The sequence below is a fragment of the Ovis aries genome, chromosome 8 (assembly GCF_016772045.2).
Source record: "Ovis aries strain OAR_USU_Benz2616 breed Rambouillet chromosome 8, ARS-UI_Ramb_v3.0, whole genome shotgun sequence".
In the NCBI taxonomy this organism is placed as follows: domain Eukaryota; kingdom Metazoa; phylum Chordata; class Mammalia; order Artiodactyla; family Bovidae; genus Ovis; species Ovis aries.
Window position 1 is genome coordinate 3748976 of NC_056061.1, and position 72089 is coordinate 3821064.

Sequence of the window (72089 nt, forward strand, 5' to 3'; positions counted from 1 at the left end):
AAAAAGCAGAGACATTACTTTGCCAACAAAGATTCGTATTGTCAAAGCTATGGTTTTTCCAGGAGTCATGTATGGTTGTGAGTATTGGACTATAAAGAAAGCTGAGTGCTAAAGAATTGATGCTTTTGAACTGTGGTGTTGGAGAAGACTCTTGAGAGTCCCTTGGACTGCAAGGAGATCCAACCAGTCCATCCTAAAGGAAATCAGTCCTGGGTGTTCATTGGAAAGACTGATGCTGAAGCTGAAACTCCAATACTTTGGCCACCTGATGTGAAGAACTGATGCACTGGAGAAGACCCTGATGCTCAGAAGGATTGAAGACAGGAGAAAGGGACAACAGAGAATGAGATGGTTGGATGGCATCACCAACTTATTGGACATGTATTTGAATAGTCTCCAGAAGTTGGTGATGGACAGGGATGCCTGGTGTGCTGCAGTCCATGGGTCAAGAGGAGTCAAACACGACTGAAAGACTGAACTACAACTGAACTGAAAGTCTAACCAAGACCAAGCACCTTCAGGTATCTCCCCAGTGCTCACTGATGGATCAGGAGACTGTTCTAGCACTTTGTAAGCAATAGATCCTTCATACTTCCTGTGACATGGAATGTAAGAGCAGTACTTGTGACCCATGTTTCTGAAAACCTAACAGAAACTTCTATTTCTCAAGAATTCTATCAGGAATATCTTTTCCTTTATACAGATAATGGGCTTCACATTAGATTGAAGTTTTATTTCATTTGGTTTGAATAAGCAGGGTCAGTTCAATCAAAGGTTAATCAAATTAAATGTTAAATATTAAGATAATATTTTACTAATAAAATAAAACAGCTACCTTATTAAATCAATAGACAATTCTGAAGCTTGTGTAATAGAAGAAAAATTTCCTTTGGTACCAAGAACAGTTTGCTTAATAAAAAGTCTCATAGAATATTTATAATCAAAATAATAAACAAAGTCAGGGCCAAACATTTTCTGATTGCATCTGGTGTCTAGTGTCTAAAATAGTGCTTTATTCACTAGGATTTTCATATTCTTAGTGTGTGACATTTTCATGAATTTATACTGTTGAGAGTTTGCATGAAGACAACATATTCCATAATCAATTTAATACAAATAGGTCTTCAGAATTATTTAGCAAAAAGCTATGCTCTCTGAAGTAAATACATAGGGTAATTTAAAGTGAAATTCTAAGAATGCCCTTTTCAATATATGACAATTTCTACACGCCAAACAAAATGACAGTTCACTAAAGATGAGTAACTTCTCTGGTTCTACTGAAGTGGTCAAGGAAAATTCTCTATAATTACTTACACATGTTTTCATTTTTAAAAATTTAAATCTTCCCTCTCTCCCTGTCTCTTGTTCCCCTCCTCTTCCATTGCCTATCTCTCCTGGGAGATAGTCAAATAGTCAAGTGTGCTTGCTTGCCTCATAAGTATTTCCATAAGAACCTACCTGGAGTTTGTATGGGTTATTTTATTTTAACTCCTTCCTCAGTTGCTACCTAAACTCTTGTAATTGCTCAGTGCAAATATACACAAAGTAGGAGTTCAATATTAATAAAATAAATATATACATAAATTAAAATACTATAAACATAGTAGCCAAGCATTCACAGGATTAAGTAGAAAATGGTAATAGATATCAAGAAAACATTTTAAATGAAGAGGCTGTTCTCAGTTGATTGCTTTAACCTTTGAGAAGTTAAACTGGTAACTTGTTCAATAACTAGATAGAGCTTTAGAGTGAAATGGTGCTTATATAACTTTTAGCTAAAAAGAGATAACTCAGGTGGATGAGATGAAATAGTACGCACAACAGAGCAGGGGTAGAAACTCTCAGTACATCCATATGGTTTCTCAGGTGGGTTTCATGGTGGGATGGGTCAGAGAAATGTCCCCTCTGGTTGCACAGCGGAATCATCTGGAGAGCTTTTCACATACAGGATGTAGATCCTTATCATAGAGATTCTAACTCACTGGGTCCTAAGTGAATTTCATGCACTCAATCTATAGATTGCATTTGTTTTGGAGATTATCCAAACCCACTAGATAAATAAGTAGGTAGTTTGTAAAGCATAGGCCAAACTTCTAAAGATGTTTTCAGTATTGTAAGTAACTAAAGAGCAGAATACTTGTTAGACAAAGCCAGAATTAACAATATGTATTAAGTGTAAAATAAAGAGAAATAGGAGAGATGCATTAAGTATAAGCTAAGTAGTTGGTGGCCTTCCCAAGTGGCGCTAGTGGTAAAGAACACACCTGCCAATACTGGAGACACAAGAGACGTAAGGTGGACTCAGTCCCTGGATTGGAAAGATCCCCTGAAGGACAGCATGGCAACCCACTCCAGTATCCTTACCTGGAGAATCCCATGGACACAGGAGTCTAGTGAGCTACAGTCCATAGTGTCACACAGAGTTGGACACAACTGAAGTGAATTAACATGCTTATGACCAGATAGTAAGTACCAAGAGTGACTATTTATAAGACATGTAAATAACAAAAATATACACAAGAGGCATATGATAGTGATGAAGTTTCAACCTGACCATGTGTTTCATTCTGCCTCAAATGTTCTGTGCTCCCAAAACATAAATAAAAGCATTTTGCTGGCTAATTGGCAAAGGACAGCTGTTGCCAGGAATAATTATCCTCATGTCTGGTCAAAAAAGAAGACCAAGGGCTGTTTCTATCTATGGACCCAAATGCTACAAAGTCTAATTCTGGTCTTCATAACCACACCATCATCATGGAAAACTGATGTGGCTGGGAGAGATACAGTACATGTGACACTTACTAGCCCATTTAAATTTATTTATTTATTTTCTTCTCCTGATGTCACTATTATGTTTTAAATATAAATTTATTTATGGAATTTAGGAAGATGGCAATGACGACCCTGTATGCAAGACAGGGGAAAAGACACAGATGTGTATAACGGACTTTTGGACTCAGAGGGAGAGGGAGAGGGTGGGATGATTTGGGAGAATGGGAATTCTAACATGTATACTATCATGTAAGAATTGAATCGCCAGTCCATGTCTGACGTAGGGTGCAGCATGCTTGGGGCTGGTGCATGGGGATGACCCAGAGAGATGTTGTACGGAGGGAGGTGGGAGGGGGGGTCATGTTTGGGAACGCATGTAAGAATTAAAGATTTTAAAATTAAAAAAAAAAAATAAACTGTGCATTCTGGGAAAAAAATATAAATTTATTTATTTCAACTGGAGGTTAATTACTTTACAATATTGTATTTGTTTTTCCATACATCAACATGAATCCACCACAGGTATACACGTGTTTCCCATCCTGGACCCCTCTCCCTCCTCCCTCCCCATACCATCCCTCTGGGTCGTCTCAGTGCACCAGCCCCAAGCATCTAGTATCATGCATCGAACCTGGACTGGCAATTTGTTTCATATATGATATTATACATGTTTCAATGCCATTCTCCCAAATCATCCCACCTCTCCCTCTCCCACAGAGTCCAAAAGACTGTTCTATATATCTGTGTCTCTTTTGCTGTCTCGCATTCAGGGTTATCGTTGCCATCTTTCTAAATTCCATATATATGCGTTAGTATCCTGTATTGGGTGTTTTTCTTTCTGGCTTACTTCACTCTGTATGATAGACTCCAGTTTCATCTACCTCATTAGAACCTAAAGAAACTAAAGACCTATATATAGAAAACTATAAAACACTAGTGAAAGAAATCAAAGAGGACACTAATAGATGGAAAAATATACCATGTTCACAGATCGGAAGAATCAATATAATGAAAATGATTATACTACCCAAAGCAATTTATAGATTCAATGCAATCCCTATCAAGCTACCAACGGTATTTTTCACAGAGCTAGAACAAATAATTTCACAATTTGCATGTAAATACAAAAAACCTCGAATAGCCAAAGCAATCTTGAGAAAGAAGAATGGAACTGGAAGAATCAACCTGCCTGACTTCAGGCTCTACTACAAAGCCACAGTCATCAAGACAGTATGATACTGGCACAAAGACAGAAATATAGATCAATGGAACAAAATCGAAAGCCCAGAGATAAATCCACGCACCTATGGATACCTTATCTTTGACAAAAGAGGCAAGAATATACAATGGATTAAAGAGAATCTCTTTAACAAGTGGTGCTGTGAAAACTGGTCAACCACTTGTAAAAGAATGAAACTAGAACACTTTCTAACACCATACACAAAAATAAAGTCAAAATGGATTAAAGATCTAAATGTAAGACCAGAAACTATAAAGCTCCTAGAGGAGAACATAGGCAAAACGCTCTCCAACATACATCACAGCAGGATCCTCTATGACCCATCTCCATTTGCATTTAAATCCTCCCTTTCTTTTCTTCCCTCCGAAACAAGATCTGGGTACTTCTTGCTTGTATGCTTGTATTCTATCATAAATATATTAAATTATTTTTACCCATATCTTTCCCCTGCTTCTGACTGTATGCTTTAAAAAATGATTTAGTAATAAGGTCACTTGAGTAATTTAATTTTGTGAATCTCACCATTTTGTGCCTCTGAAATAGCTCGATTGGTATTGTACTTGGAGACTGCCATTGCAATAACATAACTTCCTGTATGACATGATCAGTATTTGAAAAATGCTTCCCAAGAGATTTTAATATACATCTGGTCTTGAGAGCTTCTGGGATAGAGAATTTGAAGATCTGAAGGAAAAGTACAGATGACGCAGAATAACTTTATATTTTGTACTCTTTTATATTGGACATCTGGAATTCATATAATTAAAAAAATAAGACCATATCTTGACAGTAGAATGCATTTGGGACTGGGTGAGGAGAGCAGACTAGAAATTAAGCAGTGAATTTGAACAGCTGAAAAAAAACATTTTGGTGAAATGAACCTGGAATAGGATGAGGGCTCTGGATGAAATGGATATCTAGGTGAGTAGATGGATCTCAGGATCCCTTCACTTCCCAATTCATATTATGAGGCCAATATTAACTGGATAAAAAAGCAATCAGACACTTTACCAGAAAATAGAACTACAGGCCTGCATCCTTCATTTATGTCGATACAAAGATCTTTAACACTTCTTAACAAAATTTTGTAAAAGCAACCCAATAATATATAAAAAATGTATTTAATATAGATAGCCAGTTAAAATTTGCTTTGCGACAGAGGGAACTCAGCACAGTGCCCTGAGACAACCTAGAGGGATGGGATGGTCTGTGGGGTTGGAGGGAGGTTCAAGTATAACTGTAGCTAATTCATGTTAATGTTTGGCAGAAACCAACACAATTGTAAAACAATTATCCTCCAATTAAAAAAGAATTTTAAAGTCTATACCAAGTACAACTTCAGTTTATGTCAGGAATGCCAAACTAATTTAGCAATAGAGATTTCCCCATTGTTCCACTCCATGCTTAGTTATCAACAGGACCTGAACTTCTGATGGAGTCATCAACAGTGCTAGTTTGCTCAGGACTATACCAGTTTAGGTACTTCTATTACTTCCCAGAAATCCATCCCCAGTATGCAGGAAGTACTGGTTTATCAATGATGAGGAAAGAAAACTGACTTAATTTACAAAACTCATACTGTAGCCCTAAAGATAGAGGCTGCAAGAACTCTACTTTTTAATGTCTAATGGATAAAGAACATTCACCTTCTGTTGTTATTGTAATTGTATTTTGCCCCTTCCACTGATCATTTCATTTCTTTTGACCAATGTGACTTGTGTGCAGTTTAATAACAATGAACTTAAACAATCTGTCTTTATGTATGGATTAACTGTTGTGCTTTGTATAAAGAAATAGTGACTTTAGTCTCTGACAGTGATTACTATGACCATGTTTTCTAAGAGTTAAACTATGAAACAACTTCAATGTCAAAACCAGCATGAAACATTGAAAAATGATAAATAACTGTTACTTGAAGGAACTGGATTAGGGAGGTAGCCAAAATACAGCATACGCCAATGAGAATGTGGGCTTGGATGTGGGAGAAAAGAGGATTGTTAAAGCATACATGAACACTGAATCTTACAAGTCCAGTGTGAGATAGGCAAGCATTCCAAAACCAAACCAAAGTCTTTCTATTTCCCACAAAGATAAGAGTGTTCAGCTGAAGACAGAAGCCACTGAATTTGGGCATACCGCACAAATAAACATGTATTATTGCTTTGTTCCTCTGATAGTTCTATAAAGCTCAATACGGATACATATCCTTATTGAGAACTTGCAGTCAAATTGTCTTTGGAAGAACAAAGGAAGAAATTTTGATAGTAGATGTACTGAAGCTTTACAAAGTAGAGCTAATTATGTCAAATCTTAACAATGATCATGCTTCTGGAGTATATCAAGTGATTCTTTGAATGATGGCAGCAACAACAAATATGTCCCTCTCTAGATTTTAGATGAGGAACTTTGGTTTGAAAAACGAGTTTGCAATAACCTTCTTGATTTCTATGAAGACCTAAATGAAATGTAAGAAAATATAAAACTAAAGATTGTTGAATTTTGTCAAATTCAAAATATAATTTGCTTATCTAATCTGCTTATTTGGAAGACAGTAAAAGTAAAATTTTGGCAAATTTAATTAAGTCTACAAATTTCTAATCAAAGAATATAAAAATAAAGCTATAAATATTGCTCTTTTCTTGTATAATTAACTGCTAAAACAGGGTGTAGTTTGTTTACCTGTGATGCTGAGGTTTTTAATAAAGATTTTGTTTAGTGTTTGGTTTTCTCAAAATGAAGTATTTATTGAAATTTACATTACTTTATTGAAATGCAAAATGGTCTCTTTCAGCATGAATTTATAAAATAACTCTTTCACCATAGAAAAGGTGTTAAAATATTGGTCTGCTGTAAAAATTACATTTTCAAACCGTGAGATAAAAATAAGTGCTTTCTAATTCGGAAATATAGTAAGAATATGAGTCAAAAAAAGGTTGCAGTAAAACACAAATTTATATTATATTTACTCAAAATTTCTTGATAACCTGAAAAGAAGCCATAACGTGCCAACAAAAGGATTAAGTTACTGCACTTGAGTTATTTGATGTTATGTGTAGGTTGTGACAAGTTACAAAGAAAAAAGCCATCTTTTGAAAGAAGACTGCCTCAGAACTCAAAAATATTTCACCAGATAAAGGTGGCTAAATTAAGCATAATTTCTCATTTCTTTACTAAAGCTGGCATTTTTTTTTTTTTTGGAATTCAACTTTCACATGTTCAAATTAGTTCTGTGTTTTAAAGCCGTTATTTCTGAGAAAGAATTTAACTTGCCATGATAGTCAATGCATTTCAGAGTATTAAAAAAATGTTGGACATTTTGACATGGATAGCTTATATTATGAACATATAGATTCCAAAGACAAATACCTGGTCTACAAAAACAAGGCTATAGATGAAAAGTGGGTGGTCATTTTTGGAGAGCTGAGAACTAATTCCATATGTTTAAAACTATGTTGTTGTTAGTAAGTAAAATATTATGTCCCATAAAGAAATGTTTTTTAAAGAAGATATTAAGTTTGTTGGCATAACACTAGACATATCAGAAAGTGGTATTATGTAAATTTGATAAAAACAGACCTGTAAGTTGAACAAAATTTACGATTGACTATATTCAATTTTAACATCTCATGAGAGAGAAAAAAAATTTCTTTTAAAGTACTGCAGGCAGTTTAGAAAAGTACTACTAAAAAAGTTGGGAAAAAGAGTGAAAATAATCCATTACACCATATGTTGAAATATATTTTATGAAATATATGTCATTTGTTTAATTAACTTATAAAATTCTTTGATAAATAGAAAACTCATTTTTCATTTGCTAATTGTATCTGATTCTTTGCAACCCCATGGACTGCAGCATGGCAGGCTTCCCTGTCCTTCACTGTCTCTCAGAGTTGAGTCAAAAACCATCTCATTCTCTCCTCCTGACCTCAACAAAATTTTCCAGTATTAGGGTCTTTACCAATGAGTCAATTCTTTGCATCAGATGGCCAAAGTATTGGAGTTTCGGCTAAAGCATCAGTCCTTCTAATGAATATTCAGGATTTATTTCCTTAAAGATGGACTGATTGGATCTGCTTGCAGTCCAAGGGACTCTCAAGAGTCTTCTCCAACACCATGGATCAAAAGCATCAATTCTTCAGTGCCCCGTTTTATTTACAGTCCAACTCTCACATCAATACATTACTACTGGAAAAACCATAGCTTTGATTAGATGGAATTTTGTTGGCAAAGTAATTTTCTACATTTTAATATGTTGTCTACGTTGGTTATAGCTTTTCTTCCAAGTAGCAAACATCTTTTAATTTCATGGCTGCAGTCACCATCTGCAGTGATTTTGGAGCAGCAAAAAATAAAGTCACTCACTTCATTATTTCCCAATCTATTTGCCATGAAGTGATGAGACCAGATACCATTGTCTTAGTTTTCTGAATGTTGAGTTTTAAGCCTAATTTATCACTCATCTCTTTCAATTTCATCAAGAGGCTATTTAGTTCTTCACTTTCTTTCATATGGCGGTATCACCTGCATATCTGAGGTTATTGATATTTCTCCTGGCAATCTTGATTACAGTTTGTGCTTCATCCAGCCCAGCGTTTCTCATGATATGCTCTAAATATAAGTTAAATAAGCAGGGTGATAATACACAGCCATGACATACTCCTTACCTGATTTGAAACCAGTCTGTTGCTTCATGTTCAGTTCCAACTGTTGTTTCTTGACCTGCATGCAGATTACTCAGGAAGAAGACCAGGTGGTCTGGTATTCCCATCTCTTGAAGAATTTTCCACAGTCTGTTGTGATCGACACAGCCAAAGGTTTTGGCTTAGTCAATGAAAGAGAAGTAGATGGTTTTCTGGAACTCTCTTGCTTTTTCAATGATCCAGCAGATATTGGCAATTTGATTTCTGGTTCCTCAGCTTTTCTAAAACCAGCTTGAACATCTGGAAGTTCATGGTTCACGTACTGAAGAACCCTAGCTTTGAGAATTTTGAGCTTTACTAGTGTGTGAGATGAGTGCAATTGTGCAGTTGTTTGAGCATTCTTTGGCATTACCCTTCTTTGGGATTGGAATGAAAACTGACCTTTTCCAGTCCTGTGGTCACTGCTGAGTTTTCCAAATTTGCTGGCATATTGAGTGCAACACTCTCACAGTATCATCTTTCAGGATTTGAAATAGCTCAACTGGAATTCCATCATCTCCACTAGCTTTGTTCGAAGTAATACTTCCTAAGGCCTACTTGACTTCACATTCCAGGATGTCTGGCTCTAGGTGAGTGATCACACCATCTTGATTATGTGGGTCGCGAAAATCTCTTTTGTACAGTTCTTCTGTGTATTCTTGCCACCTCTTCTTAATATCTTCTGCTTCTGTTACGTCCATACCATTTCTGTCCTTTATTGAGCCCATCTTTGCATGAAATGTTCCCTTGATACCTCTAATTTTCTTGAAGAGATCTCTAGTCTTTCCCATTCTGTTGTTTTCCTTTATTTCTTTGCATTGATTGCTGAGGAATGCTTTCTATCTCTCCTTGCTCTTCTTTTGGAACTCTGCATTCAGATGTTTATATCTTTCCTTTTCTCCTTTGCCTTTCACTTCCCTTCTTTGAACAGCCATTTGTAAACCTTCCTCAGACAGCCATCTTGCCTTTTTGCATTTCTTTTTCTTGGGGATGATCTTGATCCCTGTCTCCTGTACAATGTCATGAACCTCCGTCCACAGTTCATCAGGCACTCTGTCTGTCAGATCTAGTCCCTTAAATCTATTTCTCACTTCCAGTGTATAGGCATAAGGGATTTGATTTAGGTAATACCTGAATGGTTTAGTGGGTTTCTCCACTTTCGTCTATTTCAGTCTGAATTTGCCAATAAGAAGTTCATGATCTGAGCCACAGTCAGCTCCTGGTCTTGTTTTTGCTGACTGTATAGAGCTTTTCCATCTTTTGCTGCAAAGAATACAACCAATCTGATTTCAGTGTTGACCATCTGGTGATATCCATATGCAGAGTCTTCTCTTGTGTTGTTGGAAGAGGGTGTTTGCTATTACCAGTGTGTTCTCTTGGAAAAACTCTGTTAGCCTTTGACCTGCTTTGTTTTGTCCTCTAAGGGCATATGTGTTTCTTGATTTCCTACCTTTGCATTCCAGTCTCTTATAATGAAAAGGATATCATTTTGGGTGTTAGTTCTAGAAGGTCTTGTGGGTCTTCATACAACTGTTCAACTTCAGCTTCTTCAGCATTGCTGGTTGGGGCATAGACTTGGATTACTGTAATATTGAATGATTTGCCTTGGAAACAAACAGAGACCATTCTGTTGTTTTTGAGATTGCATCCAAGTACTGCATTTTGGATTCTTCTGTTGACTATGATGGCTACTCCTTTTCTTCTAAGGGGTTCTTGCCCACAGTAGAAGATATGATGATCATCAGAGTTAAATTCACCCATTCCAGTCCATTTTTGTTCAGTGATTCCTAAAATGTCGATGTTCACTCTTGCCTTCTCCTGTTTGACCGCTTCCAATTTGCCTTGATTCATGGACCTAGCATTCCAGGTTCCTATGCAATATTGCTCTTTACAGACTTAGACTTTACTTCCATACCAATCACATCCACAACTGGGTGTTGTTTTTTACTTTGGCTCCACCTCTTCATTCTTTCTGGAGTTACTTCTCCACTGATCTCCAATAGCATATTGGGCACCTACTAACCTGGGGAGTTCACCTTTCAGTGTTCTATCTTTTTTCCTTTTTATACTGTTCATGGGTTTCTCAAGGCAAGAATGCTGAAGTGGTTTGCCATTCCCTTCTCCAGTGGACCACATTTTGTCAAAACACTCCACCATGGCCCATCCATCTTGGGTGGCCCTACTTGGCATGGCTCATAGTTTCATTGAGTCAGACAAGGCTGTGGTCCATGTGATCAGTATAAGTTTACAGTGATTTTGGTTTTCATTCTGTTGGCCTTCTGACAGATGGGGATAGGAAGCCTATGGAAGCTTCCTCATGGGAGAGACTGAGGGGAAAACTGGGTCTTGTTCTGATGAGTGGGACCATGCTCAGTAAATCTTGAATCCAATTTTCTGTTGATGAGTGGGGCTGTCCTTCCTCCTTGTTGTCTGGCCTGAGTCAAACTATGGTGGAGGAAATGAAGACAATCAGTTCAGTTCAGTCACTCAGTCGTGTCCAACTCTTTGCGACCCCATGAATCACAGCATGCCAGGCCTCCCTGTCCATCACCAACTCCCAGAGTGCACCCATCAAATCAGTGATGCCATCCAGCTATCTTATTCTCTGTCATCCCCTTCTTCTTCTGCCCCCAATCCCTTCTAGCATCAAAGCCTTTTCCAATGAGTCAACTCTTCGCATGAGGTGGCCAAAGTACTGGAGCTTCAGCTTTAGCATCATTCCTTCCAAAGAAATCCCAGGGTTGATCTCCTTCAGAATGGACTGGTTGGATCTCCTTGCAGTCCAAGTGACTCTCAAGAGTCTTCTCCAACACCACAGTTCAAAAGCATCAATTCTTCAGTGCTCAGCCTTCTTCACAGTCCAACACTCACATCCATACATGACCAGTGGAAAAACCATAGCCTTGACTAGATGGACCTTAGTTGGCACAATAATGTCTCTACTTTTGAATATGCTATCTAGGTTGGTCATAACTTTTCTTCCAAGGAGTAAGCGTCTTTTAATTTCTTGGCTGCAGTCACCATCTGCAGTGATTTTGGAGCCCCAAAAAATAAAGTCTGACACTGTTTCCACCGTTTATCCATCTATTTCCCATGAAGTGATGGGACCGGATGCCATGATCTTCGTTTTCTGAATGTTAAGCTTTAAGCCAACTTTTTCACTCTCCTGTTTTACTTTCATCAAGAGGCTTTTGAGTTCCTCTTCACTTTCTGCCATAAGGGTGGTGTCATGTGCATATCTGAGGTTATTGATATTTCTCCCAGCAATCTTGATCCAGCTTGTGTTTCTTCCAGTCCAGCATTTCTCATGATGTACTCTGCATATAAATTAAATAATCAAAGTGACAATATTCAGCCTTGATGTACTCCTTTTCCTATTTAGAAGCAGTCTGTTGTTCCTTGTCCAGTTCTAACTGTTGCTTCCTGCCCTGCATACAGGCTTCTCAAGAGTCAGGTCAGGAGATCTGGTATTCAGAGAGCACAACTTATGTAAAATTTTTTTAATATTTATTACTCTATTTTGTCAAACATATTACCTAAATAGCCTTAATATTATACTGCTGCCATCATTATTTTGATTAATCAGTAGCACTGATGTAACAAAATGTAAAAATAAAACAGAAAAATAATTAATTTCAAGTGACTATCATGTTCATGCTAAAAATATAGCTACCCTACTATAAGTTTTATTGTTATATTAATTGTGTTGTTCTTCTGGTATGGCTTAATCCTATATTGGCTCTCTAAAGTGTTGGTTTTCCTAGACAGGATAGGGAGTTGCTGTCCATGGTATTTCCATTCCCCATATGTGGACTGATGTTGGTGCTAGGGTTGTAATGGGGCAGGTACAACCTCAATCTTAATTGGCCTAGTGAACTTGTCTTTTGGTGCTGAGTTATTGTTACTGTTTTTTTCCTTAGCACTCCTGCCTCTTCTCTTCACAGCAGTAAACTCTGCTGTGGCTCCTCTTAGAAAGAAATATTTTTCTTCTTTTCAACCCAGTGATAGCAAACCTCTGTTGGTATTGGAACAGGAACTTAAGCCCAAGATGGTTTGTATTGAGGCAATTAAATTGCAATGTATAATAAATTTTATAATAAGTCACTGAGATTTGGGTGTTTCTAATTATAGAAAACATCCTATCATGTCTAATTCACTTTTATTCATTATTTTTGTGTTTTCTCAATTCCTCGGTAATTATAGTAACTGTGATTTTGGTGTATCAACACAGCATATTTCAGGAGAAGATTTTTTTGGGGTGTATTTTTCAGTTATTTTATATTTGCATCAAGATCAGTCTCTGTGTTAGTCTGACCTATATGTTCTCCTTATTCCTAGATTTATTCTTGGAAAACTTGTCTCTAAGGGTGAAACCAATCATTTAAACCTTGGATTTAGACTTTATATTTAATTTTTAACATTATACCTCACCCCATTCTGATAGCAAGGTCAGCAAGACTCCTAGGCCCACATCCCATCCCACTTTTACTTAATTAAGGTCTCTACATCTAATAAGTAGATTCTCTTTGGTCTCCCAACATGAAGTCTTATTCAAGTAACCCATATGGTTTGTCAGATCCGTCAATGTTCAGTTTTCAATGCAATGTATCAGAATTGCCTGGTGTTTATTTAAAAATGCTGATTCATGGTCTACAACCCAATAAATTCTTATTCAAGAGGTTTTGTGTAGGGCAAAAAAAAATCTAAATTTATAAAAATATCTCCCCAAGTGGAATACTAAAAATCTGTGAACTAAAAGGCACTGTTTAGGTTTTCTCAGTTTATTTCTTGTTAAAGACTTGTCCTTGAATGAGTTCCCTAAGAGTAGAAACAACTCATACGTGTTGTCTTTCAGACACTAATGGCCTATTCTTGCCTTGGCCCCTTGTTCCTATATCCTGGCCAGAATTAAGAGATTTTCCTAATCTGATGGAATCCAAATAAGATTGTATGCCATAAACCAATTCCTCTAGCAGAGAATGTTTAATAATTTTATCTCATATTGTAAAATGTAAAGAAACCAGTCAAATGTACAAAACTGGAGAGCTCTTCAAAGTTCTTTGGATGACTATAGCATATTATTCACTTGGTTTGACATCTTTGTATAGAATAAGTTTCATTAATGAGTTTGCCATTTGATCCTCTAACACCGTTAGATTATGAATTATTTCTCTTGCCCCTCCAAGGTCATTTTGAAGATCCAGTGTTTGGTCAAATGTCACCATTTCTTTATATTCTTTTAAATCCTTTCTAGTATTCATGTATTTTCTTTAAGCAAATGTATTGTTTTAACACTTTAAAATTCAGTTTGCATCCCTTTTACTACATTGCTTTTTATCCTCCAAGTATGTTGTTTTTGTTCTTAAAGTATTTTCTTCTTAACATTTCATTTGCTGTTAGTGGGCATCATCAGCAGAGCTTTGTCTGATGGTTAGTCATATTTTCAGTGGCATAACTTACTTGATAGAGTTGGAAATGACACTTTCCTATGATTTTACTTTATAGTTATAATATTTTCCATTATTTATCATTTAAACTGAGATGTATTGACTCAGTGCTAGATTTTGTATTATCAAATTATAAAACAGATTTAACAGTTTTTTTTTTCTGTCTGAAACAAGCAAGCATACAGATAAAACTTAAGAACTAAATGCAAATTTGAGTAGCTAGAATAATAAATATGCAATTGAGTATAACACTTTGGGAAATAGAAAAAATAATAATTTGGCTCACAAAGATATTATTTAGATTTATTTTTGTTCCTTTAAAACTAAATGTATAGCTTATAACTTTTATTGAGATTTTCAACTAACTGTTTATTAAAAAGATGAAAAAAATATTAAGAAGGAAGGTAAATTTTACCTGTAGAATTACTACATAAGCTTTTTTGAAGCTCAGTTGTATTCAACTCTTTGTGACCCCGTGGATTGTAGCCCATCAGGCTCCTCTGTCCATGGGGATTCTCCAGGCAAGAATACTGGGGTGGGTTGCCATGCCCTTCTCCAGGGAATCTTCCCAACCCAAGGATCAAACCCGGGTCTTCCACATTGCAGGTGGACTCTTTACCATCTGAGCCACCAGGGAAGCCAATGTGCTCTCAAGTCAGTTATGATTCAGTGACAGGTTCAGTCTCTCTTCCTTTTGGTTGTAGCCTAAGTTGATTTTGTTTTGTTTTGATTTTATAATTTATTTATTTATTTTTAACTGGGGGAATAATTGCTTTACAATATTGTGCTGGTTTCTGACATACATCAATTCAAATCAGCCATAGTTATATACATGTCCCCTCCTTCTTCAACCTCCCTTCCACTGCCTACTCCATTCCAACCTTCTAGATTGTCACAGAGCTCTGGGTTTGAACTCCCTGTGTCACACAGTAAGTTCCCACTGGCTGACTATTTTACATATGTAATGTAGAAATATATGTTTCAATGCTACTCTCAATTCGTCCCACCCTCTCCTTTTTTATTTTGACAGAGTGTGGTCATAGTGTAAGCATGGCTTTTATTCAGGGTATAACAAATGGGTTTGCTTAGTATATTTAAGATGAACCTCTATTGCATTAATATACTTTTGATCTTCACATTATCTGGCATGCAATTTTTTCACATCCATAAATAAAATGATATAATAATAATTAGATATATTATAATACTTTTCAATAATGGAAAGAAATGCAAACTTAAAAGTGCCCTAAGAATATTTATTCATTTCAAATTTGAGGATTATGTTTGAGAGACAGTTCTCTGTCACCATTAAACTCTAAGAACTTCAGATTTTTCACTAGAACTTAATAGTAACTTAAAAATACTAATATATTTGAGATCTTGGTGAGAGGAAACATAGGAATATTGTAAGACTAGTTAATAACAGATATGGCATACTAATCTGACTTTTCATAAAGTATGGTTTTTTAATATTAATTATTCTTACAGATACCTATGCATCCACGTCTTGCTCATTTGAAAGCCAAAGTGTTAGCTACTCAATTGTGTCCATGTCTGACTTTTTGCAAACCTATGGACTATAGCCCACCAGGCTCCTCTGTCCATGGAATTCACCAGGCAAGAATATTGAAAGGGGTAGCCATTCCTTTCTCCAGGGGATCTTTCCACCCAGGGATCAAACCTGTTTCTTCTGAAATTGCAGGTGGATTCTTTACCATCTGAGGCTTCCCTGGTGGAAGGGTCCATCCACACTGCTACAAATGACAATTTCATAATAGTTTTTGGCAGAGTGGCCTTCCATTTTGTATATAAAACCATACCTTCTTAATCCATGCATCTATTGATGAGCAGTTGAATTGCTTCCATTTCAGGGCTATTGTAAATGATATTGCTTTGAAAATTGGGATGCATTTATCTTTTCAAGTTAGTGTTTTCGTGTTTTTGAATATACACCCAGGAGTAGAATTGCTGAGTCATATGATAGCTATATTTTCAGTTTTTGAGGGACTTTCTTAATGTTTTCCATATTTGTTACACCAGTTTACATTCCTACCAATGATGTATGAGAATTCCCTTTTCTCCACATCCTTGCCAACACTTCTTTCTTGTAGACATTTTGGTGATAATCATTCTGACAGGGGTGAGTTGATATCTCATTGTGCTTTTGATTTGTATTTCTCTAGTAAGTAGTGATGTTGGGCATCTTTTCATGTATCTTTCACCCATCTGTATGGTTTCTTTGGAAGAATGTCTATTCAGGTCTTATGTCCATTTTTTAAATCTTGTTTGTTTTTGTTGCTACAGTTGTATGAGCTATTTATATATTTTGGATATTAATACCCATAATGATTATACTATTTGCAAACATTTTCTCCTATCAGTAGGCTGTCTTTTCATTTTTTGTATAGTTACTTTTGCTGTGCAAAAGCTTTTAAGTTAAATTAGGTTTTGTACTTTTATCTATGCTTTATTTACTTTGCTTTAGGAGACAGACCCAAAAACTCTCATTAAGTTGTCAAAGAATGTTCTGCTTATGCTCTCTTATAGCACTTATATGGTTTTAGGCCTATATTTAGGTCTTTAATCCATTTTGAGCTTACTTTTATATGTCATATGTGGAGATGTTCTAACATGTATGACAGCTTTACTTCCTCCCTTCCAAGTTGTATGCCTTTTATATCTTTTTCATGTTTAATTGCTGAGTCCAGGACTTACAATACTATAAAAATAGCAAGAATAGGCCCCAGTCTGTGGGGTTGCAAAGAGTTGGACATGCCTGAGCAACTGAGCACACAAGAGTAGATATTGTTCCTGATTTTGGGAGAATGGTTTTCAGCTTTTCACTGTTGAGTATGGTTTAGCTGTGGTATTGTCATAACTGCTTATACTATGTTGAGATATGTTCTTTCTGTAAGAATTTTGATGAGAGTTTTTCTCGTGAATGTATGTTGAATTTTGTCTATGCTTTTTCTGTATCTATTGCAGTAATCATATTATTTTTATCTTTTATGTTCTTAATGTAGTACATTACATTAAATGATTGAATTAAAAATGGAACTATTCCTGCACCCTTGGGATAAATCCACTTGATTGTGGAGTATAATCCTTTTTAAAAAAAAAATTATTTTTTTAATTGCAATACTGGATTGGTTTTGCCATACAACGACATAAATCCATCACAGGTATACGTGAGTTTCCAAGCCTGAACCCCCCTCTCACCACCCTCCCCATGTCATCTCTCTGGATCATCCCAGTGCACCAGCCCCAAGCATCCTGTATACTGTATTGAACCTAGACTAGGGATTCGTTTCTTACATGATAGTATACATGTTTCAATGCCATTCTCCCATATCGTCCCACCCTCTCCCTCTCCCACAGAGTCCAAAAGTCTGTTTTTTACATCTGTGTCTCTTTTGCTGTCTGGCATACAGGGTTATCGTTACCATCTTTCTAAATTCCATATATATGTGTTAGTATACTGTATCGGTGTTATTCTTTCTGGCTTACTTCACTCCGTATAATCGGCTTCAGTTTCATCCACCTCATTAGAACGGATTCAAATGTATTCTTTTTGATGGCTGAGTAATACTCCATTGTGTATATGTACCATGGATTTCTCATCCATTCATCTGCTGATGGACATCTAGGTTGCTTCCATGTCCTGGCTATTGTAAACAGTGCTGCAATGAACATTGGGGTACATGTGTCTCTTTCAATTCTGGTTTCCTTGGTGTGTATGCCCAGCAGGGGGATTGCTGGATCATAAGGCAACAGTCCGCACTGTTCTCCATAGGGCTGTACTAGTTTGCATTCCCACCAACAGTGTAAGAGGGTTCCCTTTTCTCCACACCCTCTCCAGCATTTATTGCCTGTAGACTTTTGGATCACAGCCATTCTGACTGGTGTGAAATGGCACCTCATTGTGGTCTTGATTTGCATTTCTCTGATAATGAGTGATGTTGAGCATCTTTTCATGTGTTTGTTACCCATCTGTATGTCTTCTTTGGAGAAATGTATGTTTAGTTCTTTGGCCCATTTTTTTATTGGGTCGTTTATTTTTGTGGAATTGAGCTGCAGGAGTTGCTTGTATATTTTTGAGATTAGTTGTTAGTCAGTTGCTTCATTTGCTATCATTTTCTCCCATTCCGAAGGCTGTCTTTTCACCTTGCTTTTAGTTTCCTTTGTTGTGCAGAAGCTTTTAATTTTAATTAGATCCCATTTGTTTATTTTTGCTTTTATTTCCAGTATTCTGAGAGGTGGCTCATAGAGGACACTGCTGTGATTTATGTTGGAGACTGTTTTGCCTATGTTCTCTTCTAGGAGTTTTATAGTTTCTGGTCTTATGTTTAGATCTTTAATCCATTTTGAGTTTATTTTTGTGTGTGGTGTTAGAAAGTGTTCTAGTTTCATTCTTTTACAAGTGGTTGACCAGTTTTCACAGCACCACTTGTTAAAGAGATTCTCTTTAATCCATTGTATATTCTTGCCTCCTTTGTCAAAGATAAGGTGTCCATACATGTGTGGATTTGTCTCTGGGCTTTCTATTTTTTTCCATTGATCTATATTTCTGTCTTTGTGCCAGTACCATACTGTCTTGATGACTGCGGCTTTGTAGTAGAGCCTGAAGTCAGGCAGGTTGATTCTTCCAGTTCCATTCTTATTTCTCAAGATTGCTTTGGCTATTTGAGGTTTTTTGTATTTCCATACAAATTGTGAAATTATTTATTCCAGCTCTGTGAAAAATACCATTGGTAGCTTGATAGGCATTGCATTGAATCTGTAGATTGCTTTGGGTAGTATACTCATTTTCACTATATTGATTCTTCCGATCCATGAACATGGTATATTTCTCCATCTATTAGTGTCTTCTTTGATTTCTTTCATCAGTGTTTTATAGTTTTCTATATATAGGTCTTTAGTTTCTTTAGGTAGATATATTCCCAAGCATTTTATTTTTTGCGTTGCAATGGTGAATGGAATTGTTTCCTTAATTTCTTTTTCTACTTTCTCATTATTCAATTCCGTTCAGTCACTCATTCGTGTCCGACTCTTTGCGACCCCATGAATCGCAGCACGCCAGGCCTCCCTGTCCATCACCAACGCCTGGAGTTCACTCAGACTCACGTCCATTGAGTCAGTGATGCCATCCAGTCATCTCATCCTCAGTCGTCCCCTTCTCTCCTGCCCCCAATCCCTCCCAGCATCAAAGTCTTTTCCAATGAGTCAACTCTTCACATGAGGTGGCCAAAGTACTGGAGTTTCAGCTTTAGCATCATTCCTTCCAAAGAAATGACAGGGCTGATCTCCTTCAGAATGGACTGGTTGGATCTCCTTGCAGTCCAAGGGACTCTCAAGAGTCTTCTCCAACACCACAGTTCAAAAACATCAATTCTTCAGTGCTCAGCCTTCTTCACTGTCCAACTCTCACATCCATACATGACTACTGGAAAAACCATAGCCTTGACTAGATAGGAATGCAAGGGATTTCTGTGTGTTGATTTTATATCCCACAACTTTCCTATATTCATTGATTAGCTCTAATAATTTTCTGGTGGAGTCTTTAGGGTTTTCTATGTAGAGGATCATGTCATCTGCAAACAGTGAGAGTTTTACTTCTTCTTTTCCAATTTGGATTCCTTTTATTTCTTTTTCTGCTCTGATTGCTGTGGCCAAAACTTCCAGAACTATGCTGAATAGTAGTGGTGATAGTGGGCACCCTTGTCTTGTTTCTGACTTTAGGGGAAATGCTTTCAATTTTTCACCATTGAGGATAATGTTTGCTGTGTGTTTGTCATATATAGCTTTTATTATGTTAAGGTATGTTCCTTCTATTCCTGCTTTCTGGAGAATTTCTATCATAAATGGATGTTGAATTTTGTCAAAGGCTTTCTCCTTTTTATATATTGTTGGACCAATATACAAATATTGTCAATATTGACAATTGCCAATCCTGAACATGCAAAACATGTTACATTCAGGACATTTTCTGTTTAAGAAATGACTGATAAACCAGAATCAAATTTCAACATTCAACTCTAAGTTTCTTTACCAAGTAACAACAGAATTCCTCTCTCTCTTTCATTTCACGTTTCCTTCATATATCTCTTTTGTTTAAGCAAGGTGAGAGCTAAGTCAAGGGTGAGCCTTCCTGAGAAAAATTGCCAGGGCTAATAAAGACATAGTATATTTATAGGTTTCACTGTGGGAACTGTGGAGGAGGATGCTGGGTTACTATCCTATGGCACAATTGAAACTAAACTCCAGAAGACTCTTATCATCATGCTATCAACTCACTGGAAGTAGGAAGTTAGAGAGAATTCAGATGTCTAGAGTCTATGGCTTAAAACCAGAACCAGCAGGAAGTAGAAACACTCCACCCCTCCAGGAAATCTCCTGAAATAATCAGATGATCAGTTCTTCCCACTGCATTTTCTTTCAACTCTGGTTCTTTCTTTTTTGCCAGGCCTGAGGTAGTTTGGATTGCTTCCCTGATAGCTCAGTTGGTAAAGAATCTGCCTGAAATGCAGGAGAACCTGGTTCAATTCCTGGGTCAGAAAGATCCCCTGAAGAAAGGATAGGCTACCCACTTCAGTACTCTTGGGCTTCCCTAGTGGCTCAGCTGTTTAAGAGTCCACCTGAAATGTGGGAGAACTGGGTTCGATCTCTAAGTTGGGAAGATTGCCTGGAGAAGGAAAAGGCTACCCACTCCAGTATTTGGGCCTGGAGAATTCCATGAACTGTATAGTCCATGGGGTTGCAAAGAGTCAGAAGTGACTGAACATCGTTCACTTTAGGAACTTCTAGGCTTTATTTGTTACCACCTCCAGAAAGTCCTTCTAAGCCACTAGACCCATGATCATAACAAATATTTCCCATGATTAATATTCTCTAATTGTCAATGTCACAATTTTTATGTGTGCCTTAGTATTTATATAGGACTTCGCTGGTGGCTCAGAGGGTAAAGCATCTGCCTGCAATGTGGGAGAACCAGGTTCGATCCTTGGGTTGCAAAGATCCCCTAGAGAAGGAAATGGCAACACACTCCAGTATTCTTGCCTGAAGAATCCCATGAACAGAGAAGCCTGGTAGGCTACAGTTCAAGGGGTTGCAAAGAGTCAGACACAACTGAGCAACTTCACTTTCTTTCTTTCTTTTCTTAGTATTTATATACAAATAGTTCATTCATTACTCATTCAATTATCCCAAAAGTGTTGGCATAGTGCTAAGAAAATATATTTGGTCCCAACTGTTATGGATGAATAAACCCAATAAAAATAAGCAAAAAATAAATAACAAAATATCAAAAATCCATGTATTGGTGTGATAGAACTTTGGAAACTGACAGGAGCCAGCGTGGGGAATCCTGCCTCTGGCAAAGGTCATGAGGAAGGAAGCCTGACATATGCAAAGGCATGATCTGGCCTCAGGGGTTCCCCCTGGATTTTCCTGAACATCTACCCAAAAAAAACCAGAGTCTGCCTGCCTTATTGTACTGTACTTCCCACTCTTCTGACATTAACAGGGGCTGTCCCCCACCACCTTTCTCTGGAAAAAGTTAACTTAGAGCTCCAACTGGCCTCCTGCATATGAAAGGAGTGTCTCAGCTCAAATCCTTCTGATGGCCCTCTAACTTGCCTGACAGTTGGAGACTTTTACAACTTGTGATTGTTTACAGCCCCCCAAGCAGGAGAGGAATGAAGGTTAAAGCATCTTAAAGATATAGAGCCTTTTCTAAAAGGCTAAAAATTATATTGGTGATGGGTTTCACTGTTGAGTTAATGACTGCTGCCAGGCCTCCATATTCTTTATCTTTTAGGCACCTGAAGGATATTAATCAATGTAATTGGGCTATAGAAAAAGGAATATAGTAATTTTGATGTTAGCAACACTAGACTTTTGAGTTAATTACTTTTCTATTTGTTATAAATCACTGTACTCCTCTTTCTTTGTTATAACTTGTTGTGTCCTTGTTATGTAAGAATGTAACTTTATTCAGTGCTTTCTGAGAGCGACACCATACTTTGGGAAGAACAACACTTTTAAGGTTTTCTGGTTGACAGACTCTTGTCAGAAAAGGGCTTTAAAATGTTAATTGGCCTTCTGGCCAGAAGATGATGTAAATCACCTAAGACTTGTGTATACAGCTAGGTATGCAGAGAAAAAGCCTGGTCTTGATAAGAGTCAGGGCTGCTGACGCTGCATAATTTTGTGTTATCCAGTGATCTCTATGTACAACCAAGAGTATAACAAGCTTTCCAGACAATAAAGGATGGGCCAGTCACTGGAAAGACTGGTTTCCCCCATGCCGAATCTCTCTCTCTCTCTCTCTCTCTCTCTCTTTCTTCCTCTCCCTCCCTCTCCTTTTCAGGCTGAATTTCCATCTGGAGCATGGAGGCTCACCACGTCTACTTACTTGCTCTGGCTTCTAAGACCCACGTGAGAGGGAGCCCAAGGTGGGGCACCCTCCGCTATTCAAGCGAGTGCCGGTGGCCTAACGTAGATGGTGCAAACCTCTTGTCTCGAGGTTTTATTAGTTTTCTGCATAAACTAAGTTATTCAGCCTCTTTTCTCCACTAATTTTCCTACTATACTATTCTTTTCTAATCTCTCTTATATTTCTAAGTAAATAGTCCTTTCCCAGACTCCGACTCCATCCCCAATTCGAATTCCCTGGATCTACCAGGGCTGGACCCCAGCAGGAAACATTCATTTTAATTTGAGTATCAGAGAAAACCTCTCTAAAGAATTGATTTGAGCTGATACCTGAATGAAGGGAATGATACAGCCAAGCAAAGTTATCCAAAAGTAAAAATATTAAGATACTATTGAGTTTAGTGTATCCCAGAAAGAAAAGTCAGTGTGTCTGGAGCATGAAGCACATGTAGATTAGTACAAGATGAGCTCAAGAAAAAACATTAGAGGATATATAAAGTAGTTGCTTATGGGTCTTGGTTAGGTTTTGAATAATATTTTAAGTGTGATGTTAAACTGTTAGAATTTGTGTATTATAAGAGTAGCATAAATTAATGTTAGAAGACATTTTTGGAGTGGGTTGCAAGAATGAAATTAAAACAGTTTAAGTCTATTGAAGTAAACCTGGAAACATGATGTTCCTTGGACTAAGATGAGGGTAATGGAAGAACAGGAGTAGATGGATACATAGAATTTATTGGTGTGAGGATTAAAAAAAGTGAAAATTGAAGCATAAGTGTACATTTTGGCTTGGGCAAACAGATTGATAGTGATACCATTTTTTTTGAGATAATCGAGACTTGGGAGAATAGAAGATTTGTTAAGGATGTATAGAAACTGAATTCTCTTTTGAATAAGACTGAGACACCCATTTGTTCCATAGATAAATTACAAACATATTTTTTCTTGGTTAGATTGTCATAGGCCAGTTTATCTGTTATTTCTTAAATTTCTTTCTAATGCAGTAGATCACATAATATTATACCTGTATGGCATGAATCACCACACATTTACAGTGCTCAGATAGTTTGGTCTTGTCGAATTGTAATAAATCAGTTGGTCAAATGGATTAAAGTAAATAGTGGTTGTTGATTACTAGTTTTTTTCATACTTGCTCCAATAAGATTGGCCTCCAAATCCAGTTTATTCTTTATAATAATTAATGCAACCATAATGTAATAATGAAAGAAAACATACTTATAGAAACAAGCACTGTGCTTTGGAAGTTTAGGTTAACTGCAAGAACTTTGCCAAAATAAGCTTTATAGAAAATTATTAAATTAAAGTTTAAACAACAAGGGATTATAAAGTGAACGAAAGTCCCAAACCTATTTTTAAAGTACAAGATAATGTAGAGATTTGGGGCCCATTGTGGATACTATAAAACATCTACAAACATTAAAGGACAGGTTCATGGTCTAGGAAAAAGTAAATGTAAGTCAAACAATACTTGATGTCAAGATGCAGGAATAAAAGCTCAAATCATAAGATATTTGAAAACTAATATCAGAATTGGTGCAACTTAAGAACTGAAACACATAATGAACCCCTGCTCAACAAAAGCAATTTCATGGTACTTCTCTAAGACAGTTAACCAAGTCAGACTTAAGGCATGTGTAGCATCACTGTTTTATGTGTGGAGAAATCATTAAGGTGGTTTTGTGTTTCTTTGTTATGTGGATGGTTGAGTGGAACGTTAAGGATACTGTGATTGTCCCATAGAAATTAGCATGAGGTTAGGAGAAAATGCTTTGAATGAGACCAATCTGAATTTGAAGTATAATTCATCCACGGTTCAAAATTGCCAGGGGCAAATTATTCCCTTTGTATGTTAGGGTTTACAGAGCTTACTTCCCAGAGTTTACATGAGTTTTAAATGAGCTTCTGTCTGGTGTACAGAAAGTATTAAAAATATGATATCTTAATTATTATTGTTGCTGTTTTTCTTCTGATTGTGGCATGGGAAACATGGGGGCCTTACAGACATACTTTGCATAGCACCACTGGGAAATTAAAGCAAGTTGTTAGGTGTTGTATCTGTCTGAGGACTCCAGGATATTGAAGGAAGAGGGTTTTTAAGGAAAAGAGGACTGACAGAAATGCAGGTCAGAAATTTCCAAGATTAACATTTGAAAACAAAATAAAATTATAAATAAATTTTCTAAGAATATTGCACCAGTAAGAATAGGAAAATCATTCTAAATTAAGAGACATTTCAGTCTGAAACAACTTGATTAGTAAGGAATAACCATAGGTATGATATCATAGTTAAAGGAATAAACTAAATTTAGATAGTTGCGTCCTTTTTGTTGTTCAGTTGCTAAGTCATGTCTGACTCTGCGACCCCATGGACTGCAACTCACTAGGCTTTTCTTTCCTTCGTTATGTCCTGGAGTTTGCTCAGATTCATGTCCATTGAGTTGGTGATGCTATCTAACCACCTCATCTTTTGGTCCACTACCCCCCCCCCCGCCCCCGCTTTTGCCTTTAATCCTTCCCAGCAGCAGGATTTTTTTTTTTGCCAATGAGTTGGCTCTTTGCATCAGGTGGTCAAATTACTGGAGCTTAAGCATCAATCCTTCCAATGAATATTCAAAATTGATTTCCTTCAGGATTGACTGGTTGGATTTCTTTGTAGTCCAAGGGACTTGCAATAGTCTTCTCCAACATCACAGTTCAAAGGCATTAATTCTTTGGTGATCAGCTTTTTTTTTTTACTGTCCAAATCACACATCCACACATGACTGCTGGAAAAACCATAGCTTTGACTATATAGATATATGCTGGCAAAGTGATGTCTCTGTTTCTTTTTAATACACTGTCTAGGTTTATCATGGAGACGGAAATAGCAACCCACTTCAGTATTCTTGCTGGAAGAATCCCATGGACCAAGGAGCTGGTCTGCTACCACCCATAGGGTTGCAAAGAGTCGTACATGACTGAAAAGACTTAGCAGGCAGATTTATCATAACTTTCTTTCCAAGGAAGAAACCTCTTTTAATTTAATGACTGCAGTCCCCAATGGCAGTGATTTTGGGGACCAAGAAAATAAAACCTGCCACTGCTTCTACTTTTTCCCCTTCTATTGATCATGAAGAGATGGGCCCAGATGTCATGATCTTAAGGTTTTTTAATGTTGAGTTTCAAGCCAGTCTTTTTTTTTTTTTTTCCACTCTCCTCTTTCACACTTATCAAGAGGCTCTTTAGTTGTGTTCTAAATACACATTAATACCTATATTCCAAGACAGTTTAGGGATTGCATTATCTATTTTGGGAAGGTCAAATTCAAATCAGTGACAGCTGAGGGGTCAGATGACAGGTTGGGCAGGCCAGTGGTAGTGAAAACATGAACTACAGAGACTACATTAAATAAAGAAAGCACCCACAGCTAAAAAGATGAAAGAAAGCAACAGCACGAACAGAGACAGAGTCAATCTAGCACCTAGGGGAAATGCTGGGATCTGGAACCTCAGATCTCAATAGTTAACAGTGACCTTGGAGCTAATGATATCGAGTTTACTTTTCCCTGAAGTTGAGATTCTCTGTAGGACAGATCTGTTTTATTTGAACTTTCTTCATAGAAAACATATACATACAGTAATGATCAAATGTAATTCATCCCTAAAATGCAACAACAGTTGAATATTTGAAAATCAATTGTTACTGAACCATATTAATCCAATTAGGGATAAAAATTATATGATTAACTCAGTAGATACAGGAAATCATTTGACAATGTTTAAAATGTTTAAAGGATAAGGTGATGCTATATTACATAGTATTTAGATAAAACATTCAAGAAATCTATAAAAATCTTAAAAATAACAAACTTGAAGAATATGAGCTCAAAATAAAAATTAATTTTAATTTCTATATGCTCATGAAAACCACTGGCTAATACATTAATGCTGGTAATAGTATTATTAAATAGTATATAAAAAGCATAGAAATACTTAGGAATAAACTTAAAATATATAAGTATTTTAGACTGAAAACTATAAAACATCACTGAGAAAATTAAAGAAATTAAAAAAATTAAAATACACCATAGTCACTAAGAGATATTAATTCTCTCAATTTTGGTAAATAGAGTCAACATACTCTCAAACATAACAACACCATGTTTTATTGTACAGAAGTTGATGAGCTGATTTTAAAATTTGGGGGAATTTTGAAAGACTCACAACAGCCAAAGAAACTTTAGAAAAATAAAAAAGAACAAAGTTTGAGGACTTACAATACTGATTTCAAGAATTATTTATCATTCTACAATAATCAAGATTATTACACCAAGTATCCAATCAGTAATTAGGTGCAATCTACAAAACAACAGAATGATTTCTGTTTGTTTTCAAAGCAAACCATTTAATATCAGAGTAATCCAACTGTATGCCCCAACAAGTAAGGCTGAAGTTGAATGTTTTTATGAGGAACTACAAGACCTTCTAGATCTAACATGGAAAAAAAAAAATGTCCTTTTCATCATAGGGAACTAGAATGCAAAAGTAGGAAGTCTGGAGTAACAGACAAGTTTGGCCTTGGAGTACAAAATGATGCAGGGCAAAGGCTAACAGAGTTTTTCAAAAGAAACACACTGGTCATAGCAAACAATCTCTTCCAACAACGCGTGACATAATTCTACACTTGGACATTACTAGACGGTCAATAGCAAAATCAGATTATATTCTTTGCAGCCAAAGATGGAGAAGCTTTATAGAGTCAGCAAAAACAAGACTGGGAGCTGACTGAAGCTCTGATCATGAATTCCTTATTGCAAAATTCAGACTTAAAGAAAGTAGGGAACACCACTAGGCCATTCAGATATGACCTAAATCAAATCCCTTATGATTACACACAGGAAGTGACAAATAGATTCAAGGGTTTAGATCTGATAGACAGAGTGCCTGAAGAACTATGGACAGAGAAGTTCATAATGTTGTACAGCAGGCAGAGATCAAAACTATCCCCAAGAAAGAGAAATTCAAAAAGTCAAAATGGTTGTCTGAGGAGGTGATGAAACTCCAGGTGAATTATTTCAGATTCTTAAAGATGATGCTATAAAAGTGCTGCACTCAATATGACAGCAAATTTGGAAAACTCAGCAGTGGCCACAGGAATGGAAAACGTCAGTTTTCTTTCCAAAGGCAATGCCAAAGAATGTTCAAACTACCACACAATTGCATTCATCTCACATGCTAGCAAAATAATGCTCAAAATTCTTGAAGCTAGTCTTCAAAGGAAGCCTGGCATGCTGCAGACCATGTAGTCATAAAGAGTTGGATATGACAGAGAGACTGAAATGAATAAACAAGAAGGTGTGACAGTGATATAAGACTAATGGAACATACTAGAATATCAAGAAATAGAAAGACACACATATAAATAAAATCATTGTGCCAATAGCTAAGGTGATTCAAAAGAAAAAAAAAAAACTATGCTATCAACAAGTTAATTTTCTGAATTAGCTAGATATAAATGTGGACCTTGACCCTAAACTCACACTATAAATAATAATTAATTTAAAATGGATTATAGACTTAAATCTTAAACTATTAACATTCTAAGAAAAGGTTGGAGAAAACCACTCAAACCACCACTTTGAGTTAGGTGAAGATTCCTTCAATCAGTTCAGTCACTCAGTGTTGTCCGACTCTTTGAGACCCCGTGGACTGCAGCACACCAGGCTTCCCTGTCCATCACCAACTCGCAGAGTTTGCTCAAACTCATGTCCCTCCAGTCAATGATGCCATCCAACCATCTCATCTACAGTTCAGTTCAGTTCAATTGCTCAGTCGTGTCCGACACTTTGTGACCCCATGAACTGCAGCACGCCAGGCCTCCCTGTCCATCACCAACTCCCGGAGTTCATTTAGACTCATGCCCAACGAGCCAGTGATGCCATCCAGCCATCTCATCCTCTGTCGTCCCCTTCTCCTGCCCCCAATCCCTCCCAGCATCAGAGTCTTTTCCAATGAGTCAACTCTTCGCATGAGGTGACCAAAGTACTGGAGTTTCAGCTTTAGCATCAGTCCTTCCAAAGAACACCCAGGAACAATCTCCTTTATAATGGACTGATTGGATCTCCTTAGTTCATAATAAATTGAACTTCATCAAGTTAATAAATTAAGGTCTTGAGAAAAACACCACTAAGGAAATGAAAAGTTAAACCACGAACTGGAAGAAAATATGTGCTGTACATATATCTGAAAAAAGAATTGTATTCAGACCATATAAAAACATCAATGAGTCATTAAAGTTTTAAGCAGGGAAAAACCTTATACTGACATAAAAGAAGGTACATAGATGGGCAATAAATGCATGAAAACATTCTCAATATCTTTATCCATTAAGTAGATGTAAATTAAAACTACAAGATTCAATTTCACACTCACCCACATGGCTAAAACTAAAAATTACTAAGTGTGTGCAAAGTCGTGGAGTGATTCTTAACTCATATATTATTATTGCCATTGTTAAATGGCTTAGCCACTTGGGCAGTGAGTACCTTATTGAATTAAATAGATGCCTAGTCTGCAACATTGCAATTTTATTCCTAGAGAAATGAAAATATGTCTTCAAGAAGTTACAAGCACTGTTCAGAGCAGCTGTATTTATAACAGATAAAAATTGGAAACAATCCACAAGTCCACCAACCTATATACTAGAAAACAAATTGTGCTATAGTCATACAGTGAAATGGTAATCAGCATAAAAATGAATAAGCTGCCAAAATGCACAAAAAATGAATAACTCCACCCCAAATCTATTGTGTTCTGTGTTAGCCCGGTTCTATTTAAAATTATAGAACAGTTAAAACTAATATATATCAATTTATATAGGAAGGAATGAATATCATTAACTGGAAAGTGGCATGAGGGAAATTTCTAGTCTAATGAAATACTCTATATCTGGATTAGATGGTAGCCACACAAAGGAGTTTACTTGTCAAACCCATCTCAATGTACATTTAACCGTATTATATACTATGACATATTTCTTGATTTTAAAATATTTTAAATGAGTATTTGTGTAAAATCATTTAATTTGTTTCTCCATTGAATGAGAAACTGGAAGTGAAACAAGAATACATTATTATTAATTGCAGTGAAAAATAGCATTTGCTATATTAGGATGTAACAGTACCTAAAAGGAGAACCTGACCTTAGTAGAAAGATAAATTTGAGTTCTTTTAGACAACTTTTCAATAAAATGTCTTATATTTTAAGAGAGGAAATAGTTTTGAAGAGCAAAATTTTGTATTCTGATATTTGCTATGATATAATCATAATGTATTAGTGGTATTCCAAACTAATAAAAAATTATAAAATGACACAAAAATTCAACACATTCTGTAATCCATCACTATCATTAATGCCAGATGCCTAATGAATATGAGCAGAGTACCACACAAAGCTGACTGAAATGATAAAGTTATGGTAGAGAGTCTTATGGAAGTTAACAGAGGTATCAACATGGAAAAGTGCATAGCAGATCGAGAGTCAAGCTCATAATTTTGCATTTCAGAAGAGTTTATTATTCAATTAGCTGGTCAACACATTTCTATCAAATCCATTCTATGGCCTTGACCTTAGGGTTCACTGATTGAGACCAAAAAAGCACTTTTCCTGAGAGTCCTAAGAGGCAAGGAAGATATCAGGAAATATCTGGGTTTAGAGCTAAGTGAGCTTGTTGTTGAGTAAAAATGCAACATCAATAATTAGTTTTCCATCTGGCCGTGAATGATCTTGTTCATTTTTGACTAATAAATATATTCACTCATTTATTTGTATATTTATTAACAGCAAAATGTATACATTTATTTGCTATGTAAAGTATATCCTGTGTTGTTCAGCTGCTAAGTTGGGTCTGACTCTTTGAGACCCCATGAACTGCAGCATGCCAGGCTTCCCTGTGCTTTGCCATCTTCCAGAGCTTGCTCAAACTCATGCCAGTGATGCCATCCAACCATCTTATCCTCTGTTGTCTCCTTCTCCTCCTGCCTTCAATCTTTCCAACATCAGGGTCATTTCTAATGAGTCAGCACTTGGCAATCAGGTGGCCAAATATTGGAGCTTCAGCTTCAGAATTAGTCCTTCCAATGAATATTCAGGGTAAATTTCCTTTAGGATTGACTGGTTTGATCTCCTGCCATTCCAAGGGACTCTCAAGAGTCTTCTCCCACACCTCAGTTCAAAAGCATCAATTCTTCCATGCTCAGCCTTCTTTATGGTCCAAGTTGCACATCTGTACATGACAACTGGGAAAACAATAGCTTTGACTATATAGACCTCTGTTGGCAAAGCAATGTCTCTGCTTTTTAATATGCTGTCTAGGTTAGTCATAGTTTTTCTTCCAAGGAACAAGTGTCTTTTAATTTCATGGCTGCAGTCACCAACTGCAGTGATTTTTGGAGCCCAAGAAAATCAAGTCTGTCACTATTTCCGTTGTTCCCCCATTTATTTGATTCCATGATTTTCATTTTTTGAATGCTGAGTTTTAAGCCAGCTTTTCACTCTCCTCTTTCACTTTCATCAAGAAGCTCTTTAGTCTCTGTTCACTTTCTGCCATAAGTTTGGTGTCACCTGCATATCTGAGGTTGTTGATATTTCTCCCTGAAGTCTTGATTCTAGCTTAAGCTTCATCCAGACTGGCATTTCGCATGATGTAATCTGCATATAAGTTAAATAGGCAAGGTAACAATAGACAGCCTTAACATACTCCTTTCCCAATTTGGAACCAGTCCACTGTTCCATGTTCAGCTCTCACTGTTGTCTTTTGACCTGCATACAAATTTGTCAGGAGGCAGGTGAGATGTTCTGATATTCCCATATCTTGAAGAATTTTTCAGAGTTTTTTTGTGATCCACACAGTCAAAGGTTTTAGCATAATCAATGAAGCAGAAGTAGATGTTTTTCTGGAATTGTCTTGCTCTTTTGATGATCCAACGGATGTTTGCAATTTGATCTCTGATCCCTCTGCCTTTCTAAATCCATTTTGAACATCTGCAAGTTCTCAGTTCACATACTGTTGAAGCCTAGCTTCAAGAATTTTGAGCATTACTTTATTAGCATGTGAAATGAGTGCAATTGTTCAGTAGTTTGAACACTCTTTGGCACTGCCTTTCTTTGGGATTGGAATGAAAACTGACCTTTTCCAGTCCTGTGGCCACTTCTGAGTTTTCCAAATTTGCTGGCATATTCCCTACAACATTTAACAACATCATCTTTTAGGATTTGAAATAGCTTAGCTGAAATTCCATCACCTCCACTAGCTTTGTTTGTAGTGATGCTTACTAAGGCCTCTCTTTCTTTGCATGATCACTTAGGAAGGTTTTATTATCTCTCCTTGCTATTCTTTGGAACTCTGGATTCAAATGGGTATATCTTTCTTTTTCTCCTTTTGCCTTTAGCTTCTCTTCTTTTCTCAGCTATTTGTAAGGCCTCTCTAGACAACCATTTTCCTTTTTGCATTTCTTTTTATTGGGGATGATCTTGTTCACTGCCTCCTGTACAATGTCATGAACCTCTGTCTATAGTTCTTCAGGCACTCTATCAGATCTAACCACCTGAATCTGTTATCACTTCCACTGTATAATTGTAAGGGATTTTATTTAGGTCATATCTGAATGGCCTAGTGGTTTTTCCTGCTTTCTTCAATTTAGAAGTCAAGCCCTGTGTTTCAAGATGAAAAGTTATAATTTATGACCAACTGTAATTCCAATCATAATCCCAAAAGCATTATTTACAGAAATAGAAAAAAAAAATTTTAATAATGTGGGCTCACAAAGGACCCCAAATAGCCAAAATTTTCTTGAAAAAAAGAAGAAATACAGATGTCTTACCCTTCTTTATTTCAAATGTATTATAAGGCTATAGTAATCAAAACCATATGGTACTGCCATAAAGGCAGACATATGATCAATGGAAGAGAATAGAGAGCCCAGGCATAAACTCATGTAAATACAGGCAAGTGATCTTTGATAAGCATGTCAAAACTACATGATGGGAAATGATAAGCTCTTCAAAATTGGATATCAACATGCAAAAGAATGAAATTGCACACTTATCTGATACCATTAAACAAACACTAAACTAAAAATGACTTAAAGGGTTACATGTAGGACCTGAGACTATAAAACTTCTAGAAAGAAACATGGAAACAAACTTCCTAATATTGCTCTTTGCAGTGATTGCTGGCTATTACTGTGACACCATACACACAGGCAACAAAAGCAAATACAGACAAGTGGTGCTACATCAAACTAAAAATTTCTTTATGACAAAACAATAATCAACAGCCTTATAAGGCAGTCTTCAGAATTGTGGAAAATATTTGCAAAGCATATATCTGATCTAAACCTAATATCCAAAATATGTAAGGAACTAATACAACTCAGTAGTAAAAAAACAAAATCTTTATAAAAAGTGGGCAAAAGTCTCGGATAGACATTTCTCCAAAAGAGATACACAAAGGACTAACAAGTGTATGAGTAGATATGTAACATCACAAATCATTAGGGAATTACAAATCAAAAAACACAGTGAAGTATTATCTAACACCTGTTGGAATGGCCTTGTCATCACAAACATGCAAAACAAAAAGAAACCCAGAAAATAAAAGCACTGGTAAGGTGAAAACTGGTAACGTGAAGACATTGAAGCTTTTGTCTGCTACTCTTGGAAATGTACTTGGTGTAGTTGCTATGAAAAACAAAATGGAAACTTCTCAAAACATTAAAAATAGAACTGCCATGTGATCCAGCAATCCCACTTATGGATATTTACCTTAAAAAGTTGAAAACAGGATCTTGAAGAGATATCAGACTCCCATTTTCACTGCAGCTTTATTCACAATAGCCAAGGAAATAGAAAAAACTAAATGTCCATTGATATATGAATAAAGAAAATGTGGTATATGATGCATACAATGAAATATTATTCAGCCTTAAAAAAGAAAAAAAAAATCCTGTTTTAGGCTATGACATAAATAAACTTTAAAGACATTATATAAAATAAGCCAGTCATAGAAGGCCAAATACTACGTAAACCCACTTATATGTAGTAATTAAGTAGTCAAACTCATAGAAAGAGAAGGTAGAATAGTGGTTGCCAGTGACTGGGGTTAGGAGAATAAGGGGATTGCTCCCCTATGGATATAGAATTTTACGCACATAAGATGGAAAAATTCTAGAGATATGCTATGCAGAAATATGTTTATAGTTAACATTATTATAATATACTTCAATAATTTAATAAATTTGATAAGAGGATATACCTCATGTTTTTTTTACCAATAAAAAAAATTTGATATACTAAAACAATTGAGCTGATTCTTGAAATTAATTCTATTTATTTAGTGAATGACAATCTGTTATATTAGCGCTATTAGAAAATATTTTCCAGAGAAGGCAATGGCAACCTACTCCAGTATTCTTGCCTGGAAAATCCCATGGATGGAGGAGCCTGGTGGGCTGCAGTCCATGGGGTCGTGAAGAGTCCGCGACTGAGCGACTTCACTTTAACTTTTCACTTTCATTCATTGGAGAAGGAAATGGCAACCCACTCCAGTGTTCTTGCCTGGAGAATCCCAGGGACGGGGGAGCCTGGTGGGCTGCTGTCTTTGGGGTCACATAGAGTTGGACACAACTGAAGCGACTTAGCAGCAGCAGCAGCAGAGAGTATTTTCAAAAATAATCTGCTTCTTAAAAAATGTTTATATTAGTGATCATTAAGGAAAAATTTTAAGCTCTCCTTAACTTTATTATCAGAACTTTAAAAAAAATAGCATAAGTAGGACACATGTTTTCACATTTCACATATTTTAATTAATTTTTTAGCCACCTATGACTCTGGTTCCATGTCACTGATGTTTTTCTGAAGTAAACTCTACTTTTATATGAAAGTTCATTCTTTAAATAAATTTGTTTGTAATTTTTTAAAAAGTTTATACACACACTTTTTTTGTTCTTTAAATTCTTTTCTTACACTAAGATATTTTTAATTAAGAAAATAATTTTCTACAGCTACTGAAGTTCCAGGTAAGCTCAAATGAAATTCTGCAAAAGGAGATCAGTCCTGGATGTTTGTTGGAAGGATTGATGCTGAGGCTGAAACTCCAATACTTTGGCCACCTCATGCGAAGAGTTGACTCATTGGAAAAGACACTGATGCTGGGAGGGATTGGGGGCAGGAGGAGAAGGGGATGACCGAGGATGAGATGGCTGGATGGCATCACTGACTTGATGGACATGAGTCTGAGTGAACTCCACGAGCTGGTGATGGACAGGGAGGCCTGGCGTGCTGTGATTCATGGGGTCGCAAAGAGTCAGACACAACTGAGCGACTGAACTGAACTGAACTGAAGTGGGAAGCATCATCCATTTCAACTTTTTTCATAAGGAAGTTTGTAAATATTTCACAGCAATAATTTGTTTCTATATATGACTTACTTAAAATTATCATTTCTCAAAAGCTTTCTAAAGAACATTACTCATCAAGTGAGTTTTCTTTATTTGTGATTATCTCAAATAATTTGTTAAATATGGATACTGTAAAATCATAGGATTTCTTCAGTTCTAGAGCAAAGTATACATTTATTGAACTAAATATTGACACTCTAAAAAATGTCCTCACAAGTCAAAATATCCAAAGCAATTACTGTATAATATTTCAGAATAAAGTAGTATACAACTTTTGAGCTGCGACTCTTTAATTTTTTTCTATTTCTATTTGTTTCTTAGGAATACATTTAAATGTGTTCCTATTTACAAGTCCCCCCCCCCCGCACCCGCCCTCGGTAATTGCAACTTACCACAAACCTGAAAATATAGAAGTATTTGGACACTGCAATTGTTGATTGAAGATTTTCAAATAATATTTGACAAGTAAGCAGACAATTTTAAAAGTATTCAAAACATTAAGGACACTAGTATATAATTTTGTAACATTTTCAAATTAGTTCTTCAAAGGCTCAGTCATTTTCAAGCATCATATTTGTGACAGCAAAGAGAGAAACGGTCTGAAATGTTCTTCTGTGAATGGAGTCAACACACTGCAGTTCTTATTTCCCAATAAAAGAGTTCTACAGCTTCCAGAAGAATAAATATAAAGAAAACTAAGTCTAGACACACAGAAGCAAATCTACTGATATAAAAATAAATATTAAAAATAAAACAAAATAAAATAAAAAACAAGAAAAATAAAACACAGATTTCCTTCCCTTGTGGCTCAGCAGGTAAAGAATCCTCCAACAATGTGGGAGACCTGAGTTTGATACCTTGATTGGAAAGACACCCTGGAGAAGGGAAAGGCTACCCACTCCAGTATTCTGGCATGGAGAATTCCATGGACTGTATACTCCATGGGGTCGCAAAGAATTGAACACAACTGAGCGACTTCCCCTTTCACTTCCTTCAAAGATGTTAATGTAAGAGACACAACTGAATTATCACTTAAACAATAAAAGCCAGAATACAGTAGGATGACATTTTCGAAATAGTGAAAACAAGTTGCCACCATTCTAGAGTCCCATACCAGTAAAAATATCCTTCAAAGATAAAGGACAATTAAAGACACCTGTCAGATAAACTAAAAATAGCAGACCTGCACTAGATAACTAAAAACAGCATGCCTTTAAGCAGAAGGAAAATGATCATAGATCAGGTAGGGAGCTTAAGCTTAAAGTAGATAAAGAAATGGGATATACCATATAACTTGAAAATAATGTTTTGGGGAGTTTCTAAAACATACAAGATTAAAATATATTATAGCACTAGCACAATTGTAAGAGACATAACCAGATTTCCATTGTCTTGCTGTTCTTAAATTGTCCAGAATTTGGCTCATCATTCACGTTAGAACTCAATAATGCACCCCTTATAGATACATATGTTGTAATCTTTAGAGAATGCACTAAGAGAACAAAATATTTAATATTTGTAGCTAAAATTTACATATGGGGAAAATGAAATTAAAAGTATATACTTGGATTACCTGAATGTAAATTTATTTACATCAATCATCACAAGTTTAGTAGCTTAACATAATACTTTTTTTTTCTTAAATCTCACAGTTTTAAAGGTCAGAAGTCTCCAATATATCTTACCAGTCTGAACTCAAGGTGTAAGCTCCACTCAGAATAGATGGAACTGACACAACCAAGAGTCTGGGGCTTTTGGGGAAACTTCTATGTGTTCCCAGGTCAGAAAAGCAGTAGTCTTGCCTGGGTTATAACACAGGCAGGCTCTCTGAATTCAAGGCTTAAATTTGCAGTCTAGCTGCTCTCCATGCACCATGTTCTGGGAGGAGTAGCTGCAAAGATTGAATAACTTAAACCAGCTTAATAATTCTCCCAGCTGTAGTGGGGGTGACCAGCTAAGGAGGAATCTTGGAAGAGGGAGAAATGGGAGTCAGATGCTTAGGAAGGCATCAGTGGCTGACTCATTGGACAAGCCCTTCAGTGTGGATCCTTCAACAACGGAAGGATACATCTTAATGAAGAGGCAATGGCCTACCATAGACATTAAGAGTGGAGCCTCAGAAGTCAGACAGGCTGAGTTTGAATTCCAGATCTGCCGTTAACCAACTTTGGAAACATCAGCATCCTTACCTGTTATATCCCCATGTTCTTATCTATGAAGACAACCACAGCAAGTTGCTCCCACTATGTCTTTTTAGCTATCTCACAGAGCAAAGAGTAAAAGTACAGTTTCACTGGTTTGAGTAGTAAAACTTAGATTTGAAATCTGGTGAAGAAGCTAGGACTTTAGGAGTAAGATCTTAAAAAGAGAGACTTCAGGGAAGGGAGCTTAAAAGTCACATGCAACTTCCCTCTCAAAACTTACTTCTAAGTTAATAGTGCACAGAGTAAGGTTTCAATAACTCCAGGTAGAAACAGTGACTAGAAAATTAAAGAACCAAGGAAATAATTTAGCAGTTACAAAATGTACCAGAGGCAGACATTGGAGTACAAACCCTGCTTTGTGGGGCAGGGAGGCCTTGGTAAAACCCCAGGATTTTATTGAGGTTCCAAAAAGACCACACAGTGGAAATGAGAAATTATAGCCTAGCATATATTCTTTTTTTTTTTTCCTGAATGTTGAGCTTTAAGCCAACTTTTCCAGTCTCCTCTTTCACTTTATTTAATTTTTTAAAAATTTTAATTTATTTTACTTTACAATACAATACTGTATTGGTTTTGCCATACATCAACATGAATCCACCATGGGTGTACATGAGTTCCCAATCCTGAACCCCCCTCCCACCTTCCTCCCCATACCATCTCTCTGGGTCATCCCAGTGCACCAGCCCCAAGCATCCTGTATCCCGTATCGAACCTGGACTGGCAATTCATTTCTTACATGATCTTATACATGTTTCAATGCCACTTTCCCAAATCACCCCATCCCCTCTGCCCTCTCCCACAGAGTCCAAAAGTCTGTTCTATACATCTGTGTCTCTTTTGCTGTCTGGCATACAGGGTTATCTTTACCATCTTTCTAAATTCCATATATATGCGTTAGTATACTGTATTGGTGTTTTTCTTTCTGGCTTACTTCACCCTGTATAATTGGCTTCAGTTTCATCCACCTCATTAGAACGGATTCAAATGTATTATTTTTAATGGCTGAGTAATACTCTATTGTGTATATGTACCACAGCTTTCTTATCCTTTCATCTGCTGATGGACATTTAGGCTGCTTCCATGTCCTGGCTATTGTAAACAGTGCTGCAATGAACATTGGGGTACATGTGTCTCTTTCAATTCTGGTTTCCTCGGTGTGTATGCCCAGCAGTGGGATTGCTGGGTCATAAGGCAGTTCTATTTCCAGTTTTTAAAGGAATCTCTGCACTGTTCTCTGTAGTGGCTGTACTAGTTTAGATTCCCACCAACAGTGTAAGACGGTTCCCTTTTCTCCACACCCTCTCCAGCATTTATTGCTTGTAGACTTTTGGATTGCAGCCATTCTGACTGGTGTGAAATGGTACCTCATTGTAGTCTTGATTTGCATTTCTCTGATAATGAGTAATGTTGAGCATCTTTTCATGTGTTTTTTAGCCACCTAAAAAAATCCCTAGATGATAGTATCTTCTTCAAGAGAGGGATAATTATTCTTTTCAAAAGATTTTAAAGTGTCAGATATTTCCTTGATCTTCTTAAAATGCTGGATTTCAGATTTTTCAGAGATAACATACATATATGAAAAATGTATGCTATTGGGCCAAAGAACTACATAGTATACACTCTTCATATATGCTATCTCTGAAAAATCTGAAATCCAGCATTTTAAGAAGATCAAGGAAATATCTGACACTCTAAAATCTTCTGAAAAGAAAAATTATACCTCTCTGGAAGAAGATACTATCATCTGGGGCTTTTTTTTTTTTTCTTTTTTCTTTTTTTTTCCTTATTTAATGTCTAGGATTAAACTTAAAAAATACAACACTATCTAAAATATACTACTGAGTGAATGAAAATCAAAGGAAAAAAATGACAATAGCTCCATGGGTGATTGTTATTGAAGTTACCAAAGGAAAAGGAATTTAAGATAAAATTTTGCTTTTTAAAAATAAAATGACTTTTTTGTTGAAAAATGAAAAACACAAGACAAATGTTAAAGTGGAAGAGATACTGGGATAAACGTGCTAACTAGGATTTATAATCTGCATATCAACAAAAGAAGAATGGCTACCATAAATGAAGCCTGAAATAGTGCCAAGTAAGAACAATCAGGGGCTTCCCTGGTGGCTCAGATAGTAAAGAATCTGCGTGAAATGCAGGAGATCCAGGTTCGATTCCTGGGTCATGAAGATCTCCTGGAGAAGGGAATGGCAACCTACTCCAGTATTCTTGCCTGGAGAATTCCATGGACAGAAGAGCCTGGCAGGCTACAGTCCAGGGGGTTTAAAGAGTCAGATACCACTGAGAGACCAACACTTCCACTTTTACTTCAAGAACAATCAGAGGGCTTCCTAGGTGACTCAGCGGTAAAGAATCTCTCTACCAGTGTGAGAGGTATGTGTTCAATCCCTGGGTCAGAAAGATACCCTGAATAAGGAAATGGCATCCCACTCCAGTATTCTTGCCTGGGAAATCTCATGGACAGAGGAGCCTGGCAGTCCTGAAGCTGGAAGGTTCCAGTGAAGAGATGAAGACCTTAAATATGTGTGTGACTGATGGATAAAGTAAAAGATGAGTGATGTAGGGAAGAGTTTTCTCAGCATTCCATGCAGTGGAGATGAGATGCAAGCAAGTTTTGATAATTCAAAAAAAGGAAGTTTAGAAGCATCATCTCTCACTCTCTTTGAAAGCTGAATACTGGAAGAGGGGATAGATAGCAATAAGGATGGAAATAAAGCAAGAAAGAGAGAGAATACTAAATGACCGAGGATGCTTGGCTACAAGATGGGACTTCTCACTTGTTGAATAGATATGAGAAAAGAAAAGGAATTTTTCCCCTTTAGTAAAGATAGTTACCATATGTTTATAAAAGGGTGAGATTTCTTTTGATTTTACACCTTTTTAATCATTAACTGTGATAGACATGGTGTAATGCTTACTAATAAAACTTTTTTCTTTTTTGAAAAAACAAAAAAAAACCCCACATTATTTAGTTTATATTTTCAAAATTCTTTTTTAAAAATCCCTTACATCTAAAGTCATAGGTAGTTTTCATTATTAAAGGTATCATGTGAAAATGTTTACAACTAATATTTTAATTCAAATTTTCCTTAATACAACTGAAAAAATAGTCCATCATTTAAAATTTTTATATGATGAGTTAATTTATTTTTCTCCTATATAGGAAAGTGGACAGTATCTTCTATGTTCTAATTATTATGCTTGGCCTGTATCGTCTCATTTACTTGTGTGGATTGTTACTGACACACAGGAGAGAATTATTCTTTGAAGTAGTAATTATTCATTGGTACAATTTTTAGTTACTTTCTACTTTATTTTGTCTTCAATTTTCTAAAATTCCTACAATTATCATGTATTGTTTTTAGGATGAGGAAAAAATAAAACCATAATGAAATAGAGTACCTTTTGCTTCATTCTTTTTTTCTAAGTTTTATTTAATTCAGCTTTGATTTATTTGAAAAGTTAAGAGCTCTTGCTAACAAAATATGCCAGTGGTGGGAGATTTATAAACACACAATACTAAGGCTTTCAACATTACTTACTTCTTCATGATACTTAATAAAGGCAAATATATCAAAATTTTTAAGCCATATAAAATGATTTAGGGGATTAAAAATAAATGCTTCTAATCCATCCATATGGATTTTAATTTAGCGTATCCAGAGATATGCCCAGAAAATATATGTATCTTTGGGAAGATCATATTCTTCAGGACACTGAGCAGCTGTAAGTGGCAGGGACCAGGGAGATAGGGGATACGTGCCAGACAGTCATATTATCTGAATCAATGCCAGTTTTTACTGATAGTTATTCCTGACATTCTAAAGAGGGAATTCTATAGTTTCTTATTGAACTAAATCACATTTCAAGAAATGCTAATATGACAACTAAAAAGTCAGTAGAATATTAACTTGAAAAAAAGCACAATTTCTGTCATCTTTCTAAAGAGATAAGTGCACAAATTATAACCTTACAGCTCAATAAATACATATAATGATTGGTGACAAAGCTTATTAAATTATTATTTGTGGAAGAGACTTTTAATATTTTTATTTGTCCTGATATGTAGTAACTTTGGGGCATCCTGAGTCTGTCTGGAGGTCCTCATGGGCACAGAGGCCTAAAGTTCAAATGACTGTGGGGAGCTGAGGAACCAGAGTGGAATGGGAATGCTCCAACAGATAGATGAAGAGGGAGGAGGTAAGGGTTTGGAAGGTGGCACTTTAAAGGATTCATGGGGACTAAATGAAAGACTGAAGATGGTAAAAACAAGGTAAAAAGGAGGTGAAGGGGAAGGAGAGGTCTTAGATTAGTCAGTTGGAGGAGATCTTAAGCTTTTCAAAGCCAATGAAGTTCTAAATGATTGGTATTAAAATCATGCCAGCAAGGAAAAAAATGGACAGAGTTAGCATTATAATGGTAAGGATTTAAGAAGGGAAGGTTCAGTTCACTGAAAGCTCCTGTGATTTTAATTTATTATCCCTCATAGACAAAGAAGCCTGGGACTTCCAACCCAGTCTATTTTACAAACACAGTTCTCACAAAAGAGCCAGGCATTTCACCTCAAGCATCAGGATATAAACCCCTCCCTAGAAGAGCCATGAAGTCTTCCATCAAGGAAGATTCTTGTTCAGAGAGTTTTTAACCAAACAAGACTGGGACACTAATCTTGCCTCAGAGCATGCACTTAGAGTCTTAAGAAGCAGAATTTGTTCTTAGTCTGCTTCATTATGTTGTCATCTGAAGCACAAGAGTGGATTAGAAATTGGACTTACCAGCGGATCCCTGATCAGTCAGTCACATGTGAAGACAAAGGATTAAATGGTGTACACTTGGGGTGCTCTGTGAGAGGCCCAAGTCCACTAATGAATCTTATCCTGTCAAAATTTGGGACCATATTGTTTAAGAAATAATTATGCTTGTTAAAATGGTAAGGACGACTTTATTCAAGACTATTGCAATAATGGAGAGGAACCTGACTCACCTCCCACTACTAGGACAAGTGGGAATTTATGACCAAGTAACAGGATCACGGGGAGAAGGAAATGGCAACCCACTCCTGTATTCTTGCCTAGAGACTCCCGTGGACAGAGGAGCCTGGTGGGCTGCTGTCCGTAAGGTCGCACAGAGTTGGACACAGCTGAAGCAACTTAGCATGCATGCATGGATTGGAGAAGGAAATGGCAACCCACTCCAGTATCCTTGACTGGAGAATCCCAGGGACAGGGGAGCCTGGTGGGCTGCTGTCTATGGAGTCACACAGAGTTGGACGTGACTGAAGCCACTTAGCAGCAGCAACAGGATCATGGAGTCAGTGGATGGAAACTGACTATGGGGAGGGAAATTCTTTATAAACTGACCTAAAAGAATTCTTGCTAAAAGCAGGCCAAGGACTTAGGCATCAAACACAGGGGATGAAGTACTTGATCAAATATCAAGGATGATCAGACACTAAGGATCCTAACACTGGGCTAGACAGGCTGATGATAAGATCACACCCTAGTCAAGACAAAATCTGAGAGCAACATGACTAAAGTTTATTTAAGAAGAGTCTTTGTCCAGTTCAAAAGATAGTGGATGGATAAATGGATGGATGTGTACATGTATGAGTATTGGATCAATGGGGCATTCCAGGTGCCACTAGTGTTAAAGAACCTGCCTGCCAATGCAGGCAACTTAAAGAGATGTGGGTTTGATCTCTTGGTAGGGAAGGTCCCCTGGAAGAGGATGTGGCAACCCTCTCCAGTATTCTTGTCTGGCGAATCCCTTGGACAGTGGAGACTGGTGGGCCACAGTCCATTGGGTCGCAAAGAGTTGGACATGACTGAAACAACTTAGCATGCACACACATTGGATCAATGAATGCATGAAAGAAAAAGTTTCAGAAAACATTGATAAACAACTTATTTAGCCTTTTGGGGAGGAAAAAATGCTCATTATTCAAAATTGATCTGTTGACATAAAGTGTTCTTATTTCATTTGACAAAAATAATTATTAAACCAGACAAATATGAAATGTCACCTACACATTTTCTGTCAAGAAAATAATTCCTGTCAGAGTCCTGTGAAACACTACAATTAGAGAAGATACACCTCTGAGCACAGCGAAATTAAAGATTGCAGCCATGGGAACATAAAAGGTATATTTCTTGAATCTCATTATCACAGCAAAATTGAAAAATAATTAATAACAACTACTCATTAGTTGTTGTATGTCATTCAGGATTCCATATTTTAACTACCTTTTAGTATTTTAGTGTTATCCCATACTCTGCAAAATAGCTTTTATTCAATTCCCTAGTGTGAATTTGTTGTATCTCCATAGCCTTTTTTTTTGCCCCCAATTTAAAGAAAATGAAAGAAAGACATGAAAAAGGAAAGAACAACCAAAAAATATTCTTTCAAAATTAAAAGTCTCTCAAGCTTCTTTCAAAAAGAAAAAATAAGAGAGTGTAGGGAGAGGAGACAAAGAGAAAGGTCGGTTGGAAGAACAGTAGAAAAGAAAAAAAGAAAGAGAAATCCACCTACACTTTTTTCAAGTCAGTAAACTTTATTTTTCATCTAAAGTATGTGGCTTTTTCTCTGGCAGTCATAATAGAGGAATATGTTAATGACCTACTGAAAGCAGCGGATTAGTTTTGCCATTTTAATTATTTGTTTCCATAGTCACCCCTTTTAGCTCATTCATGAAAATTGATTGCTTTCTACAGCACTTATTATCCATTTAAGCCTACTGGTTTCTACCCAATCTGTTCTTTTGCATTTCCAGGTTCTGTTGAATCCTATGAAATACAGAGCATCCTGGAAGAACTCAGACTGGTGGCAGGGGTACAATGTACCAGCTGAAATCCTCATACCATTTGCTTGCAGGTTCCCCCTTCTCAAATGTCTAACGGTGAGTTTGAAGAGAAAACTTCCTCATCGGGGAGTCATGTGTTCCAAAAGATTTTAGAAATGACATGTGTTCTTATTTCTAGTGTCCTTAAACATTGCATCTAATGTAAGGGAACAATAACCTGCCACCTAGTAACTGAAGATGAATTTAAGGGAAGCCTTTCATGTAGAAAACATGGCTTGCTTACAGTTGTTTTCTCCACACACACAAAAAATAATAATAATAATGGTAATAATAATGAAAACTAGGGATATATCCTGTTAAACATTATAATTAAGAAAAAATAATACTCTATCTACAAAGTTATCATGAAGACTTAACAAAATAAAGGAAACAAATAAATTTTAACCTGGCAAAGATGCAGCATACTCACTGCATGAAGATGCATGTAAGAATGGTGGCTTGGTTAAGGGAATCTGAAAACTGACAAGAATCCTGAAGACCCTGTACCACTTCCTAAACTAGGTGATACGAGGTCAATGGGCTTCTCTGATGGCTCAGTGGGTAAAGAATCTACCTGTAATGCAAGAAATACAGGACAAACAGGTTCAATCCCTGGGTAAGGGAATATCCCCTGGAGGAGGAAATGGCAGCTCATGCAATATTCTTGCCTGAGAAATCCCATGGACAGAGGAGCCTGGAGGGCATGAGGCCATGGGGGGTTGTAGAAAGTCAGCCATGACTGAGCACATGCAAGCAGAGGTCAGTGACTAATTTGGGTATGGGATTGTTAGCCAATTAATATTGACATTTGTTGCATGCATTTTTCCATAGAAATAGAAGATACACAGACATAATCTGGTACTAGGTGTTAAGTAACAAGGTTCTGATATGTTGCATACATTTACTTAGAGATGTCTTTTATTAAATCCAAGATCTATTAATGATTAATTTTGCAACTATGATAAGGTTATTTGAAAAGTCAATAACTAAATTGCATCACTTATTCATAAATACTTGGTGATTTCATATACCTACTTAAAAATTCAACAAGTATACTGAGCTCCTCTTTGCATCTAGGAACTGGGATAGGGTGCCGCGGGTGTCAAAGTGATGACAGTTGCACTTCTGTCATTCCAAGTAGAATGATAAATTTATGAACAATTAAGTTCAACAAGAACAGTACTGCAATGATGGAAGAATGATGTGTTGTAGAAGCAGAGAAAATGAACCCAAAATTAATTGTGCTGTTCATTTTCCCAAAAAAGTATGCATTTTGGTAGCTTTGTAGCTTCACTGTAATTTTATTGCTTTGATTCAAGAACTATTTATTGAATATCTAGAAATTTAGCAGAGAACCTGATGAGGCAGATGCCTTCTCTGCCCTAATGAAGCTTCCATTCTTATGGGAAAGCACAAGCAATGAATATGAAAGCATAAGATAATTCAGTTTTCCTAATGACCTTTTTAAGAAAAATAAATAAAACAGTGGAACAGAGCTGCTAATGGATGGGCAGTACTCTAGGATAAATAGAGAAGGCTTGGTGGAAGGAGTGGGGCTTGAAGTCAGTGCTTGAAGATGAGAAATGAACTTTTTCCAATATCTTAGAATAGAAATAAGAAGAAAGAGCAAGAACAGGGGCCTTAAAGCTGGAGAGAATTTGGCTTGTGTAATAGTAAGATCCCCTTCATGAATCACTACCTTGTCATGGCCAAAGGGCTTATGTGGCTTATGAAGCTATGAACCATGGTGTGCAGGGCCACCCATGATGGATCAGTCATAGTGGAGTGTTCTAACAAAACATGATCCATGAAAAAGGGAATGGCAAACTACCCCAGTATACTTGCCATAACAACCCCACAAAATATTAGGCAGGGAAGAATTGGACATGATTTGATGACTGAGCAATAGTAAGGTGTGGACTTCGTTGGTGCCAAACAGGAAAAAATCTGCCTGGAATGCAGGAAACTTGGGTTCAATTTCTGGGTCAGGAAGATCCCCTGGAAAGGAATGGCTACCCACTCTAATATTCTTGCCAGGAGAATTTCATGGACAGAGGAGACTGATGGGCTACAGGTCATGGGGTCACAAAGAGTTGGACTTGACTGAGTGACTAACACAAAAACAATAAGGTTTAGTGTCTAATCTGAACGGAACCATTATTAGAAAAATGTTCATAACAACATTATAAAACCTAGACAAGGAACTTTCAGGGATATTTTCACCCTTATGTTTCCCCTGCTCAAAAACATCTTTGGTAGGAAGATAGGAGAAGCAGCTCTTTTATACAAACCCCCTGCTATGCCTTGTGTCTTATTATATTCAAATCATTTTGTGTCTTTTATGGCAAATAAACTACATTTTAATAGATATTTATAATTCCATTAATGTCTTAAGATAGCTAGTTTGAGGAACAGTAAAAAAATCCAGTGGCCTGAAAAGACATTGTCAGACAGTATATAGATTTGGATGTGTGTCCAGATGAGGTAAAAGAAATGTGATCTCAAGAGAAAGACAAAGAATATTGATAGAATATAGCAAGAGATTGGAATCTCTAATTTACAATCCTGAATCTTGGTTAGCATTTTAATGAGGGTAATGCAAGGAGATCCAACCAGTCCATTCTGAAGGAGATCAACCCTGGGATTTCTTTGGAAGGAATGAAGTTCCAGTACTTTGGCCACCTCATGCGAAGAGTTGACTCATTGGAAAAGACTGTGATGCTGGGAGGGATTGGGGGCAGGAGGAGAAGGGGACGACAGAGGATGAGATGGCTGGATGGCATCACAGTCTCAATGGACGTGAGTCTGAGTGAATTCCGGGAGTTGGTGATGGACAGGGAGGCCTGGCATGCTGCAGTTCATGGGGTTGCAAAAAGTCGGGCACGACTGAGCGACTGAACTGAACTGAACTGAATGAGGGTATACAGGTTGTCAATCACATGAACTGCTGCTGGAGAACCCAGATCCAAGAAATCTGACAGAGGTCTGTTCTATGATCTTGTTGGCAAAGATTGCCTGAAAGCTGCAGTGACTGTGGCTGGTTTCTTTCATAGCTTATTAGAAGGAACTTGGAAAGTTTTATTAAACTTTGAGAGGGAGTGGGCAATGGAGAGACCTGGAGAATCACTGCATTCTAAGGACTGAAGCAACCAGTGCCCATGTCGTGGCAAAGATGAGGAATTCAAATTTTCCTAACTAATTTTCATGTTGGAATTTATTCAGGAATAGGTGGTGGATTCTATTTAAATAAATGGAGTAAGTTAATATGTAAGGAAACTATTGTAGTTGGAAATATTATAAGTAAAATTGGTTAACTCAATGGTCATAGAGCTTTGCCACTCCTCCACCTCCATTAAAATGAGACAGTAGAAATAAATTTAATTTGTTTAAACAGACACGCACCAGTGTTGCTCCTAGAAAAGGAGTAGTATTAGTCTTTTGCAAGTCGTGTCTGACTCTTTGCGATCCTGAAGACTGTAGCCCACAAGTCTTCTCTGTCCATGGGATTCTCCAGGCAAGAATACTGGAGTAGGTTGCAATTCTCTTCACTGGGGGGTCTTCCCAACCCAGGAATCTACCCTGGGTCTCCTTCAATCCAGGCAGATTCTTTTACCATCTAAGCTACAGGCAAGGCCCGCCCACAAGAAAAGAGAGGAAAATTTTTAGGAATATTCTGGCACAAGTCAGCTTTTGAACAAAACAAAACACAACAAAATGCTACATGTCAGTTAATCTCCCTGATGCACACTATTCACACTTCAAAGTAAGAGTTATAGAAATAAAATATTAATGTTTCAACTTGAAGGTTATTTCAGAAATCTGATAATTATGCACATTAATCACTAGATGCAATGTGTCATTTAATATCCTTAGGTAATACACTGCTCCATTCATCGAAAGAGATATGTGTCAGCAATTTCTAATTTTGATTTAATTAACATTTTGCTTAGTGCTTCTTAGACTTTGCCTGTACCAATAAATAAAAGCAAAATGTCAAATAATTCTTTTACTTCGGAAAAGTAGTTTGCAAACTTTCCTTTTTGTTAAAGGAAATTTGTTAATAATTTGAATCATTAAAGAAAAATATTATCTTCTACTGTTTGGCTATACAAAGCTTAAAATTGTTTAGATATAAAGTTTCAAATTATTCTTGAAAGAAGAAACATCTTTGAGCTAATTGTTCATATTTCATGATATGAATATATGGGTCTGTGCTGTGCTCAGTTGCTAAGTCACATCCAACTCTTTGCAACCCCATGGACTTCATAAGGGAGAAAAATTAAATTTATCTTTTATGAAAGACTACCAAGCAATATTTTTTAAACTATGTATGTGTATATTTATTTGTCTGTGCTGAGCCTTAGTTGAAGCATGCAGGGTCTTTTTATTCATATATAGACTCTTAGTTGCAGCATGTGGGATCTCGTTTCCTAACCAGAAATCAAACCATGTCCTCTGTATTGGGAGCATGGAGTCATTGTCTCTGGACCACCAGGACAGTGACCTAGGGAACATTTTTGAAATGTAGGACAATAAAATTGTTAATAAAGATAGTAAGGCTAAATAGTAAAAATACTTTCCAAAACCGAGATATAGAACATAGTTCTTATATCTGAAGAGTGTAACTACAGAAGAATCTATGTTGTTGGGTTTTTTTTTTTTTTTTTTTTTGAGAAGCTAATAGAAATAAGATCAAATCTTTGGAATAATAGAAGCAAAACAAAACAAAACAAAACAAAACCCTACCATAAATAAATGACAAAAGCCAAAATGTCTGATGGAAAATGAATTTATCATAGATAAAACCAAAGAAAATTTCACACAAAGGATCAGGTCTTGTTGTTCAGGACTCCTGACACACAAGATACACTTGATAAACACCTACATGTGAATGGAAAGATGACAGCTCTAACATGCACTAAAAAATTATGACAAACCATTACTGTGTGCATGCTTTGTCTCTCAGTTGTGTCTGACTTTTTGCAACCTCATGGACTGTAGACTACCAGGCTATGCGGTCCATGGAATTTTCCAGACAAGAATACTAGAGTGAGTTGCCATTTCCTATTCCATTTAAATGTTGCTACTTCATTTTTAATAGTAATTTTTGGCTGAGGTGGTAAAGAAACCACCTGCAATGCAGGAGACCTGGGTTCAATTCCTGGGTTGGGAAGATCCCCTGGAAAGGGAAAGGCTACCCACTCCAGTATTTTGCCCTAGAGAATTCCATGGATTATACAGTCCATGGGGTCACAAAGAGTCGGACATGATTGAAGGATTTTCACTATAAATAAGTTAAAATTTACCAGTCTAAAATTGATTATCATGCTATTCAATCTGCAAGTTTCTGGTTATTTAAAATAATTTTCTTCTAAGAAGTGGTTGAGTATTTTTGCTTACATAATTTATTAGGTTTGTTATCACATTGTCAAAGTACAAAGTGCACTGAAAATAAATATTTAAAATTTTATTAACTAAATATGCTACTTCTGGGACTCCTATTCATAAAATACTTTTGAAGAGTATGGAAACATGAAATTTCAAATGCTTAGTCCAATTAGTTGGGTCATTTATTCTCATGGATGCACATTATCACTTGTTACAAGCGCTTTAGCCTTGTTTAGGTGCTTTACCTGAACATGAGACATTTATTATTGAAATGTTCAGCCTGGTTAGAGAACTGTTAAAAATGATTTGACACTGCCCAAAGTTTTCTTCTGTAGAAATCAGAAGGTGATTTTTTTTTTTTTTAATTTGGAAGATAGAAATTGCTGGTTAGGAAAAAAAAAAATTGTGTACAGAACTTATGATTACATGACTTTGTTTTTACCTCAGTGCTTCAGACCTGGGTGGTATCAAGTTCATAATAACCTAAAACTCAGCATCATTGGAATCTGAAACTAATGATTACAAAGAATGATGTATATTGTCAGAAATCAGTTAACAACCTACACTTTCTGCTGAGCATCTTCATCTTTGTTAAAAAGCAACATTTTATTGAGAAATTGCTACCTATTTCCCCCCTTTCCAGCCAGTTTTCTTACTTTTAAGTCATTGTCCTAAAATAAAAATGGAAAAGTGACACAAAGAATGCTGTGACAGTGTTTTGGTAGATGATTTGTTCTCATTTTGTTCCTGACTAGAAATATTAAAAGTTAATATAGAGGAAAAAGTATCACTATAAGTTAAGTCTGAGAGAAAATAATAGAAAAATGCATTTATATTATGATTCAGTTCAGTTCAGTCGCTCAGTCGTGTCTGACTCTTTGTGACCCCATGAATCGCAGCACGCAAGGCCTCCCTGTCCATCACCAACTCCTGGAGTTCACTCAGACTCACATCCATTGAGTCGGTGATGCCATCCAGCCATCTCATCCTCTGTCGTCCCCTTCTCCTCCTGCCCCCAATCCCTCGCAGTATCAAAGTCTTTTCTAATGAGTCAACTCTTCACGTGAGGTGGCCAAAGTACTGGAGCTTCAGCTTTAGCATCATTCCTTCCAAAGAAATGACAGGGCTGATCTCCTTCAGAAAGGACTGGTTGAATCTCCTTGCAGTCCAAGGGACTCTCAAGAGTCTTCTCCAACACCACAGTTCAAACGCATCAATTATTCAGCACTCAGCCTTCTTCACAGTCCAACACTCACATCCATACATGACCACAGGAAAAGCCATAGCCTTCACTAGACAGACCTTGGTCAGCAAAGTAATGTCTCTGCTTTTGAATATACTATCTAGGTTGGTCATAAATTTTCTTCCTAGGAGTAAGCATCTTTTAGTTTCATGGCTGCAGTCACCATCTGCATTGATTTTGGAGCCCCCAAAAATAAAGTCTGACACTGTTTCCACTGTTTCTCCATCTATTGCCCATCCAGTGATGGGACCGGATGCCATGATCTTCGTTTTCTGAATGTTGAGCTTTAAGCCAACTTTTTCACTCTCCTCTTTCACTTTCATCAAGAGGCTTTTTAATTCCTCTTCACTTTCTGCCATAAGGGTGGTGTCATCTGCAAATCTGAGATTATTGATATTCCTCCTGGCAATCTTGATTCCAGCTTGTGCTTCTTCCACTCCAGCGTTTCTCATGATGTACTCTGCATAGAAGTTCAATAAGCAGGGTGACAATATACAGCCTTGACACACTCCTTTTCCTTTTTGGAACCAGTCTGTTGTTTCATGTCCAGTTCTAACTGTTGCTTCCTGACCTGCATACAGAGTTCTCAAGAGGCAGGTCAGGTGGTCTGGTATTCCCATCTCTCTCAGAATTTTTCACAGTTTATTGTGGTCCACACAGTCAAAGGCTTTGGCATAGTCAATAAAGCAGAAATAGATGTTTTTCTGAAACTTTCTTGCTTTTTCCATGATCCAGCAGATGTTGGCAATTTGATCTCTGGTTCCTCTGCCTTTTCTAAAACCAGTTTGAACATCAGGAAGTTCATGGTTCATGTATTGCTGAAGCCTGGCTTGGAGAATTTTGAGCATTATTTTACTAGTGTGTGAGATGAGTGCAATTGTGCAGTAGTTTGAGCATTCTTTGGCATTGCCTTTCTTTGGGATTGGAATGAAAGTTGACCTTTTCCAGTCCTGTGGCCACTGCTGAGTTTTCCAAATTTGCGGGCATATTGAGTGTAGCACTTTCACAGCATCATCTTTCAGTATTTGAAATAGCTCAACTGGAATTCTATCACATCCACTAGCTTTGTTTGTAGTGATGCTTTCTAAGGCCCACTTGGCTTCCCATTCCAGGATTTCTGGCTCTAGATGAGTGATCACACCATCATGATTATCTTGGTCATGAAGATCTTTTTTGTACAGTTCTTCTGTGTATTCTTGCCACGTCTTCTTAATATCTTCTGCTTCTGTTAGGTCCATACCATTTCTATCCTTTATCTAGCCCATCTTTGCATGAAATGTTCCCTTGGTATCTCTAATTTTCTTGAAGAGATCTCTAGTCTTTCCCGTTCTGTTCTTTTCCTCTATTTCTTTGCATTGATCACTGAAGAAGGCTTTCTTATTTGTGAAGTTCAAAATGATATCAATAATTATTATATATTTATGACATGGATAGAATGTATTTCTAGGTCATGTTACACTGGAAAGAGTTTGATTTTCATCAAATAACATTACTTTAAAAATCTAGCAAAATTAACCTTAAAAGTAACCTTAGCTAGAAATTCTCCAGACTCTAAGAGGAACTTAAATCCAAGAAAAATAAATGCAAGTTTATTCATTGGTTACATATGAAAAATATACTTTGTAAGTGGACATGGTAAAGATTTTGAATGCTACAACCTGAAACAAACTAAATACATTTTTTTTCTGATATTTAGACCCACTTTCTACATTTCATAATTTAGAAATTGTAAGAGCCTTTTGCAAACTATGCCTCTAGCATTTCCTATTCGAGTCCATCTGTGCACAAGGTTATGACCTCACAAACAAAAATGAATAATTCAAAGTTAATGAGGAGAACCATAGGCCTGAGGGGCATTCCCTGTGTGATCTCCAAGGAGCTCACAGGCACTTAAGATATCCTCTTTGTAGTTCAAATTAATCTGCAAACATGCCCTTTGACATAGTCAATGCCAATTGTTTTTCAAATTTTATTAATAGTGTTAAATTAAGCACAGTGTATGCAATGTATCAAAAGATTTATATCATGCTTAAGTTAACAAAAAAGGTACAAATAAGATATCTTGTAATACATAAAACATTTATATATAACCTAACATCAATATTTACATTATAAATGAAGTGATTGTTTACTGAAGCCATCGTGCTTACCTTACTGACAATGGAGAATCTCTAAGTAATGAAAACATATTTGTTATATTATTTAAAATTTAAAAGCACTAGCATTACACCTAGGAAAGAGGATATTTCCAATTCATTATCAAAATGTATTTAGAACTGATTCTATGTTCAACATATTATTTGGTAGCTTGGAGAATAATATGATTCAAATTCATGAAACAAATCTGTGACATCTTACTTTACAAGAAATTTCTTCTTCAGTGCTTTACCAAGAATACATTGTTAAATGTCTATACCCCAGTACAACATAAAAAGTTAAAAAAAAAAAAATACAATTGAGAAACAGAACAGGAACAAAAGAAACCTCTTTTTCTTTAAGACTCTGAATTGGAAGTCAATCTCCCTTGAGTTTCATGTACTATAGTCACCAAGAATCTGAACATCTCTGCTGCTGGACCTAACTAGAGCATGCCTTGTTTCAAAAATTCTCAGCACACTACAGATTGCAAGCAACTAACTAGATGATGATGTTTAAATAAGGACTGTCACCTTATATGAAGTTTATTCAACAGATATTAACTTATTTTCAGTTTATGCAAGAACAAGGACAATTTCTTGGATGATGGAAATATTATAAAAGCAATTGTAATGATGGTTTTACAATTGTATAAATTTTATACAAACTTATCAAGTTCCAACTATAGTGGAGGAATTTTGTTATGCAAATTATATGTCAATAAATCTAAATAAATATACATTGAGTTAAGGATAAATAATTGTGAAGGGTTTGAGGCTAGGTAAACATATTAGATAAATTCATAGGCAATGAAGCAAGAATAACAAAATAATAATGGGTTTATGGATGCTTACAGAAAATATTTTTTAAATTGTTTCTATGTTTTAAAATTTTTGTAAAAACACTTTGGAAAACTAGAGCACAATTAGTAGCAAATATTACGGAAAATAGTACCATTTCATGGTTTAAAACAAAACCTGAAACACTACAATAAATCAGTTGTGTTAAAAAAAAATCAATCTGTCTTCACTTTTTGATTTCTGGAAATACCCAAAGTTAGTAGAAGGAAAAATATCATAAAAATCAGAGCAGAAATAAATGACAAAGAAGCAAAGGAGACAATAACAAAAAAAACAAAAAACAAACAAACAAAAACAAAACAAAACAAAACAAAACAAAAACCCTGAAAGCTGGTTCTCTGAGAAGATAACTAAACAAACCATTAGCCAGACTCATCAAGAAAAAAAGGGAGAAGAAACAAATACACAAAATTAGAAATAAAAATGGAGACATCACAACAGATAATACAGAAGTACAAAGGGTCATAAGAAGCTACTATCAGCAACTATATGCCAATACAATGGACAACTTGGAAGAAATGGAGGAATTCTCAGAAAAGTATAACCTTCCAAAATTGAACCAGGAAGGAACAGAAAATCTTAACAGATATATCACAAGCAAGGAAATAGAAACAGTAATACAAATCTTCCAACAAAAAAAAAGCCTGGGACCAGATGGCTTCACAGGTGAATTCTACCAAAAATTTAGAGGGGAGATAACATCTATCCTACTCAAACTCTTCTAGAAAATTTCAGAGGAAGGTACACTCCCAAACTAATTTGATGAGGCCACCATCACCCTAATATCAAAACTAGACAAAGATGCCACAAGAAAAGAAACCTAGAGGCCAATATCACTGATGAACATAGATCAAAAGTGCTCAAAAAAATTCTAGCAAACAGAATCCAACAACATATTAAAAAGATCAAACAATATGATCAAGTGGACTTTATCCCAGGAATGCAAGGATTCTTCAATATTCACAAATCAATCAATGTGATATACCACATTAGCAAATTCAAAGATAAAACCATATGACTATCTCAATAGATGCAGCAAAAGCCTTTGACAAAATTCAACACCCATTTATGATAAAAACCCTCCAGAAACACGGCATAGAAGGAACATGCCTCAACATAATGAAAGTCATGAGTGATAAACACACAGCAAACATTATCCTCAATGGTAAAAAATTGAAAACATTTCCTCTAAAGTCAGGAACAAGACAAGGGTGCCCAGTCTCACTACTACTATTCAACAGTTTTGGAAGTTTTAGCAACATCAATCAGAAGAAAAATAAATAAAAGGAATCCAGATTGGAAAAGAAGAAGTAAAACTCTCACTATTTACAGATGACATTTTCCTCTACATAGAAAACCCTAAAAACACCACCAGAAAATTACTTGACATAATCAATGAATATAGTAAACTTGCAGGATATAAAGTTAAAACACAGAAATCCCTAGAATTCCTATACACTAATAATGAGGAAACAGAGAGAGAAATTAAGAAAACAGTCACATTCACCATTGCAATGAAAATAATAAAATACTTAGAAATAAATTTACCTGAAGAAACAAAAAAACCTAAGCATAGAAAACTATAAAATACTGATGAAAGAAGTCAAATATGACACAAAGAGATGGATTGAAAGAATCAATATACTGAAAATGATATATTATCCAAAGCAATCTCTAGATTCAACACAATCCCTATCAGGCTACTTTTCACAGAACTAGAACAAATAATTTCACAGTTTGCATGGAAACACAAAAAGCCTCAACTAGCCAAAACAATCTTGAGAAAGAAGAGTGGTACTGGAGGAATCAACCTGACTGAGTTCAGACTATACTACAAAGCTATGGTCATCAAGGCAGTATGGTACTGGCACTAAGACAGAAATATAGACCAATGAAACAAAATAGAACCCCCAGAGAAGAATCCGTGCACTTTTGGACAACTTATCTTCAACCAAGGAAGCAAAAATATACAATGGATAAAACAATATCCTTAACAAGTGGTACTGAGAAAACTGGTCAACCACCTGTAAAAGAATGAAACTAGAACACTTTCTAACACCATACACAAAAATAAACTCAAAATGGATTAAAGATCTAAATGTAAGATCAGAAAATATAAAACTCTTAGAGGAAAACATAGGCAGAACACTCTCTGACATAAATCACAGCAAGATCCCCTATGACTCGCCTCCCAAAGTAATGGAAATAAAAGCAAAAATAAACAAAGGGGACCTAATTAAACTTAAACGCTTTTGCACAATGAAGGAAACTATAAGCAAAGTGAAATGACAGCCTTCAGGATGGGAGAAAATAATAGTAAGTTAAGCAACTGACAAATTGTTAATCTCCAAAATATACAAGCAGCTCTTGCAGCTCAATACCAGAAAAATAAATGACCCAATCAAAAATGGGCCAAAGAACTAAACATACATTTCTCCAAAGAAAACATACAGATGACTAATAAACACATGGAAAGATGCTCAACACCACTCATTATCAGAGAAATGCAAAAACCCACAGTGAGGTACCATCTCATGCTGGTCAGAACAGCTGCCATCAAAAAGTCTACAAAAAGTAAATGCTGGAGAGAGTGTGGAGAAAAAGGGAACGCTCTTGCACTGTTTGTGGGAATGCAAACTGGTAGAGCCACTATGGAGAACAGTGTCGAGATTCCTTTAAAAACTGGAAATAGAACTGCCATATGACCCAGAAATCCCACTGCTGGGCATACACACTGAGGAAACAAGAATTGAAAGAGACACATGTATCCCAATGTTCATGGCACCACTGTTTATAACAGCCAGGACATGGAAACAACCTAGATGTCATTGGCAGATGAATGGATAAGGAAGCTGTGGTGTGTATACACAATGAAACATTGCTAGCTATTAAAAGAGAATACATATGAGTCAGTTCTAATGAGGTAGAGGAAACTGGAGATTATTATACACAGTGATGGAAGTCAGAATGAAAAACACCAATACAGTGTATTAACACATATATATGGAATTTAGAAAGATGGTAATGATGACCCTATATGCAGGATGGAACAATATTGTAATTAGCCTCCAATAAAATTAATAAATTTTATTTTATTTTTTTTTTATTTTATTTTTTTTATTTTTTTATTTTTTAGTTTTTTATTTTTAAATTTTACAATCTTTAATTCTTACATGCATTCCCAAACATGAACCCCCTCCCACCTCCCTCCCCATAACATCTTTCTGGGTCATCCCCATGCACCAGCCCCAAGCATGCTGCATCCTGCGTCAGACATAGACTGGCGATTCAATTCACATGATAGTATACATGTTAGAATGTCATTCTCCCAAATCATCCCACCCTCTCCCTCTCCCTCTGAGTCCAAAAGTCCGTTATACACATCTGTGTCTCTTTCCCTGTCTTGCATACAGGGTCGTCATTGCCATCTTCCTAAATTCCATATATATGTGTTAGTATACTAAAACAGTGTGGAGATTCCTTAAAAAATTGCAAATAGAACTACCTTATGACCCAGCAATCCCACTGCTGGGCATACACACCGAGGAAACCAGAATTGAAAGAGACACATGTACCCCAATGTTCATCGCAGCACTGTTTATAATAGCCAGGACATGGAAACAACCTAGATGTCCATCAGCAGATGAATGGATAAGAAAGCTGTGGTACATATACACAATGGAGTATTACTCAGCCGTTAAAAAGAATTCATTTGAATCAGTTCTGATGAGATGGATAAAACTGGAGCCGATTATACAGAGTGAAGTAAGCCAGAAAGAAATTAATAAATTTTTAAAAAATAAATATTGGAGTATTTAGGATAACTGGCTGATCCATGTCCATAGTAGGAATTGTAAAGTATGAACATGGAAGATCTATATAAGATGGCAGAATAGCTACTAAAAGCAACTAGAGAAACTATAAAGAGATGCCAAGTCAATTTGAAGAGGTCATAGTGACCAATTTGAGATTTTCGTGTCTATATGAAATTGTAATGGATATCAAGCTACTAAATATTAATGAGCTTTTAATAAAAGAAAAAAGTAAACTTTTGAGGATGGCAAGGAAGCAATCAATTCATCTGAAAACTGAATAAATAAGAAAACATCTTTACCATATGAAGTGTATCATGTAGTAAGCAAATAACACATGCAAAAACATTTTAGAATCAGATGAGGAAACAGTGGAACAGTGTCAGACTTTATTTTTGGGGGCTCCAAAATCACTTGCAGATAGTGACTGCAGCCATGATAAAAGATGCTTACTCCTTGGAAGAAAAGTTATGACCAACCTACTAGATAGCATATTCAAAAGCAGAGACATTACGTTGCCAACAAAGGTCCATCTAGTTAAGGCTATGGTTTTTCCAGTGGTCATGAATGGATGTGAGAGTTGGACTGCGAAGAAAGCTGAGTGCCAAAGAATTGATGCTTTTGAACTGTGGTGTTGGAGAAGACTCTTGAGAGTCCCCTGGACTGCAAGGGGATCCAACCAGTCCATTCTGAAGGAGATCAACCCTGGGATTTCTTTGGAGGGAATGATGCTAAAGCTGAAACTCCAGTACTTTGGCCACCTCATGTGAAGAGTTAACTCACTGGAAAAGACTCTGATGCTGGGAAGGATTGGGGGCAGGAAGAATAGGGGACGACAGAGGATGAGATGGCTGGATGGCAACACTGACTCGATGGACGTGAGTCTGAGTGATCTCTGGGAGTTGGTGATGGACAGGGAAGCCTGGCGTGCTGCGATTCATAGGGTCACAAAGAGTCGGACACGACTGAGCGACTGAACTGAACTGTGTTAGTAAAAGCACAATTATTTTAGACCAATATCATCTATGAGTGACATGTCTAAGTCCAAATTTAAAATATTTCATGTGATTTTTCTGTAATGTTCTAAATGCTCAAATTTATCTCAATTTGACTTAATCAATTTAAGATCAATTCAATCAAAATTTTAAAGTTGTTAATTGATTGCTTTTTAACCCAGATGGCAACATGGGGCTTAAAAGCACTACTGCATCTTCCCAAATAACTGACACGCTTTCATTTGGAAAATACATATAAAACAAACAACAACAAAAAAAACTTTTACATATTTTATATGTGAAAGCTGTATTTGTTATTGTTTTTCAGTAACCCTGTTGTGTCTGATTCTTTGCAACTCCATGGACTGCAGCATGCCAGGCCACCCTGTGCCTCATCATCTCCCCAAATTTTCCCAAGTTCAAGTTCATATCCATTGCATCAATGATGCCATCAAGCCATTTCATCCTCTGTCACCATCTTTTCCTTCTGCCCTCAATCTTTCACAGAATCAGGGGCTTTTCCAGTGAGTAGGCTGTTCACATCAGATTACCAAAATACTGGAGCTTCAGTTTCAGCATCGGTCCTTCCAATGAGTATTCAGGGTTAATTTCCGTTAAGATTGACTGGTTTGATCTCCTTGCTGGCCAGGGACACTCAGGAGTCTTCTCCAGCACCAGAGTTCAAAGGCACTGATTCTTTGGCCCTCTGCCTTCTTTACAGTCCTGGTCTCACAGCCATACATGCCCACTGGGAAGACCATAGCTTTGACGATATGGATCTTTCAGTCACCATCTGCAGTGATTTTGGAGCCCAAGAAGAGGAAATCTGTCACTACTTCCACATTTCCCCCTTCTATTTACCATGAAGTGATGGGGCCAGAATGCCATGAACTTAGGTGTTTTTTTTTTTTTTTTTTAATATTTAGTTTAAGCTGTCTTTCACTTTCCTCCTTCACCCTTATTAAGAGGATCTTTAGTTCCTCCTCACTTTCTGCTATTACAGTGATATCATCTGCCTAACAGGTTGTTGATGTTTCCCCGCCAATCTTGATTTCAGCTTGTAACTCATCCAGCCTGGTATTTCTCACGATGTGCTCAGAGTATAAGTAAGCAGGGTGACAATATACAGCCTTGACATGTTCCTTTCTCAATTTTGAACCAGTCTGTTGTCCATATCCAGTTCTAACCTGCAAACAAATTTCTCAGGGGAAAGATAAGATGGTATTACAGATGTTGCCATCTCTTTAAGGAGTTTTCCACATTTTGTTATGATCCACACAGTCAAAGGCTTTAGCATAGTCAATGAAACAGAGGTAGATGTTTTTCTAGAATTCCCTTGCTTTCTCTATGATCCAGCAAATGTTGGGACTTTGATCTCTGGTTACTCTACCTTTCCTAAATCTAGCTTGGACATCTGAAGTTCTTGGTTCACATATCACTGAAGTCTACTATGCAGGATTTTGAACATAACCTTACTAGCATGGAAGATGAGTGCAATTGTCCAGTGGTTTGAACATTCTTTAAGAATTGCCCTTTTTGGAAGCTGGGATGATAATTGACCTATTCTAGTCCTATGGCCACTGCTGGATTTTCCAGATTTCCTGACATATTGAGTGCAACACTTTGATAGCATCGTCTTTTAGGATTTTAAATAGCTCTATTGGAATTCTATCACCTCCACTAGCTTTACTGACAGCAGGGCTTTCTAAGGTCCACTTGACTCCACACTCCAGTATGTCTGGCTCTGGTTGAGTGACCACAGAGTCATGGTTAACTGGGTCATCCCAATCTTTCTTTTTTCTTTTTTACAGTTCTTCTATGTATTCTTTCTATCTCTTCTTGATCTCTTGTATTTCTATTCAGTTCAGTTCAGTTAAGTTGCTCAGTTGTGTCCGACTCTTTGTGACCCCATGAATCGCAGCATGCCAGGCCTCCCTGTCCATCACCAACTCCCAGAGTTCACTCAGAATCACTTCCATTGAGTCGGTGATGCCATCCAGCCATCTCATCCTCTGTCGTCCCCTTCTCCTCCTGCCCCCAATTCCTTCCAGCATCAGAGTCTTTTCCAATGAGTCAACTCTTCACATGAGGTGGCCAAAGTACTGGAGTTTCAGCTTTAGCATCAGTCCTTCCAAAGAACACCCAGGACTGATCTCCTTCAGAATGGACTGGTTGGATCTCCTTGCAGTCCAGGGGACTCTCAAGAGTCTTTTCCACCACCACAGTTCCAAAGCATCAATTCTTTGGTACTCAGCTTTCTTCACAGTCCAACTCTCATATCCATACGTGACCACTGGAAAAACCATAGCCTTGACTAGACAGACCTTTGTTGGCAACGTAATGCCTCTGCTTTTGAATATGCTATCTAGGTTTGTCATAACTTTTCTTCCAAGGAGTAAGTGTCTTTTAATTTCATGGCTGCAGTCACCATCTGTAGTGATTCTGGAGCTCCCCCCCCCCAATAAAAAGTCTGACACTGTTTCCACTGTTTCCCCATCTATTTCCCATGAAGTGATGGGACCACATGCCATGATCTTCGTTTTCTGAATGTTGGGCTTTAAGCCAACTTTTTCACTCTCCGCTTTCACTTTCATCAAGAGGCTTTTAGTTCTTCTTCACTTTCTGCCATAAGGATGGTGTCATCTGCATATCTGAGGTTATTGATATTTCTCCCAGCAATCTTGATTCTAGCTTGTGCTTCTTCTAATCCAGCATTTCTCATGATGTACTCTGCATATAAGTTAAATAAGCAGGGTGACAATATACAGCCTTGATGCACTCCTTTTCCTATTTGGAACCAGTCTGTTGTTCCATGTCCAGTTCTAACTGTTCCTTCCTGACGTGCATACAGATTTCTCAAGAGGCAGGTCAGGTGGTCTGGTATTCCCATCTCTTTCAGAATTTTCCACAGTTTATTGTGATCCTCACAGTTAAAGGCTTTGGCATAATCAACAAAGCAGAAATAGATGTTTTTCTGGTACTCTCTTGCTTTCTCGATGATCCAGAGAATGTTGGCAATTTGATCTCCTATTTCTATTAGGTCTTTACAATTTCTGTCCTTTATTGTGCCTATGTTTGGATGAAATATTCTTTTGATATATCCAATTTTCTTGACTAAGTCTTGAAGAAAACTATTATTTTATCTTCTGTGAGTAAATTCATGATAGGCAGTATACAGATCAAATTTATAAATGGTTAAGGAAATTATATCAATACATGATTTAGATATTTGGATATTTTGGGCATATGTTTTACTTTTTTATCCAACTCTTTGTGTATGTTCAAAATAGCATTAATTGTCATTCAGACACATGCAACACAATTTTTTAAATGTTTAAAATTTATATATTTTCCTTGATTCTTCTAGTGGTTACCTTGAACTAATATGCTTTATATTAAAGTCTAGAGTAATATCTATTTTCACTGTCCCTCATTACTTCCTGGTATCATACTTATGTTCATTCCTATTTTTATTTAAGCAAATTTTTATTTATATTTAATAATATGTTTACTATTTTTATCATTACTTTTTGAATCATTGAATATATTTTGTATTGCTGAAGTATGTTTGATAACCATGCTCATTTCAAAGGTGTCAGTCAGAGTGTGATGAGCAATTCTGAGTCTTTTCATTTCCAATATGAAGAATATGGTAGTGGTGGAGGAGACTGCATATCATAGAAATTAAAATTAACCATAGCTAAACAAGATTCAGGGAGTTTCTTCATGTTTCAAATATCGTAAAATACAATATGGCAGCTCCAGGATAGCCTTGGGGATTAAAATTTCTTCTATATATCTCGTTTGTCAAGCTTAAAATATGATTCCTCTCCTTTCTTTAAAGGGCCATGGCAGCTGTCAAAAATAGAGCACTTAAAACAAGAATTTGGAGGAAGAAACGAAGGAGTGTTTATCAAGTATTTGGTTTTCCATTAAGAAATATTCCTATCAACTATTAAATCTCCTTGGCCAGAACATAATTGTGCAGCCAAACTTACTGTAGAAGAGTCTGGGAAGTGGTGTCTTTTAAGTATGCAAGTTACCATTCTGAGCATAGTTGGAATTTTGTCACCAAAGAAGAAGAGTAGAATTAATACTAGGTAGACAACATCATTCTTTCACTGAGAATTGTTACTTTTTCCAAATTAGGCAGACTTACTGATGCTATCTAATCTTATTTTTTGCATAAATTTTGAAAGGATAACATGAGATGCTCCAAAACATATGAAAAGAAGAAAGATGTGCTTGTGGTAAGGAAGCATCAATAATATTTTCAATGACTTTGCTCAGGAGTCCTGTCTCTCCTTTATTAGGGAACTCTTTTGCTTTGTTGCTGATGCTGTTACTATTTAAGGTCTATAACATTGCCTGGGTAAGCATTTTTTCCAGCAAAAACTAATGGAATTAAGCTCCAGGGAAGCTATGAGTTCATCTGGTCATTAAACCACCACATCCTCCCCCTTGGCCACAACAATGTACAAAAGGTACAGGAACACTCCCCCCATTTGTCAGGTTAAGATCTTCAAGACCCAGATAATCATGATGGTGAGATCATTCATCTATGGCCAGACATCCTGGAATGCGAAGTCAAGTGGGGCTTACAAAGCATCACAATGAACAAAGATAGTGAAGGTGATGGAAATCCAGTTGAGCTATTTCAGATCCTGAAAGATGATGCTGTCAAAGAGCTGCACTCAGTTCAGTTCAGTTCAGTCACTCAGTTGTGTCTGACTCTTTGGGACCCCAAGAATTTCAGCAGGCCTGGCCTCCCTGTCCATCATGAACTCCCGGAGTTCACTCAGACTTACGTCCACTGAGTCAGTGATGCAATCCAGTTATCTCATCCTCTGTTGTCCCCTTCTCCCCCTGACCCCAATCCCTCCCAGTATCAGATCTTTTCCAATGAGTCAACTCTTCGCATGAGGTGGCCAGACTACTGGAGTGTCAGCTTTAGCATCATTCCTTCCAAAGAAATCCCAGGGCTGATGTCCTTCAGAATGGACTGGTTGGATCTCCTTGCAGTCCAGGGGACTCTCAAGAGTCTTTTCCAGAACCACAGTTCAAAACCATCAATTCTTCAGTGCTCAGCCTTCTTCACACTCCAACACTCACATCCATACATGACCACAGGAAAATCATAGCCTTGACTAGACGAACCTTAGTCAGCAAAGTAATGTCTCTGCTTTTGAATATGCTGTCTAGGTTGGTCATAACTTTTCTTCCCAGGAGTGAGCATCTTTTAGTTTCATGACTGCAGTCACCATCTTTCTTCAGTGATTTTGGAAACCTCAAAAATAAAGTCTGACACTGTTTCCACTGTTTCCCCATCTATTCACCATGAAGCGATGGGACCACATGCCATGATCTTCGTTTTCTGAATGTTGAGTTTTAAGCCAACTTTTTCACTCTCCTCTTTCACTTTCATCAAGAGGCTTGTTAGTTCCTCTTCACTTTCTGCCATAAAGGTGGTGTCATCTGCATATCTGAGGTTATTGATATTTCTCCCAGCAGTCTTGATTCCAGCTTGTGTTTCTTCCAGCCCAGTGTTTCTCATGATGTACTCTGCATAGAAGTTAAATAAGCAGAGTGACAATATATATGCCAGCAACTTTGGAAAACTCAGTAGTGGCCACAGGACAGGAAAAGGTCAGTATTCATTCCAATCCAAAAGAAAGGCAATGCCAAAGAATACTCAAACTACCACAGAATTGCACTCATCTCACATGCTAGGAAAGTAATGCTTAAAATTCTCCAAGCCAGGCTTAACCAATACATGAACAATGAACTTCCAGATGTTCAAACAGGTTTTAGAAAAAGCAGAGGAACCAGAGATCAAATTGCCAACATCTGCTGGATCATGGAAAAAGCAAGAAAGTTCCACAAAAACATCTATTTCTGCTTTATTGACTGTGCCAAAGCCTTTGACCCTGTGGATCACAATAAACTGTGGAAAATACTGAAAGAGATGGGAATACCAGACCACCTGACCTGCTTCTTGAGAAAGCTGTATGCAGGTCAGAAAGCAATGGTTAAAACTAGACATGGAACAACAGACTGGTTCCAAATAGGAAAAGGAGTGTGTCAAGGCTGTATATATTGTATATTGTCACCCTGCTTGTTAACTTCTATGCAGAGTACATCATGAGAAACGCTGGACTGGAAGAAGCACAAGTTGGAATAAAGATTGCCAGGAGGAATATCAATAACCTCAGATATGCAGATGACACCACCCTTATGGCAGAAAGTGAAGAGGAACTTAACAGCCTCTTGATGAAAGTGAAAGGGGAGAGTGAAAAAGTTGGCTTAAAGGTCAATATTCAGAAAACGAAGATCATGGCATCTGGTCCCATCACTTCTTGGGAACTAGATGGGGAAACAGTGTCAGACTTTATTTTGGGGGGCTCCAAAATCACTGTAAATGGTGATTGCAGCCATGAAATTAAAAGACGCTTACTCCTTCGAAGAAAAGTTATGACCAACCTAGATAGTATACTCAAAAGCAGAGGCATTACTTTGCTGACTAAGGTCCATCCAGTCAAGGGTATGGTTTTTCCTGTGGTCTTGTATGGATGTGAGAGTTGGACTGTGAAGAAGGCTGAGCACCGAAGAATTGATGGTTTTGAACTGTGGTGTTGGAAGACTCTTGAGAGTCCCTTGGACTGCAGGGAGATCCAACCAGTCCATTCTGAAGGACATCAGCCCTGGGATTTCTTTGGAAGGAATGATGCTAAAGCTGAAACTCCAGTACTTTGGCCACCTCATGCGAAGAGTTGACTCATTGGAAAAGACTCTGATGCTGGGAGGGATTGGGGGCAGAGGAGAAGGGGATGACTGAGGATGAGATGGCTGGATGGCATCACTGACTCGATGACATGAATCTGTGTAAACTCCGGGAATTGATGATGGACAGGGAGGCCTGGCATGCTCCGATTCATGGGGTTGCACAGAGTCGGACACAAGTGAATGACTGAACTGAACTGAACTGAATAATAACCCTAAACTGTGGGGCGTAAACTGTGGGCTTGGCCCTAAATTGTGGGCACTAACCCTGTTTGTCTACCTTCAACATGAATAAGGTAGTTCACAGCCTCAGGAATTTTCAGACTTCTTATATTTTCTACCTTAGGAAGAAGTAAAATCTAAGTTTTGGAGGACATTGTGACAATAGCGAATAGCATGTGTGCTGTGTTCAGTCACTTCAGTCATTATGACTCTGTGATCTCGTGGACCATAATCCACCAAGCTCCTCTGTCCATGGGATTCTCCAGGCAAGAATACTGGAGAGAATTGCCATTTCTTCCTCTAGGAGATCTTCACAACCCAGAGATCAGACCCACATTACTATGTCTCCTGCATTGCAGACAGATTCTTTACCGTATTTTGAAAAATTCTATCAGTGATTTCTATATCTTTGTGTGTCAATATTTCTATCTCACATAGTGATTAAAAGTATCAAATTGTAGCTAAGTTTGGATGAGAGGTTAACAATTTTTTCCCATAAAGATCAGAAAATAAATATTTTCAGCTTTGTGGGGCATACAGTTCTATTACATCTACTCAACTCTGCCATTTGGAGAAGGCAATAGCAACCCACTGCAGTACTCTTGCTTGGAAAATCCCATGGACAGAGGACCCTGGTAGGCTGCAGTCCATGGGGTCGCTAGGAGTCGGATACGACTGAGCAACTTCACTTTCACTTTTCACTTTCATGCATTGGAGAAGGAAATGGCAACCCACTCCAGTGTTCTTTCCTGGAGGACCCCAGGGACGGGGAGCCTGGTGGGCTGTCATCTATGGGGTCACACAGAGTTGGACACGACTGAAGTGACTTAGCAGAAACTCTGCCATTGTAATATAAAAGTAATCACAAGAAATTTATAAACAAATGAATACAGCTATATTCTGATAAAAATGTATTTATAAAGCGAACAAACACAGATTTGGCCTTCATGCTGTATTTTTATGGCTACTAGCTTTAGAAAGTGATTAAATCCTAATTTGGAGGATATTCCATAAAGGGCTATCAGTGAAGGGGCATGTGAAAAATAAGAACAAATATGACTCCATTTTATTAATAGATATGTTCCTTGTAATTTAAACTTTGTGCTCTATTGCTTTTGCTACAAGCAAAAAGAATATTGCCTATACTCTGAAATATATATGAGAGCCTGTTCTCAAGGCTCTGACCTTTAAAGATATAATATTTTGTCATTCATACGGAGATAGAAATTTGCAAAACAGAGAGTAACATTTATCTTGTTGGAGATTCACAAGAACATTGTGTCCTGATCTACATAGACAGTCACAAGACCAAGGATTCTGACACCAAGAAGTTTGCAACAACCAATGACGCTCTCTCCCCTTTTGGTGTGAAAGAAGCCTGAATTCTTACTTAGATAAGTTGGTTCTTTGAGACATTAGTCCACCATCTTCTCTGTCAGCTGGTTTTTCAAGTAAACTTGCTATTCCTTGCCCCACTGATTCATCTGTCAATTTATTGGCCTGTAATGCAGTGAGAAATATGAGCTTGAATTTGGTAACAGACTTATGGTTGCTTTCAGTATTCATGGCATATAGGTTTCCCACTGCCTTGGAAACAAAGAACCAAAAATTCCCTGACTAAAAACCACAGGAATAGATATTCTTGTGGTTCTGGAGGTTGGAGGTCTAATATCAAGGCGTTGAAACAGTCAAGTTCTCTTTGATGGCTCTAGGGGAGAATCTTTTCTTTGCCACTTCCCAGCTTTTGTATTTTCCAGCAGTCCTTGGAATTTATTTCTTTGTAGGCATAACAGTATAATTTCTGCCTCTGTCATTTCATTACTATCTTCTCTGTGACCAAATGTCCTCTTCTTATAAGGACACTGGTCATATTGAATTAAAAGCCTACTCTACTTCAAGTATGACCTTAATTAATTACATCGTAATAACCCTATTTCCAAATAAGATTACATTCCAAAGCACCTGAGATTAGAACTTTAATGCATTTTTTTTTGAGGGACACAATTCAATCCATAACAAACTGTAGTTTTATTTAAAACCAAGCAATCACCAAATTTTGTTGTCAATCACTATTTCTTACAGTGAGGCACTTCCCTCACATAAGACATCCAGAAATCAACTTAACCAATGGCAAAATGTGAAGAATTTTATTTTAAACAGGGACAGCCTAGTACCTCATGGACAGATGCAGATTTCTCAGTAATCTGCTTTGGAAAGTGGAGTTAGGTCAGTCTCAGTCAAGGCCTCTACGTCCCACACACTCCCAGTTCCTCTCTGTTCTACATACTAATTCCTAGCTATATAGGCTCTGGAAGGAAGCTAGAGAAAAGAAAGAGATTTATTTATCAACTCTAGTTAGGGCAGTGCAATGTAAGTTGAGTCTCATGTTTTTTGCTATTTTTCTCCTTTTGTATTTCCTCTATTCTTATCTCTCTCTGATGACTGCTTTCTGGTTGTTACCAAGTCCTAGCTCACTCTGCTTACTGCATGAGAGACCAGTGAGTCAGAGACAAGGTGTTGAGGTAAGGGATATGATTTTATTCAGAGAGCTGGGTGACTGAGAAGATGGCAGACTAATGTCTCAAATAACCATCTTTTTGGGGTATGGATGTTAAGTTCTGCTATGGATCAGAGATGGGGATAGGTGAGGAAACAACGTAAAAAGACCAGTTAATTCTTGCAAATATCTCCTAAAATAACAAGCCTCAGGTGGGGGGGGGGCGGGTGTTAAGTTCTTTCTTCCTGCCATGGACAAGGTTATGAACAAAGGCATTTTAGCTGAACAGTCAGGCAGAGGGGTAGGATTCTCTGAGGCAGGCCATTGCCATGCCGTGCAAAGTCATTTCAGTTGTGTCCAACTGTACGACTCCATGGACTGTAGCCTGCCAGGCTCCTCTGTCCAGGGGATGCTCCAGGCAAGAATACTGGAGTGGGCTGCCATTTCCTTCTCCAGAGGTAGGCCATTATGTGTGATTATAATGACAAGCCCGGCAATAAGTAAATAAGGGTCAGAGTCAAAGAAACAGTTTCAACATGGAGTCAGGATTCTTCCTGCAACATGGCTACTCATGCATGTGGGCTCAGTAGCTCAGTCATGTCTTACTCCTTGCAACAAAATGGACTATGGCCCATCAGGCTTCTCTGTCCATGGGATTTTTCTGCCAAGGATTGCCATTTCCTACTCCAGGGAATCTTCCTAACCCAGGGATAGAACCTGAGTCTCTTGTGTCTCCTACATTGCAGGCAGATTCTTTCCTGCTGAACCACCTGGGAAGCCAATCACACTTCCTAATGGTTTAGGCTTTTCCTGTAAAAAGGGAGAGGAAGATGTATTAAAGGCCAATTAACAACTTTCTTGGTTAATCACAAAACTAAGAAAATAGCACTGGAATAAACAGAGCTCTATAGATAAAGTAGAGCCATCAAACCATTTTATGTCATAAAGAATTGTTGGAATAGGAATCTAATTTTTGTGTCAGGTAAGGAGCTCCATGGATGGAGGAGCCTGGTGGGCTACAGTCCATGGGGTCACAAAGAGTTGGACACGACTGAGCAACTTAAGAGTTGCTTTCCTATGCTAAATGGCCTCAGATTGGTGCTCTATCATTCTTATTTTATCTTTTATTAATTTTTTTTCTTTTTTCTTTTGCCAACCTTTGTATACAGATAAAACTAAACAAACAATAATTTGTGACCTATGGATATGAAATCACACTTAAACATCCTGTTTTTGTTTTTGTTTTGAATAACCGTTTTTTATTGAAATCCTAGCTCTCTGCCAAATAAGAAGCCCATTTTTTTCCCAAGGAAATATCCTTCCCCTGTTATTCCCTTGAGCCGTTGGGCTTCCTTACCTGTGTTATGAGATTTTTTTGTTGTTGTTGTTTTTCTAACATTTCTCCTTTCAACAGTCTGAGTCTTTAGCTCTTCTTTTAAGAAGCCCTAGGAATGAGGGGGTTTCCTTGAGAGTTATCAGAGATACTCTATGCCATTCTGCAACCTGTTCACTGGCTATTGTCAGCCTGCTGCCTATAGGTTATTGACTATTCATTCAGTTGGTATTTGTATCACCATCAGTCTTTTGCCTGTATTGCTTCCTTTTTTCTGCCCTACTAGTTAAAAAAAAAAAAAAATCATCTCTCATGATCATTTCTTTCATAGGGTTTTCCTTGGTCTTTAGGAGACCCTATGACACAGAGTTCTCTCCTTTTACCTAAGACATCTGCTTTCAAAAGGTTTCAGATATTGGCTGGCAGAGTGGGGAGTAGATTTGGGTTGAGGAATGGCAAAGAGGAAACTCCCTTGTTCCTGGTAGTTCAGTTCTATTTCTTAGCCCCATCTACTCTCCCAGACTGATCTTCTGAATTTTTTTTTTTTCACCATTGCTCTGATATTCTCGTTTCATTGAATATAGCATTTTTTAATTTCTCATAATGCTTATCTTATTTGCCCCAGTGAAGCATTCAAATTTTCTTTCTTTAGAACATAGTCTCACAAACCTTGTATGCTCTAGCTTTCCTACTATAAATGAGCAGGCTTAACTATGTGATATCTGAATGAAGCAGCTTGCTGGAACAGAATGTATATTACTTCAGGAGAAGAATGAGATTCTGACTCTCACTTTGCCCAGAGCTGACTCCCTAGCTTGGGTAAATCTAGTGATCTGAGCCTCAACTCTGTTAAGTGAAAGGGTGAGACTAAGGGAATCTCAGGTCCCTAAATAAATGTGAATTTAGCTTATACTATGGAACTATTTCATTTTAATTGTTAATCTTAAATTCTTTCTTGAGCCCCATTCTGTTGTGTCCGCTTTTACAAGGAAGGGCTGGGCTACTCAGACTTCATTGTTTATCTTCCATCAGAGTTTTTAGCTTACTTCATGGTTGAGTTATATGAATTAGAGAAGGTCCAGCCCCCATTAATATTTAATCATAAATTTACATATATATATATATATATATATAAAGAAAGATCAATGGAAGAGCCAAAGTATAGTTTGTTAATTAATTAAGGAAAATACAACTTACATTAACTATGACTGTAATAGGATAAACAGTAGGAAAGACAGTTTTTTCCAAGAACAAACATTTTGCACTGACATTGTTTTTTGTCCCCTCTTTCACCATGGACTGGGGGCCAGTACCAAATACCATACTTTACTTGTATTCTGTGGATGAATTATTCCTCTGGGACATGTACTTCATCTGAGGTCTCTGGTGGAGAAAGAAATCAAAAATCTTAAATCTGCAGAGGCTATATGAGTTTCAGGATAGTAGTAAGAGAAAAAAGGCAGTCACAGCTGTGCCGATGCCTCATTGCTTTGAATTAGAAGGTCTTTCGCTGTATAGGTTCTTCTTTAGAATCTTTTAAGTGTGACAGTATGAAGCAAGCAGATTGAAGAGTAACCCCAAGCTTAGTGTAGGAAACACTGGTGTGGCCTTTGTCTTAAAAGTAGAGGCATTTTAATAATCACTAGGGGGAGCTTCTCAACTTATGTTCTTCTGAGAGAGCACACAGAATGGGTCAACAGAGTCATTTGGCAGCTTGTATGTGACAAAATCTCAGCGTTCAGTTTATGGCATTGTATCAGATGTCATGTCCGATCACATGCCTTATTTAAAGAGTTTGTCTACCATATTCATTTCAAAATTTTCAGTATATGTCACCGAATATCATCTAGAATTATTTGATCCTTAGACAGTATTATCTGTTTGTTTTGTGTATTTTACTTTGAAGTCTTCCTAATATCAGAAATATCTTAACTTTTTTGTTGTTTTGTTTTGAAACCACTAGAATAGTTTATTCAGTTTTTGTCCTTTTCAATCAGTGAGAATGGGTCTGTCACTGCCGTCTGAGCAGTATTCAATTGTAACTGCCTCTGAACTCCCTGAACTCTGGCCAGCCAGTTATGATGTGTTCTGATTACTGAAGATAATTTCCTTTTGTTTGTGATAATGCTTCCATAATTGCAGTTATAAGTGAAAGGGCAGAACAAATTCCTTCTCAACTGGAAATCCACAGATTTTATTATCTTCTACTCAATCATATTCAATTTTGCTTCCAATGCTTTTCACACCATCAGTCGCATAAATGAAGCTGCATGGTTCTGTCTTATTTTTACTCTCTGTTTTGATCTCTTTTGTCTAACACATTTGCTGTTTTCAGGAAAATTTCTCTTTCTTAGGAAGCAAGAAGCAAAGCTGGTCAGAGACACGATCATATGTCTAGAGGCAGACCAAATAAATGTTGGAATGCCAAACCCAAAATGGTTCAGTAGCTTATAGAAGGAATGTGGTTTTCTGTCCAGACTAAGGGAATAATTTTAAATCAGGTCATACTCCCCTAAGTCCTACCCTCTAATGTGATTACTTCAGAAAGAAGTGATCTGGATTATACTATTAATTACTGAATGAAATTCAAAAAAATAGTTCTGGAGAGAGAAGTTAGAAAATCTTATGGCTTCTTTGGCTGTTTTATTGAAAGTCTCTTTGACAAATTTTCTCATATTATGAAAAAAAATCATTGACATACTCTAAAGAAAGCAGTGTGACAAAGTAATGATTGT